Below are 72089 nucleotides of genomic sequence, written 5' to 3'. Positions count from 1 at the left end.
GTCAAAATGAAAACTTTTGGGCAAGGTCAAAACCTCTTAATCACTAATCAAAAAACATCACCTCCACTCAATAATTAAAACTTGAGTCACCTCCGCTAAAAATAAAAATAAAAACTTGAGAGTCACCTATAATTAAATTTGTCACATATCTCAAGGACCTTTAATGAAGGAATGTTAAAGTATTAGTCTTAGATCACTTTCTTTTATCTTCTATATATTCTCAACTGTAACATTTCTTTTTTTTTTTTTTGTGGGTTGGGGGGGGGGGGGGGGGTTACTGAAAGTATTGTATTACCAAAGGAGAGTAGTTACAAACAAAACAAAAACCGCATGCTAACACCTGCCTGATCCTAAGCGTCAAGCAGGAATCGCCTCTTTTACCTAGCTCTGTATATTTCAAAAACAATTACAAAAGAAGAGCAAAAGTTAAGCTCTTTCAGTCTTCTAGCCAATCTAGTCCTCTTATAATGTTTATACACAACTTCCTGCATTACTTGTCTCACTATAGCTTGGTTAGTTGTCATCTTCTTTTGACATATTCTTTGGTTCCCCTCTCATTCCAGATGAAGTACAAACACCCTGTCAGTGTCTTTCTATAGACTTCATCCACTGCCTTCTTTGTGTTCCTATGGTCCTCTGCCCACTGCTTCTCCAATTGGGAGTTGAGAGATGGTCTATGGATTCCCTGCCAATGCAACAACTTGTCTCAAACTGTAACATTTATTCCTTGATATGATTGTCCACTCAATATTAATTGATTTTTTATGATATAATCAAGCATCAGTTTTTGTATTTTCATGTACACGAAAAGTACTGGATCTTCAACTTGATAATGTACGCTATACTGTCATAGTCTCACCTCTGCAATTGTAAACCATATGCATATTGGTTGTAAAATTCTCTATTATATACATATGATACCCGGGGGCTCCCAGTTAATAGAGCCTGCCAACTATTTTTAACTCTGTCACATTTCGTTCTCATAGAAATAAAACATTTTGTTATTTACTTCCTTGACTTCGTTCATACAATACCGTCTTGAAACTAATTTTATTGACTTCCTTCCTACAATACTGCCTTGTAATTATTTGACATTTAAAAATATACTCGAAATGAAAAAGAGAAAAGGAAAAACCCGAAAACTCTACCTCTGTACAAAGGCGTTCATGAACCAATGTCGAAGCCACCTTAGACTGCCGCAAGACTTTCATTGGACTTGAAAAATGCCATCCTTTCGACTTCGCCGGTGACTTGATGGCATCATTTGGCAGGAAACTGACGCTATGACTACACTCATTGATCTTGATCTCATCATCATCCGGATAAAATCCTCAAATTTACAGTCAGTAAATTCATTAATATTGTCATGATGAATACTCACTTGTAATTCTTCCTTCTCTGATTCTCCTCTTCTCTTACTCTTACTCAACTTGAAGGTGCTATAAGTAGAACAAATGTATCCTGGAAAAAAGAAGAGAAACACAAGAAGCCACAATTTAAAAGGTTAGCAGTAAATAAGAGGATTTAGTACGGTGCCTATTTTTTTTTTTTTCCAATGTAGAACGGTTCTCATCATTGATAGAGCATTTTTTGTTCACCATTAATAGAGCATTTGGACAAGAAGGAAAAGCAAACTTGTAGGAAACGTTTCGTGGGGAAACATTAAAAGAGAGGCATGCCATTTTATGAAAATTTTATTTTCCCAAACACGCTGGAGGAAAAATCGTTGAAAAGGAAAACAAAACAAGTCTTGTACGATCAAATCTAAAAAGTAATTGTGAAAATAAGATCTCCAGTTCAACTATGTATGTGATCTTTGGGCGCCTAGTGAGTTTCCTATTTCTATTTGGAAAAATTAATTACCTTGACATAAATGATAGCATGATCAAGGAGAGGAAGCATGTTGGGATGACTAAATAGAGACGGATCCTGGCTTGAAGCAGACTCCTAATGGCCTCTGCTTGATTGACGGGCTTCCAATACAACAAAATGTTGTGGCTGAGTTATTGGAATATGGCAGACAGTGAGAAAAGGATACGAAACTGAAACAACGGGAAGTGGACGAAACTTAAACAAAAGGAACGGGTGCCGTTCCAGGGAATAAATGGAGACTTTTCAGAAAAGGTATCACGGATACCCAATAATGACGAAAGGAATTACTTATTTATAATATTAATAGATAAATTAGGTGGGAAAAAAGGGAAGCAACGCAAAAATCTGACAAATTAGATAAATAGCAACTCTGGCCTAAGAGACCGCCACGTCAGCTGGCCTAGGTCCTGCGTTTATATATTTATATAGATATATTCTTTTAGAAGCAGCAAATAGAGGTATTTATTACATAGTACAGTGCTCCTTACAAGTAGAGATGTCGTTGCATTAGTGAAGTTCATCAATAATGTTGCATTTTAGTTTGTTTCATCCAACAATATCACTATTTTCTTAATTCTTCTACTAATTTGTTTCTATTGCACTAGGTGATCTCTTAAATATATGGAGAATTAACCGAATCTTACTGATGTACAAAGAGAAATCAAGATAACTGAGATGGTTTCAAAAAGTTTAATATTTGTTATTCATAGTAGTGTAATCGAAAAATTGGTACTATGATATAAATTTTTCCACAAAACCAGTTGAACCAAACCATTAATTAACACCTTATAGGGATACTTTTGATATGTACAAAAAGAACTTGATTGTCCTTTTTTTTAAAAATTTGTCCCCTGTTAAAAAGTGTCATATTAAATTAGAACACGGAGTCTGTTGTATATATATTTGGCTAAGCTTAAGGCTGGTACTTGTATATTTGGCCAAGATAGCTAAAGTCGTCCTTGTATCAACTTTATCCTCTTCTATATATAATAATACAAAGAGTTAACACAGTTCTTGGAATGTACTATAATCCAGCCATTAAATTCTAAGTTGAAGGAGTGAAAGCCACATGACTATAACGAGAAGAGCTCCAGCCACACTAGCTACTTTCACCAGTCATATACCAGAACATCCTTCTATATATCCCTCATGCTCTAAGACCGTCCTCTAAAAGCACTTTGGGAAGTCAATATACATATATCTATGGAGATAGAGGCAGCACCTGCAGTGCAGCATGTTTGATTTGGGAAGAAGTAACAGTTGTGTTACCAAAATTTGGAGGACCAACTAAAAGACTACTCAATGGGCTTACTGGTTATGCTGAACTTGGTAGAATTATGGCCATTATGGGTCCTTCTGGCTCTGGCAAACCACTCTTCTTGATTCTTTTGCAGGTCTCTCTTTTTCTCTTTGCATTTCATATTTGTTTAGAATAGAAAGAGGAGCAAATGAGAGTAATATTATTGGTACTGCATTTTAAACAAATTAAGATTTTATATAATCATTTTCAAACATTGCTAAAACTCCAAAAAAACAAAATGCTCATACACAGGTGCCTCATATTATACAAAACAAGGCCGGCCCAAGGCCAAAGCCACTAAGGCAATGGCTTTGGGCCCCCAAAATTTCTGGGGCCCCGTTTTTTATTAAGTTTTATGCTAATTTGTTTTAAAAATTATTGTGATTTATGGTACTTTTATGTAACTTCTAAATATGTAAATTGTTTTTCAAAAAACTTAAAGATTGTATATCTGAATCCACGATAAAATAAAGAAGTTGGACTCTTGAAATCCAAATTGTGTCACATAAATTGAAACAGAGGGAGTGCACAATATTTATAAAAGAAAAAAGGAGAAGAATTTTTTCAGTCGCGTGATTGATTTGCTACATTGTCAGTTGAATTATTTTCGAATTAATTGATTTGAAAATATTGTTAACAACTTTTCTTTGTGCTTGACGATTATAAAATAGTAATTAATGACTTCGCATCTAAAAAAAACTAGAAAAGTAGACTTTAAATAAAAATATAAATGTCAATCTTTCTCTTTAAAAATAAAATAAAATTAGGGTCTTTCTCTGAAGTTTGGCTTTAGGCCTTAATCTGAAGTTTGGTTTAGGCCCCCAATCTTGTTGAGACGGTCCTGATACAAAACTCCAAAAAAACAAAAATCCAAAAAATACTCAGACATATGCGCATCATATATCAAGACAAAAAGCACAATGTTCATACACAAGTGTCTCAGATTATATAAAACCCCAAAAAGGAAAAAAATTAGACTCATACATATGCGCCTCATATTTCAAGACAAAAGAGGACAATTGTCACAACCTTAATTGTCGATCGTGCAGGCACCTACCTTATTATCACTAGTAGGCTGACCCTTACCCGTTAACCCATTAATCACTAGCCAATTTCAACTTCTTTAATCATTTATACTCTAACAATCAATAAATAACTAAATAAATAAATAGTCTAACTAAGTCATAAATGATAAATAATATAGGAGCGGAACACTAACTATTAAATTCCCAACATCTGAAAGTCATCGTACAAGGACTCTAACGAACAATGTCTAAAGAATGAAATATTTGTCAAATATAATAATAAATAATATCTGGAATGAAAGTAGACATCTGGAATGAAAGATCTTCAGGCGACATGGCATGGATAGAAGCTCAACCTCGGATCTGATCAAGCAAACTAGCTTCAAGCTAGAGATGTGGTCTGGGTGATATCTCTGGAACATAATCTGCACTCAAAAAGGGTGCAGCAAGGTAGTATTAGTACAAAGAGTATGTACCGGTAAGCATCATAAGCCGACTAAGATTAGTTCACGCATATAAGCACAAAATCAACAAGATAAATAGATAGGCACATAATACTCAAATCCAAGTCACAGAATATCCCATAACTAAATCATAGCCTAAGATATGCTTCTAAACCACAAGTCTGTCCAGTCTCAATAATTTCACCTGATAATCATATGTCCAAGTTCTGACCCTAGGTAGAGTCACTAATCCATAATTTCACTAAGTCAAGGATCATATCTATACCACAACAGCCGTTTCAACAAACCATACAAAAATCAGAACTAAACGAGCCATATAATAATGCAGAATAAAATGTAATGAAGTGCAAGGCAAAATATAATGATGTGCAATGCAATGCACTAGCCAAATACTCCAAACCTGTACACACATGCTAAATGTTAATGTTTTCCCCAAATAGTCATGACCTGCAGGGGACCCATAATGTCCATGTATCACTCGTTCTGGAACGAACCTCGGACCATGAGCTCACAACTAGGCCACATCGTCACCCCTTGTCAAATGTGCCTTAATAGATGTATACGTTCCATCTAAAAATCTCATCAACAATGCCTCATGATTGAATCACAATGAATCACTCAAGAACACATATCAAGGCCAGAAACAATGAAGTACAGTCATAGTAACACAAGTCATAACAAGACTCACCAATAACTCTACTCAACCATAGCCTAATTATACAGCTATCTCAATCAATCAGTGAAGGGTATATATGAACACCTTCCTTTTATCAATTCCAAACCATTTCCATAATGTATGAATGTAGAAATGGGTGTAAATATGGTAAATCAATGCACTAAAATAACAGTGAAGTACAAGAAGTCATAATGCCATAAGTCATATCAAGACTTAGATAAATCGACTAAACTATGGGGAATGAAGCAAACAAACCATCTCAGTCAACATAAAGAGTCAGTGTCCCTCTTTACTTCCAAATATAACGAGTACACCTCACAACTAAGTCTTGTATCACCAAGGTGCTCCATTTTCTCATATATATATCATCATCAATACCAAGTCATAATTGAATATCAATATAAATATGGAATGAAAATGCATGCCAAGTATAATAGCACCATCAACCGTAATCCATACGTCAAATTTTCATTTTCGTATTATGATAAGTTTATATCACAATTCAAGTCTAAACTCATTATCCTTCCTTTCTCTGATGGTATGTGTCACAATAAAAGAGAATTGGGTACACAACACAACCATTCAGGTAGTAAGTCTAATCACAATAACAGAGCCGCAAGCCACCATCAACAACAACAAAGCTAATAGAATTCCATCCTGAATCGCCACAGTATGAATACAACTATCACAACACGTAAATAACTGCGACAAGCCCACATAATCAGAAGTCATACCAACATAGCTAATATCCAACCAAACAACATGTCCAAAGACCTAATCATGCTTTCTCCCGTCAATTCTACACAACATATACATTTCGCTAATCAAAGTCTAACTAAAGCAAGTCTTAACCTACCTCTAATGCAGAACAGGAGCCACGAACTACTCCACACGAACCTTTTGTTTTCAAAACGCCTTAGAACGGTCAAAGTCTAGTAATACAGTGCTAAGTAAGTGATAAACCTTCGAATCAAACAAGAACAATAATTGGGGAAGAAGACTCAATTACTTCTACCCTTTTCGATTGGATGAAACCATCTTTTAATGGTGAATTTATCATAACTTCTATCTCTACAATCATACTATTCCAATTCATGGGTTTTCTATCAATTTAACTCCTTCCAAACATATTTTAGGCCAAAGTTGTAACACCCCGTACCTTTAACCTAAGCTTTGACCATGATCCTAGACTTAGAAAACCAGATAAAGAATGTGCGAATTGGAAATTTCCTCTTCAGCTGTAAGATGGTGGTTTACGCCCATGAACAGTGACCGTATTTCAGTTTACGGGCCGTAAATCAAATCGTAAACTGGTAGTTGAATGTCATGTGGTTAAATACGGACCGTATTTCACAATACGGCCCGTATTTCAAATCGTAAACTGAAACCAAGGATTTCTGAGCATTCTGGAATTTGGCAATTTGATGTCAAATGGTTAAATACGGACCGTATTTCAAAATACGGCCCGTATTTCAAAATGTATTTGGAATTTGGGACAACTTCCTTCATGAAAGTTGTAGAGCTTTGAAATACCTTTCCAACGGTATATTATGGGGGTCAAACGGACATCTGTACAAAGAGTTATGGCTATTTTACTGAAGAGAGGCAGTGCAGTCCATATGTCAAAATACGGACCGTATTTCAAAATACGGCCCGTATTTCAAAATACGGCCCGTATTTCAAAATACGGCCAGTATTTAACTGGGCCGAAAATCTAATTTTTCCAGAACAGTATATATTCGTCCATATCAGTTCAAATCATTATTTTTCATTCCTTCAAGCCCTAGAACGACTTCCTACCCTCTTCCATCATCAAGAACACCAAGGTAAGCCTACTCTAATTATTCCAAATCAATTCTAATACCTATCCTTGTAATCTAAACAAGAAATCATCATTCCAAGACTAGGGTTTTCAAGAAAACCTATCTCAAGGTTCAAGAATTCAAGATTTTGGAAATCTTCTTCAAAGCTCAAGTCTTTAATTCAAGTTTTGGAGCAATTAAGGTATGTAGAACTTCCATCCACATGTGGGAATCTCTACGTTCTTCCCCATGCTCCGTTTCTTGATATCCATGAAGTTCAAACCCTAGGGCATTAAACCCAACATATTGGTAGCCCGTATTTATGTATTTATGTACATGAATTTTGTATCTATATTCGTTATTGTATTCCTAATCTTCCATTACGGTTATTAGGAACCCTAGCTTAATCCATGAATCATGAATTCTTCCTCATGTGTTCTCATTATGTTTATATAAAACTTTATGATTTTATATAGCAAGTTACAAGCATGTTTTCAAGTCAATTATATACATAATTATGAACTATTGTTATTACTCATGAATCAAGAACATGTTTGCAAGACTTTGACAACTTATTTCATGAAATCATATTTACAAGCTATTTCATGAAACCATGTTTACAAGTTATTTCATGAAACCATGTTTACAAGCTATTTTATGAAACCATGTTTACAAGTTATTTCATGAAACTATGTTTACAAGATATTTCATGGAACCATGTTACAAGTTATTTCGTGAAATCATGATTACAAGTTATTTACAAGTTATTTCACGAAAATCATGGGCTTCTTAGCCAACTATATTATGTTCATATTTTTGGGAATTGCTTAGTTAACCGAGAAGGCTCAGATAGCCTGAAACTACGTAGCCACCGTAGGATAAGGGTTGTCAGCAAGGAGGCAACACCTTCATTATGCAGTTTGGATCCTTACATGCTTATTATTACTTAAATCTCATATCCCTGGCAAGGTTGTGAGTGTTCTGTTGGTAGGACGCAAGTACCAGACTATGTTGTCGGTTATACTATAGCATTCCCCGCGTTACAAGCAGTTTTACATACATGTATTTCCATTGATTTACTGTTTTCAGACTTTACTCACGTTTTATGCTCATGTCCAAGTTACATTCAGTTTCAGTTCATGTCCTATACCTATACTGTGCCATGTTCTTCATTTCAGCAGGTTTTACATACTAGTACTATTCACCATGTACTAACGTCCCTTTTGCCCGGGTCCTGCACTTCACGGTGCAGATACCGATTTTCAGGAGCATACATCTGCGCAGTAGGATCACTTCAGTTATCAGCTTATTGGTGAGCCCCACTCCTCTCGGGGTTCAACATGGAGTCTGCATTAATATTTAGTTTATGGTAGTCCAGGGCCATGTCCTGGTAGTTAGTATTCAGACATGTTTTAGAGGTTTCATAGACATATGTTAGTTCACAGAGTCAGTTATGCTTTCATGTTTGCAGACTATTATGTTTTCATGATACTTCATGCTATGAGATAATTTCAAGACTTATTCCGCAAATTACATTTTTCATGATTCATTTAAAATTGCATCATGTAGATTATATTGTTTTGATGCCCATGTTGACAAGCAAGCCATGAGGTTCGCTCGGACACATGCAAGCAAGGCCCGAGTGCCGTGTTACGCCCAGGCCATGGTTCGGGGCGTGACAAAAGTTCCCATTTTTATTAGAACCCTAAGTTTCAATGCACAATTCTCATCATTAATAATTGAACTCTCATCCTAGGAAGTGATAATCTATACTCCTAGATGATTAGATAACAATAGAATCAACAACCCATCAATTATTTAAGGGTTTATTAATTCTAGGGTTCTAGGATTTCCATTCACCATTAGTGAACCTTAAACTAGCCATGAAACTTAGAGAAGAAATGTAAAGGAACAATTAAAGGTGGGGACTTACCCTCAAAGATGCCTCACCAATGAATGGAATAAAATTCGCCTATTTCTCTCTTGAAAACTGTGTTAAGGCATAAAATTTACTACGAGGTTGTTGGTGCTCTAATCGGATTTTATTATATTTTAGAGTCGCCACCTAATTTATTTATGGAAAAACTAGGAAAACCGGGTTTAAAGAATTTTTCCAAAATAAGAGAAAAAAAGTGTTTTGGACCAAAGTTCGAGGTAAGGGCTTTGGTGAACCCCTAGGGAAGGTTTTACGCACCTTAGTATTAAAGATCCATAAAATACGATTGACCTACGAGCTTCAATGTGTGATTAATGTACTTATTTGCTTAAAATTGTTTAGTTTTCCGCAAAGAATGTCATTTCATACATATCATAATTTTCAAGAAAAAATTCGGCAAAAATTCCCCTTATGAAAGGGGGTTTTGGTTTAGAAAATCGGCGTAAGTGTTCAACTCACTTTGTTGCCGGACTAGGACACACTCGGGATTTCTCCCGAGTAGGGTCACTACTATTCTAGTCCTAACAAAATGAGTTTAGTACCTATAGGTTTTTTATACATACATACATACATACATACATACATACATATATATATATATACATATATATATATATATATATATATATATATATATATATATATATATATATATATATATATATATATATATATATATATATATATATATATGGAGTATATCTCCATTTTATACATATTTCTATTATACATAAGCATGGTGGGAGGACGAACACAGCTCCTCCAGCTTGTACCATAAGCTTTACAATTGTACATGCAATGAATGCTTGTACCATAAGCTATATAACTTTTACACTTTATCCAACTATTTTTATATCCCACGTGGACATATGTCATAGTACTTAATATTTATTCCCTTCTCATATATAGGCGTATGCACTTCAATTTTAATTCTCCGACACATTTATTCCCTCTGTGTACTTTTACTTATTCACTTTTGACTTTTCGCGTTCTTGCTGAATATTTATTCTCTTCTCATGTATAGACATATGCGGTTCAATTTTAATTCTCCTACACAAATTTATTTCTACCGTGCACTTTTACTTGTTCATTTTTTACTTTTCACGTTCTTTAAGAATTAATAAATCTCACGTGGTATATGTCATAGTACTGAATATTTATTCTCTTCTCATGTATACACGTGTGTACTTCAATTTTAATTCTCCGACACATATTTATTACCTCCGTGCACTTTTACTTGTTCACTTTTGACTTTTCACGTTCTTACTAAATATTTTTTTTCTTCCCATGTATACATGTATGCACTTCAATTTTAATTATCCGACACATATTTATTTTCTCCTTGCACTTTTACTTGTTCACTTTTGAATTTTCACGTTATTTAAGAATTAATAAATGAAGTACTCCCTCCGTCCCATATTTCTTGGCCACATTACTTGACTTTTCACGTTTTTTAAGAATTAATAAATAAAGTACTCTCTTCGTCCCATATTACTTGGCCACATTAATATACTTGACTTTTCACGTTCTTTAAGAATTAATAAAACTGAAGTACTCCCTTCGTCCATATTACTTGGCCACATTACTAAAACTATATGTCTATTTTTCTATTCTATATTTTTCTTCTTTTCTATTTCTTCTAATAGATATAAGTGTGAAGAGAGGACTAACACAGCAATAGAAATTTGTACCACAAGCTATATAAATTATACATTTTAGCCAACTACTTTTTATCCCACACGGTCATATGTCATAGTACTGAATATTATCTCTTCTCATGTATGCACTTCAAATTTAATTCTCCAACACATTTATTTCCTCCGTGCACTTATACTTGTTGACTTTTGACTTTTCAAGTTCTTTAAGAATTAATAAATGAAGTACTTCCTCCATCCCATATTACTTGACCATATTACTAAACTACTTTTTTATTCCACTTGGACATATGTCATAGTACTGAACATTTATTCTCTGCTCATGTATACAAGTATGCATTTCAATTTTAATTCTCCGACACATATTTATTTCCTCCGTGCACTTTTACTTGTTTATAAATGAAGTACTCAACATTACTAAAAATATATGTCCAAATTACTTGTTCATTTACAGAACCAAGATATAATCAATTAAATCTTTCACATCTTATCTTCTCCGTCCTATAGTACTTGGCTACATTACTGAAAATATATGTCCAAATTACTTGTTCATTTACAAAATCAAGATAATATTACAAGATAAAATTAATTAAATCTTTCCCATCTTACCCTTAGTAATAAATGTTCTTGAAAATAGTCAATTTTGATTAGAATGTATTTATTGGAGAGAGATAGGGGTAAGATAGTAAAATACATCTTTTATTTTCGATTTCTTAAGGAGCGTGCAAAAGGGAAAGTGACAAGTAATATGGGACACAGAGAGTATATATTTTACCATAATATTCATATTTATTGGTGTAAGTCTCAATAGCCTTCGAAAATAATTTGAAAATGAGTAATTAATGTGAAGGGTAAAATTAATAATAAGAACACACAAATATTCACTCATTAATTCCATGGAAACTAATGGCCAGCCCCTTCTGCGTGATTCTCCCAACTCTTCTTACGTTGCCTAGCTTGATGGTCCCCATGATAAATAAAGGAATACAAGAAAAAGGATGACATGTATACAAATATGTACGCCTATAATATATGTGTAGTCGTTATCTTTATACACAATCAACATAATTGAAGTTTCGTACTAATTAATAATTACCATATTGGTTTCTTTCTCTTGATATGTTAACGTGGACAAGTAAAAGTAAACAGAGGGAGTGACTTTTATCCCCGTTTTCCTTCTTTGTCAATACCTTAAACGTGAAGAGAGGACGAACAATAGCAATGCAAATTTGTACCAAAAGTTATTTTAATTCTCCTACACATAATTTGTGAACTTTTGACTTTTCATGTTCTTTGAGAATTAATAAATGAAATATATATTTTATCATAATATCCATATTTATTGGTGTATAGTCTTAATAACCTCAGAAAATAATTTAAAATGAGTAATTAATGTGTAGGCTAAATTAAGAAGAAGAATATTTTTATTTGTTTTGCTTGATATGTTAACGTCGACAAGTAAAAGTGAAGGGAGGGAGTGACTTTTATCCCCGTTTTCCTTCTTTGTCAATACTTTACTTATTTACTCTCTTTTGCAGTCTCTGATTATTATTTCTTTACATTTATAAAATGTATTACTTTATATTTTCATTTCAGAATTAAAATTTGGTGATTTACAATATAACATATATCTTTCTAATTTTGATTTCTTTCTAACAACTTGCTTTATCTATAATTGTTAATATAAAAAATTATAATATTTTTTAATTAATTTAATAAAAATATTTTGTTAGTTTCGCTTTTAAAAAATTCAATATATACAACAATGGTTCTTATGTTTGAATCTGAACATTTACTTAATTGAAATGGATATCAACCTGTCAGTATACATATAAGATATTAAAGAATTTAAAATAAAAAATTTAGAATCAAAATATTAATTTTCCCTCATGTTCTTACTAATTTCTTTTTCACATCGATAAACATCTTTCATTGTCATAATAATGAGAAAAAAGTCCGACTATTTCCATCTCAAAGACTTAATTCCATCAACTCCATTTTTTAATTATAACTCAAGTGATGGTACATAAAAATACATTTTGCATATGTTCCTATATATAATAACAATTGGAATTTTTTTTAAAGTTATTTTCAAAATTCAAACCTTAAAAACTGACTGATTAAAGTGAATAGACATGTTCAGCCCGTGCATCGCACGGGCATATATTGCTAGTATATATATAAGTAACACAAGTTCATTAAATTAGGTCCATTTTAATCATTAAAGCCCATAAATCAATAATATTCCGGGGTCCAAGTTCATCTCACCATCATAACCTAGTCCAAATAATTTTGGACCAAACACAGTCCAAAACGGCTTTGTTTTAGTCTAAGTTTGATGTGGGCTTCCAGGCCCAAAGAAGTCCTCAATCCAATTTTCAAAATTTATCCAAGCCCAAAAATCTGTTTTCCATCTCATAAAATTATCCAAGTTTTCTACAAATTCATTTCAAGCCCCATAAATTGTTCCGTGGGTATACAAGAATGCCAATTTTGAAGTCAAATTCCCCTTCTTCTTTTTTTAGCTCCAAACATCTTTGTCGTTTTTATCTTTGGGTTAAAGCCAAAAATTCGTTTACTCAATATTTGAAAGCCTTTTTTTGCATCGATCCAGTTTTAGATATAACCAGAAAAAAAAAATCCATTTTTTCATACACTTAGCCATGGTATTATACTGGATTTCAAACTAAAAAAAACCCAACCAAATTTTGATTTTTTTTTCCGCAAAAAAGGTTGATCATTAACCGAGTTTGAAAATAGTTTGACGACTTCCTAAAATACTACATGTTTTCCTAAGTCCTAATATGCATAGGGGTTACATTATTTACATTCAGCACATATACAACATTTACGTACATAATATATAAACTGAATTTGAAAAAGAAAGAAAATCAAGCTGGTGGGCGCTGGTGGGCCTACCAAGCCCACCAGCCTCCATTTTCACCCATGGATGGGCCTTCAATATATTTGCTTCCTTTACATTTTTTTGCGCGGATTGCCCTTCTTTTGGGGTGGTCTTTAAATTTTGCCCTTCTTTTGGGGTGGTCTTTAAATTTTGCCCCTCATATTTGTGGTCTTTAAATTTTGCCCTTTGCTTGGAAAGGTGGGCGAATACATGAAATTCTGGGTTCGAACCCCCGCTCAGGCATAAAATAAAAAATAATTTCGCCAGGCAGGACTGGGGGAGTGTATGCCGGATCCAGCATACAATATTTAAGGAAAAGCTAAAGTTATGTCGGATCCGGCATAACTAAAAGTCTGCCCCATAAGGCAGAATTTTTCCTAAGACATAGTTTAGTTATGCCTTATGGGGCAGAAATTTAGTTAAGGCATAACAAAATTATGCCCCATAAGGCAAGAACTTTTCTTAAGGCATAGACTTTGCCTTATAAGGCAAAGTTTAAGTTATGCCTTAAGGAAAAGTTCCGCCTTATGGGCATAATTTTAGTTATGTCTTTGGGGCACACTTTTTAGTTAAGGCATAACTAAAAGTTTACCTTAAAAAGTTTAAAATATATATATATGCTTCAAGGCAAAGTCTGCCCCCTCCGGCAGACTTCTAGTTAAACACAACTAAAAGTCTGCCGGAGGGGGCATAGCAAAGTTTAAACTTTGCCTTATAAGGCAAACTTTTAGTTATGCCTTAAGGAAAACTTACGCCTTATGGGGCATACTTTTAGTTATGTTTTATGGGGCACACTTTTAGTTAAGGCATTACTAAAAGTTTACCTTGAAAAGTTAAAAAAAAAAATTATATATATGCTTCAAGGCAAAGTCTGCCCCCTCCGACAGACTTTTAGTTAAACATGACTAAAAGTCTGCCGGAGGGGGCATAGCGAAATTTAAACTCTGCTTTGCAAAAATTTTTGAATGAGCGGGGGTTCGAACCCAGAACCTATGGGTTTTAGCCGAAGGGCAAAATTTAAAGACTACAAATATGAGGGGCAAAATTTAAATACCACCCCAAAAAAAGGGCAATTCGCAGAATTGCCCCTTCCTTTATTTATGCGGACTCAATCAATAAATAGGAATAGTTGTGCCTCAAGCCCAACAGGTTTCCAGATATAGAGAGGTTGCACAAATGGCCCGTGGGGGTATCACATGCAAACACAAAGGAAATGGTGGGATTAGATAAATGTTTGGGAAGTAATAATTTATTTACTACAAACAGATTATAATGGAAAACATGTTCACAGATCCATAACTAATGCAAGAAGCCCAAACCAAAGTCATATAAATAAAGGAAGATTCAGAGGAATTAACAGGTCCAAATCAAAATAACGATGGCCTAAAATTTGTGGCCCAAATAAAGACTAAATGATAATGAAAGAAACCAAGGCCCAAAACACAGAAAATGAGGCCCAAAGCTGAGACAAGGCACTAACAACAAAGCCAACATTTTATGGCTTACATAAGTGATGTACCTACCATGTACTAAATATACCAAGCTCTATACATTTGCATGTATACAAAACTGGATACACTTTGTATATCTGGGCATATCCCATTGTATACCATGGAGAAAATCAATCAAATCCCAGGGAAAAACGGTAAGGAAAAAAGTAGGTTGAGACCTTCAATATCTTTGGAGTTTTATTTAGACAAAGGTAGACATAATCAAAGAAAAAGGAGGTATCACACAAAAATGAGACCAAACAGTATACATAGTGTGCCCAGATCCAAGATCAACAGTTTTGGAGTATACTATTTAAAGGTGAAATGCTGCACACCAATTTAATCATTTTTTGTTTAAAAGGGGACTCAAATTGTAAGCCACACATTTCCACTTGTTTTTAACATTTTGAGGGTCCCATAGAATATGAACTCCTATAAGGGAATCCTAGCAACCTAGAATAGAGAGGTTGGGCTGAGTTAGCTAGAAACCCCAAGTCTTATCCCCCTTTTTCTTTGGTCCTAGGTAAGTCACACTCACATTCATTTAGGTACTAAGTCCCAGCCTCCTAGTTTGGATACTGAGTCATTCAAGGCAGCATATAGAGGGTCTGATTCTTCTCTCAAGTCAAGTAGGTGTTATTTCTAGCTTCAACAATTATAGTTTCAGGTCCAATAAGCACAAAGGTTCCATTTACCCTCAATAACACATCTTTAGACCAACACTTAACTCTAGCACACACCACAGAGAAATTATTCCAAAACATCAAGCACACATAGGTCATAAGGGACTCCATACTTAGCTAAAACATGTGCAGACATATCTTAGGCAGGTAAAACCTATTCTCATGTTAATTAAACCCAGACAGAGAGTTGGGCACACTAATTCTGGTGTCAATCAAGAAAACTTATGTGTATGTAGCCATATTGATCAAGTTCGGCACCCATTGGTCTAGATTTTTTTCCATAGATAATCAATAGGACAACCAATCATAACCAAATTTCAACTATATTAGCATGACTAGCAAACTTCTAGGTCAGGGTTGGACATAATACTCAGCAGATGTCATAGCAGTCAACCAACAAATCCAAGTTTTAGATTAATACCATTCTTCTAAACAACACATAGAGACAAATAAAATGAGCATGATAATTGTCTTTATTAGATCCTATTCTGATGAGATTCAAACTGAACAAGTGGTATCCAAATACCTTTGAACATGACTAGCTTAACAGGATGGATAACATAAACCCAAGGGACTTGAACACTTAACTTAACATGTTTAGTCTCTTTTTTTAAAAAAAAAAAAAAAAAAAAAAAAAAAAAAAAAAAGGTCATTATCTCCTTTAATCAGGGTGTAGGATTTTCATTACATAACAACTGAATTAACAGGATCATAAATAAGTTTACAGCATGTTCTTAAGAAAGTATTAGGTAGGGGTTAAGCTAAACACACGCTTAGCAAACAAATTGTAAAGCCAATGACACCTAAATTATATTTACATAATAACCAATCTAATCAGTCTATTTAACTTTAGCAGCATATAAAACAGACTTAACCAAATTACACTAAACTACATATAACTAACACATAGATTACACACAAAGGGGCAAGAAAATTAACAAAGGCAAGAGAATTACCTTTCTTGTGCGCAGCCTTTGATCGAGACTTGGACTTGGAGACCTCTTTTGCTCCCCAAACCCCAAATACACGAACCACAGAACCCACACAAAGAAATAACAAAGCTTTTAAATTTTAAAACTAACTCGAACTCTCAAATTTTTGAAGCAAATTGCTTAGAAAACTTAGGTATTTTGAGTGTAATAGACTATCTGATAATTTTCAGGGTCCAACCATGTAACTTAGGGTCCTTTATGTAGAAACCCCCAACTTGTTTCCTCACAATCGTCATCGTGCGGTGTGGATTGAGTGTGAAAATCAAATAAAGGGTCAGATCTTATTGAATTTCAACGGATCCTCATGGTTTCGATCAAACCAATGGGATTCATGGATTCAAAATCGAACGAGACAAGAACCATTAAGGTTTTGTACTCGTTGTCCGTTTGATTCTCAGAAAAAGCATACAAAAATGCAAAGGAAATAGCTGTTTGGAGGTGTTTTGATGGAGAGAGGGTGAAGCATTATTTGTTTTCCCCGAAATGGTTGAGCGTACACTGCGTAAAGCAAAAGTACACTGTCACCTTTGCCATAAACGGCGATGACAAGGAGAAAGAGAGGTGAGAAGACTGTAGCGGCTAGGGTTTCCCCTCTCTTAAGGGTCGTTTGGTGAGAAAAGGCCATAAATAGTCCCTTATCTATGCGAGTAGGTCTAAAATGGTCCCTTAACTATATACTTACCGGTTTTAGTCCTTTAACTATCCAAAAACTTATCAAATTTGGTCTCCATCTATTTTTTATACAAACAGCGTACAAACTCATAAACCTTCGTGAGATTAATCGTTAAACCATTCCTCAGACCTATATTTCTCTCTCCCTGCTTCTTTTTCCTCAAGTTCATTCTTTAACCTCAACTTTTTTCCTCGAGTTCTCTCTCGCGTTTCGTAACCGACGGACTGCATCGATTAAAACCGACCCAATTAATTATTTTTTTTTCTGAAAATTAAAGAATGAAATGTAGGAACTTGGAGTCAAACCCGGGTATGTTCCTTGGCATTAAAGGGCTTTACCACTAGACCACTATTATTTTTTGTTCATATACTTACATTGATTTAATTTATACTGTTTTTTCGTTCTAAAAACCGACGGACTCCGTCTCCGTCGGATTTTATAAAAAAATAAAAATAAAAAACCGACGGACTCCATCGGTTTATTTTCGAAAATAATATAACAAATAATTATATTTTTTTGGGCATTTTTGTGCAAAAAATAATCGACGCAATCCGTCGGTTTTCTTAAAAAAAAAAAAAAGATTTAAAAAAATTATTGAAAAAACCGACAGAATCTGTCGGTCTTTCCGTCGGTTTTTTCCATCGGTTTTTTTCCGTCGATTTTTACCAGTTTTTTAGTAGTGTTTGAGAAGAATGGTTACAGAAATTTTGTGCCTGAGTTTGTCTTTTCGAATTTTAGAGACTCGAGAGCGACATCAGTGCCAGAATGCACTTTTTTTTTCTTTTTTTTTTTAACAAGAGGAACTTGAGGAAAAAGAAGCAGGGAGAGAGAAATATAGGTCTGATGAATGGTTTAATGATTAATCTCACGAAGGTTTATGAGTTTGTACGCTGTTTGTATAAAAAAATAGATGGAGACCAAATTTGATAAGTTTTTGGATAGTTAAAGGACTAAAACCGGTAAGTATATAGTTAAGGGACTATTTTAGACCTACTCTCATAGATAAGGGACTATTTATGGCCTTTTCTCGTCGTTTGGTATTGAAAATGAACGGGAAAGGGGGGTATTCCCCTTTAGAAGCTGAGGTGGGCTGGGTCAATCCCTTAATGGGTTGGGCCCGACCGAATTTTGAAGGAATTAATGAGGGGCCTGTTTTGATATATATGTATACATGATATACACATATGTATATGTATACAGATGTGTATATTCGTGTATACATGTATATGGGGAGGGCATACATGAAAATTTTAATAAGTTACCAAATTGAAGTAATGTCCATTAATTGGACACTTCAATTATGACTCGATAATAAACCAATATGACCAAATTTAAAGCTAATTTGCAATGACCTTAAGTAAGTCAGTATCATGAATTTGGCTATTTAAATTAAGGCCACGTTTGAATTAACAATTAATTATTTCAATTTTAGCCCTTATTTGCCATATAGTGAACAATTTATAGAATTTATCACAATTAAATACTCAATTAATAGTGATAAAACTCTAATATTTTGAATATGCAAAAAATTAAAAATTGAGGGATAAAAATGATCAATTCATTTAATTAATCTGATTCCTTGAATTTAAACGGAGTAAAATATTTGCTAATTGCTTTATGCTAATTTTAAAAATTAAACAAAATAATTATTTTAAACTATTTCCTTGATTAGTTTTAGCAAATGTATCATAATTGTTGTAAATTAATTTCCAAATGATTCAAATATTATAGAAATTATTTTACAAAATAAGAAATGGTAAAATATTATCTAAATAATTTTATAAAATCATTTTGACTTTAAAATATATATATATATATATATATATATATATATATATATATTTCATTCCGTTTAATATTCAAGGACTCTGGGTAATTAAAATAAATTATGGGAGGTCAAAAATTAGGTGTCAACAATGACTTCGAAATTTCAATATAAAATAGGTTTCTCTCTCCCCCCCCCCCCCCCCCCTACCCCGAACTTCGCTGCAGCGGTCCCGGGCTTCGTTGCAGCAGTCACGAGTGTCGTCGCAGCGGTCCCAAGCTTCGCTGCAGCGGACCTGCAAGTACAGTCCGCACGAAAATGATCATAAGTTCCTCATACGAAGGCGAAATGCGACAATTCTTTTTGCTATAGCTTCGTAATTACTATACGGATCTAATCGTTCAATCAAAACACAAACAAAAAGGCCATTTGATCAATCTGGAGCCCTTTATCCCCAAGGAACTACAGTAAAACATCGAATACAAGCGCAACACAACCCAAATACATCTGAAACTCTTCAGAATCTCACCAAAACTTGTGGACAAGTCCTAAATCATCATACAAACTTGTTGGGACTTTTAAAATATTGACACGGGCACCTTAACCCGATGTTGACCGTGGTCAACTCTAACTCGTTAACTTAACTAGTTCCTCCACCAATGACTCAAATCACACTCAAACCTTTCGGGAACCAAACTAATGAATTCACTAAGTCATAAATCATACTAAAGGGACCTGGGGAATGATCAACAAGGGTAAATGGGTCAAAATACTATAACGATCAAACGGATCGTTACAACAATGCTCATGCACATGTGTCTGAAATTTACAAGACAACCTCAAAAAGTATATAACACAATCTACAGCCGTAATTGTTATGCCCTATTTTTAACGGATTAAAATTAGTTCATAACTTACGACTATGTTTCCTCTTGTTTTGAAAATTTTCAGAGTTAGGAAATATTAGGAAATCATTTGTAAAAATGTAAACTCTATTTCAGTCTTTGAAACCTATAAGATTCTAGGTAAGGGTTTTATTTACTCCGAGGGGAAGGGGTTCAAGCACCCCCCGAAGCCTATCTGAAGACAGTCTTTAAAATTTAGTTTAACTTAGCACTAGAGGGGGATTGTTTATCTATTTCTTATTTATTATTATCTATTTTAAAGAACTGCTAAAGGAACTAATTTCCTATGATGATTCATACAAATAGCAATTTTAAAGTCATTACAATCATGTAAATAAAATGTATGCATATGTAGAAATGATTAGTGAGAGTATATATGCACGTATGTAAAAATGGTGTATGTTTGTTTGCAAAAGAAGTAGTTTAGTATGCATGAGATGTAAACATGTATATATCCCATGTAAAGATTAATAAAGCCACCATCAAAATTGATAACATCCAAATCCACTCCTCAAAGAGAAAGTGTACACGATCGTCGCAATATAATTTACCCAACTATGAGTCGGGATCGATCCCACAGGGAACAATATGCTAGGCGATTTAAACAAGTAAAATGATGAATGACCACAAGCATGGATACAAGAAACTCTCAAGTAACAATCCAATATATTTTATGATATTACAACTAAGAGCGGGTTTATGTTAATAGATAATAGTTTCTAAAATCTCATTGAAAGTAATCAATGAATTTCACTCTAAGCTTTTCCAAGCCTTAGAGTGCACACAACCAATTGAATCTCAAGTAACTTTTTTATTCCTCGCTAAGTTATTAGATGAGTTTAATGACCCAAATTCTTATTAATTAATCTTCCCAATCTAGATTTCCTCTTCTGAGCTCAATCAAAGTAAATGAGCGAGTCTTAAGGTTAGCTAATAATCCCTTAAGAAACATTAAAAAACAAGATTAATTAAAATAACAAAGATCCACTTCAATAGCAATAAAAATCATTTAATACATAAGCATAACAAGAAATTTCATCCAACTTTGTAAATGAATATTTTCATAAACAAGATTAAAGTTATGGAATAAAATACAACACCCTTAAATAAGCAATACAAAGCAAGAAATTGAAGAAAGAGTTGAGAAATTTATCATTAACGAGCTTCAATCTTCTCCTCCAAAGGCGTGGTGTAAAACCCTAGCTCCAAAGCTTGTGTTGAATGGCCAAAGATAATGTTTTACAAACCCTAAAAGAGAATATAACATTCCAAAACGAGAACAAATTGTGGACAAAAATGCCCTGCCCTAAAAGAGAATATAACATTCCAAAACGAGAACAAATTGTGGACAAAAATGCCCTGCGTGCAGCACATGCTGCAACAAATGCTACTCGCAGGCACAACATGTTGCAACAAGTGCTACTCGCATGCACAACATGCTGCCAGAAAGTGCTGCTTGTTCTATTTTTGCTCTATTTTGCGCCATTTTGCTCCGTTTTGCTCCATTATCTCCGGACATCTTATCCTACAAAATAACATAAATACACAAAAAAATAACACCAAAAGTGCTTGAAGAGTTACAAAAGCTTAAGAAATTAGCATCGAATATCCCGTAATTTCACGACACATCATATATAATGTTTCAAAAAATGGCTATTTTTGTGATATATATGTATACACATGATGAAAAGATGAAAAGATGATAAGATGGAAAGTAATATGTATGTATGTAAAAAATGGAATATGTACCTTTTATCTTGCTTTCAAGAATACCTTTGGGCCAATTATTTGGGCCACAATAATAGAAAACCATTTGTTTGCTCGAGAATTGATTCGTTATAGTTTAGACCCACCATTAACTCAACACTACTAATAATGTGAAATTAAATCAAGCTGATCGCGAAATATTAAATTGGCAAGCTTCGGGTTCAATTGAGCCCTATTTTCCCCTTTTCTAGTTCTTCGGCCAAACATACAGTGCTTCCAAATTTCTTCGCTTCAACTTTTGGTACGTATTTGCTCTACTGCCTCGCATTATTTGTACCTCGCAAAATATGAAAGGAAAATGTTAGTAAAATACATGCCACCTCATAGTGTGGCATTTTAGAAGTAAACACAAATAAAATCCTTTTCGGATTCATAACAACATTAAGAATTTTAGTTACGGAGGCTTGGGGATCTGTATTTGGTATTCAGACGAAAGAAAATCCGACACGCCATGACTGCAATCCAGTTGCTCGCCAACAATCCTAGTTTCCTCGCCAAGATACATGTTCATGAATTTCTTTGTCTTACCATCATCATCTAGATCTTTTTCGTCATCGCCTTTTACCGAAGGGACTAAAACGAGGGACAACCAATTCCGAAGGGGCGTGGCCTCAAATTTGATTTCATCGGCCTTAGTGTAGTATCATGATCGAATCAGTAAACTTTTCCCAAGTATATCAATTTGTTCTTTTGACAGAGGAGCAGGAACTTGTCAAAAATATGGCAACAACCATTTGTCAAGTGTAGCATCTGTTCGTTTTTCCTTAACAAAGGTGGCAGCTCGAGTCAAGTAATGCAGCAGTTATTTTCCTCAAAGATACACCAGCCGACCTTTTCAAAATGCATCTGTTATCAATCTCAAATGGCACTAAGCAGCGGCCAACTAACAACAGGTTTAGAGCTTTAAAGATGGCAGCAATTTGGCCAAAAAACACAGCCCAAAAATGCAGCTGTAAACAACCAAAAATTCAGCCGCTCATGGTCCAAAATCAGCAGCAAAGTGGCCCAAAAATGCAGCAGTGTTTTGCCTCAAGAATGGCAACCAGTACAGCAGTAGATTGCACCCATATGCAGCAGCAATTCAGCTCAAGACGTAGCAGGAATTACGCTCAAAATATAACGAGTCAACTCAAAATACCGTAGAAACTTGGCTCAAAAAGCAACAGAGATTTCCACAAGGCAACAACTATATTTAGCAAGATATTGCCTTAAAGCAGGCAGCTATTTGTAGCGAAGTGCAGAAGAATGCTCAGCAACAAATGAAGTCCCAAACTGAGACTTCTCGCAGCAGCAAGGGTTTTTAAATACAACCCCATTTGCTCCCAAGGTGTTCATGAAAAATAAAGGAAGAAAAGGATAAGGATTAGAGTCATTTTAAAAACAAATAAGTAGCAGGACTAGATAATAAAAAGGGAAAAGGGTCAAAAATACCCCTCTACTTTGGAAAAAGGGCTAAAAATATCCTCCGAACTTATTTTGGGTCAAAAATATCCCTCTCATCCTTAAAGTTTTCAAATCTACCCGTCTTGACGGAAATTATCCCCCAAAATAACCCAATTTTTTTTTTTTAAACCCGCTTCATCATTTAAACCTGACACAACTAAATAATAATCCATAAGATCCCCTTATTCCCCCAATTCCCTCAAACTTCAAACCTACATATTGGGGGTATTTTTGACCCAAAATAAGTTCAGAGGATATGTTTAGCCCTTTTTCCAAAGTAGAGGGGTATTTTTGACCCTTTTCCCTAATAAAAATCACACTGTCTTGAGACCAAGCTACTTTAATGTATTCCGAGGAGAACTCTATACATGATAACCAAACTGTCCAAACAGATTGCTATTCACTTCTAAAAGAGTATACAAAACAGCAAATAAGATAATTGACCCAAGAAAACTAGAATGATAAAAAAACAAACACACCCCATATTTACCACGAGGAAGATTCAGGCCTTTAATTATGACCAAATACAGCAGTCCATTATATGGGTTATTTAGCAGATTACATGCTTCTTTTAAGACTTCGATGACTACTTGACACAATGACAATGCATAAGATTTAAGAAATAAAAAAAACCACTAGAGAAGCTAGCTAGCATTTATTTTCACAAATAAATTACTAAGAAGGTAACACATATGCTTCAGTGAATTAATTCATCTCAATAGGGGACCTCAAGTCCACAGATACACCTTTTAGTTTCCAAAGTTCTTGAACAAATTACCTGACTTGACTTAAACCTCATAACTGATCTTAATCAAACTCAACTCAAGCTTCCGATGAGGATCTTTCACTTCAATTTTTGATAAGTCTCAAAGTATAAGTTTAAAAGCTGACAAACATTATAGTAAAGCCATGACAAATTAATGCACACGGCGTTTACATCAAACTGTGACAAGTTGCACACGTTGAAGACTTTGCGCGTATTTTATGAAGAAGGATTTTCTGAAGAACACGACCATACCACCTATGACACTTCATGAAAATTTAGCAGTTCTACTTTCTTATTTTAGAACCAACATATACTGCGATTTATAGGGAAGAGAGGTTTTTCTAGACATGATATTAATCACACAAACAGCAGAGACAGCCATTAGATCAAACATATACTTAGCAATCATGAAAACATAGTAATCCACTATTTCTCCAATTCATCCTAGCTTCTTCACTTTATCAAAATTCAACAAGCAAACAGGACCCTTATTATCCCTTCTAGAGACGGGTTTAGTTAAGAATTCTTTCAAGATTTGAAGCCTGACAACTTAGCTAGTTACAACCTTTTGAGAGAAAGATATGAATGAACTTAACATCAATATGTTTTTTTATAGCTTTTGGGATTCAATATCAAACTAAGTGTTAGTAAAAGGGAAGCAGAATTTTTGACAGAACAAAATAATGTCATTTCCCAATCTCTGAAGCCTAAAGACACGGGATCCAAAATAAAAATCTCAAGCACATAATAGCAGCAACCAACAGCCCCCATAAAAGGAACATTTCAACCAGTTTTATATTTAAGGACGATGACATGGCATCTTAATATCCTCGAATTCCAGTTCACAGTACATTCAAACCTATTTTCCCGTCACTTTAACATGATACATAATAAATACTAGAGTAAAAGAAGCAGAACTCTTTAGACATTTATTCGAACATACGAGAAAACAACAACAAACAAATAATAAATGTACATATGCCTTGCTCCTATCATCATATACTCACAAATCGGTTGATCTCCTCTTTTACTTAAATTCATAGTTTCTATCAATCATAGTGATTTATGCTAAACATAGAAACATCCCAGATTTTAACAAATAACAAAAATAGAAAATTAGCCAAGTGACTAAACTAAACACTAATTCTTCTAAGTGTGATTAGTCTTTTCTCACTAACTCGCAACAAGCGAAGAACGAACTCGTTACATTTCTACTTTTACAAAATTAAAGACGAAGAGAAGACGAGTGTGATTATCTGCTTGGGGCAGCGAACTGAGGCTATTGTCGTCATCAAGTCCTCAAATCCGCTTGAAGTAGTTTTTTGTTGTTGCGGCTAGTAAAAGAATGAAACTTAAGTATTTTCGTAGATTTGCTTAGCCAAGAACTTAAAGCAATAAAGAGATTTTATGGAAATCCAAGACTAGAGTAAAAAGGGATTTTTATGAGAATGAAAATCTTAAGAGTAAAGAGAGATTTTCTCTAGTTGTGAACTTGCGTAAAAAGGGGAATTCTTTCCAATTGTTGACCTCCCTAAAACACAACCTAAAGGGCTCTATTTATAGCTCAATAGATTCCTCAAGAAGTGAGATTTTGAAATTTGAAAGCCAAAAGAGGGGAGGAAAGGCTGGACCTTCTGAGAGTTCCAAAAGGTGACTCCTGAAAAGGGGACGATGGGACTCATCTTTATCAGAGGAGAAGTGGAGAAAGGTACGTTTTGGAGCCGTTGGAACAGGGTTCGGCCATTATCCGGGCAATGGAGTTATTATGGTGATCAAGTGATGGGAGAAAGGGGCTAGGGTGATTTAGTTGAATAAGTTTTGGGTTGGGTCAAAGGGGAATGGGCTGTTGTGAATGGTTTTGGGCTCCTGATTTTTGTAGAATACAATTGGCCCAAAGTATTAGTTAGAAGAGTTAATTTCTAATCTCATTTTCCTAATCCCCTTTTTTCTTCAATCAATTAATTAAAATATGCTTCTTTGTCCTAATTAATTCCCAAAAATGTATACCTATTTAGTTTTAAAAATAGAACAAAATATGATTAGTATATTAATAAATAGGATTAAAGGAAAAATGCCAACGCCAATATTGATATAGGAATATCAACATTATTTTCGAATGATTTTAATTACAAAGTATGATGTTTAGTAATTTTTTAATTATAAAATATGATGTTTGGTAATTTTTAAGAAACAATAAAAATGTTCTTAACTTTTAGAGAAATATATCTTAATTAGTGAAAATATTCCTAACTCGTTTTGGAGAATTTTCTGGACTGAGAAGCATAGTGAAATTAATTAAACGAAAAAGGAGGGCCAAAATTGGGTGTCAACAGTAATAACTGCTAAAATTACAAAAAAAAAAAAAAAAAAAAAACGCTTAACTTCAAAATTAGTCAATAACTTCAAAATTAATCAATAACTACATTTTAAAACCCTGAAAAATCAATTTCACAAAAAGCATAACCCTAAATGACTGCACATTTTCAACTTCGTTTCAAACTGATTCAACAACAGAAAAAAATTACAAAAAATCTAATCGCTGGTTAAAAACCGCAATCGTAGGTTAATCCCCAGTGATCACATATAAAATCACATTACAAACTGCTAAATTCAAAATTACAAGTAACATATATTACAAGATTGTACCTTCAATTTGCCGAAGATTAACTTGCAGAAGAATCAAAACACTCAAATATAGATGTTAGCAATGACGATGTAACTTCACACAAACAAAAGCGTAAAATAGTGATCTTAGATTCAAAAGCAAAAAAAAAAAAAAAAAAGAGGACAAAGTTGTCTTTTTACACCATTTTAAAATCAAAAGCGGGTAACGGTGCAAAATAAAATTTCCGCCAGGTATTACTTAAATGGAGCGACCAAAATAGGGTTCCCACCCCCATGAAATTTTTACAAATAAGTCTAACCATAACTATCATCTATATTCAATGTATAACAAAAATATAAATTTATAATTAGTATATAATATATCCATGTTAATTATACAGTTTTTCGGAATAGTGATGATACTGCCTAGAGTAAATTAATACTACTGACTTTGTCAGTAATATAAACTAATACTACCGACTTTGTCAGTAAACTTTATAGTTTTGTTGTCAAAGACCCTCTTCCTATTCATGAAAAAGCTGGAGGGAGTATCTACCAAACTTTTTTCCCCCAATATTGTTATGAACATTGACCATACCTTGAAACGCCGGTATATAGTTAAGCCAAATAAATGTTTAAGTACAAAACTGGACCCTAATATCTTTGTCATTCACATAATCAAACTGCGGACAACATAACATCACTTCCAATTTTTAATTTTATAATTGTAGTATTTTTTATGAGAAAAATATTCCCTTAGAAGCTGAAAACACAAGTATTTATTCCATAGTACAGTGTTCCTTACAAGTAGATGTCATTGCATTAGCAAAGTTCATCAATAATGTTGCATTTGCAGTTTGTTTGTTTCATCCAACAATATCACAATTTTCTTAATTCTTCTAATATTTTTTCTATTGCATTAAGTGATATTTTAAAAATATCGAGAAATTAACCGAACCGATGTACAAGAGATATCAAGATAATTGGGATGGTTTCAAAAAGTTTTGTTTTTACTATTCATAGTAGTGTAATCGAATAATTGGTATTATCATTATAAAATTTTTAAATAACCGGTCAAACTGAACCGTTGACACCCCTTCTAGGGATACTTTTGATATGTACAAAACAAAATATATTGTCTTTTAAATTGGATTTTGTGCCCAGCCAAATAATGTCATATACTCCCTCCGATCTAAAATAATTGAGGTTTTAGATTTGGGCACATGGATTAAGAAATTGACTTACTCCTAAATATTAAGAGGTGTATTGACTGAAATACCCTTAATTAACAGGGGCTTTGAAACTATAACAAGCATTAAAATTATTCATTGAATTAAGAATGTGTCAAGGATAAATTTGGAAAAGGAAAAAATATCTTCTTTGAGAGACTAAAATCTCAATTATTTTGGACCAACTTTTAGAGGCTAAATCCTCAATTATTTTGACTCGGGGAGTATAAAATTAGCGGAGGGAGTCTGTTGTATATAATATATATTTGTCTAAGCTTAAGGCTGGTACTTGTATATTTGGCCAAGATAGCTAAAGCCGTCCTTGTATCAACTTTATCCTCTTCTATATATAATAATACAAAGAGTTAACGTGTTCTTGGAAGAGTCCGGAACCAAAATGCCCAAAAAAAAAATATTTTGAACCAAAATATCTCAATAAACAAAAAAATTATCAAAGTACCCATAGCGCAGTATTTCACTGCGCTATAGCACTAACGGAGACGAAGTTGTTAAGTGCTATAGCGCAGTAAAATACTGCGTTATATAAAAAAATTATTTTTTTTGGGTACTTCTATAACGCAGTAAAATATTGCGTTATAGAAGTACCCAAAAAAAAAAATTCTTTCTATAACGCAGTAAAATACTGCGTTATAGAAGTACCAAATTTTTTTTTTCTATAACGCAGTATTTACAGTACAAAAAAAAAAATTGGCCAACTTTATTTTTTGGAACACTTAATGTTATTTTCCATACTTTGACCAATAATTAGTCGTGTGTCAAGATTCCCAAACGTCAATATTTTATATACAACCTGATATTTTTTTCTGCGTACAATAATGTAGGCTCAATACATCAAGGATACGTAAACGTTCGGATCGTCATTTTAGGGGTTGAAAAGGTGCCTGAAGTAAGTTTTGTTTGAAAAAACTTAGTGTTTTTTCCATACTTTGACCAATGATTAGTCGTGTGTCAAGACTCCGAAACGTCAATATTTTATATAGAACCTGGTATTTTTTTCTGCGTACAATAATGTAGGTCCAATACATCAAGGATACGTAAACGTTCGGATCGTCATTTTAGGGGTTGAAAAGGTACCCGAAGTAAGTTTTGTTTGAAAAAACTTAGTGTTTTTTTCATACTTTGACCAACGATTAGTCGTGTGTCAAGACTCTGAAACGTCAATATTTTATATAGAACCTGATATTTTTTTCTGCGAACAATAATGTAGGTCCAATACATCAAGGATACGTAGACGTTCGGATCGTCATTTTAGGGGTTGAAAAGGTGCCCGAAGTAAGTTTTGTTTGAAAAAACTTAGTGTTTTTTCCATACTTTGACCAATGATTAGTCGTGTGTCAAGACTCCGAAACGTCAATATTTTATGTAGAACCTGATATTTTTTTCTGCGTACAATAATGTAGGCTCAATACATCAAGGATTAGACGTTCGGATAATCATTTTAGGGGTTGAAAAGGTACCCGAAGTAAGTTTTGTTTGGAAACTTTAGGGTGTTTTATTTTTAAAGATTTTGATTTAAGCGTGTTATTTTTTAATCAAGACATAACTTTATTTTAAATATAAATATAATTCTAAAAAATATAGGGACAAAAACTAGTTGTAAAGTCGTCAAACTTTAGATGGTCATAACTTTGCGCTCGGACGTCCATTTTACGCGTTTTTTTTTTAACTTGCGTATTTTTTCGATATCTATGCGGACAAACTGCCATAAGGCGGTTTGGCCAAGCCGATTTTTAAATAAACGCCTTTTATCCCATTCAATTTCGATTTTCCCCCAAATTGGCGTGAAATTTTTAGTTTTATTTTACTGCGTTATAGAAGTATCAAAAAAAAAAAATTATATAACGCAGTATTTTACTTTGCTATAGCACTTAACGGCTCCGTCTCCGTTAGTGCTATAGCGCAGTATTTTACTGCGCTATGGGTACTTTGGTAACTTTTTTGTTTGTTAGAGTATTTTGGTTCAAAATATTTTTTTTTTGACACATTTTGGTTTAGGACTCGTTCTTGGAATGTACTATTCCAGCCATTAAATTCTAAGTAGAAAGAGCGAAATTAAAGCCACTTAACTATAAGGAGAGGAGCTCCAGCCACTGTACTTACACCGTCGTATACCAGAACATCATTCTATATATCCCTCATTCAATCTGATCTACCGGCTCTAAAACCGGCCTCTAAGAGCACTTTGGGAAGTCATAAATACATATATCTATGGAGATAGAGGCCGCACCTGCAGCTGGTGATGTTGAAAAGGGGGTGGCAGAGAGTGTGTCATGTGGAATAGAGAGTAGTGCAGCATATCTGATTTGGGAAGAAGTAACAGTTGTGTTACCAAAATTTGGAGGAGGACCAACTAAAAGACTACTCAATGGGCTCTCTGGTTATGCTGAACCTGGTAGAATTATGGCTATTATGGGTCCTTCTGGTTCTGGCAAATCCACTCTTCTTGATTCTTTAGCAGGTTTCTTTTTTCTCTCTGCATTTCATGTTTGTTTAGAGTAGAAAAAGGGCAAATGAAAGGAATATTGGTAGTGCATTTTAAACAAACTAAGATTTAATATAATCATTTTTCAAACATCGCTAAAACTGCCAACTTCAAAGTCCGATAGGTCAATTATGTTGCCTTCTAAAGAAGGGATAAGTTGAAAGTGTTTCAGTAGTTTTACACATTAACTCGATTTTATTTGATAGTTTGAACTTTGAAGCCGATGTCACCTCTTACCAGCTTCTTCCATTACAAAAAAAAAAGGGGGTAGGGCAGGTTTTCCTATACAAAATTCAATATTGCTATTCTTCTTTGGACACAACAGAGCGAACACTTTTGAAACTGGTTCACGATGGACCCCTATCCATAATATGTGAAAGTATCCACATATTTTCATAGTGTCATTTTTCTGCTCATATATGTTATGGACCAATTCCATTGAGTCATTTTGCTGTTTTTTCTTCTTCTTAAAAGGAAATTTTATTTATATTATAAGATTAAATTACATCCATAACAGAGGGAACTTTCATGATGGAGATCCAATTACATGTTGCTGCTATTATTCGAACGCAAAAGATGTTAACTTTAAGGCAATTTATTATAAATCAGGTTTAGGATTATTTGAATAGGACTCTCCAGTTTCCTTTGTGTTTACCAACCTCGTGCAGTGAGCTTCCACATCTAAAACAAGAAAGCAAACAGTGACCCTAAACAAGAGTCTTTTTATGTTCACTAGTTCCATATAAGTAAATAGGATTAACGCATCTGCGGCCCCCTATACTTGTTCCTTTATTTAATTTGGTTCGTTAACTAAGTGTTGTTTTTATTGAACCTCTGAACTTAACATCAAGCGTGTCTATCAAACACAATCCGACTTATACATAGCATAAATGGTGAGTTTCATTTTTTTTTAGTCTTGCGCGTGAATGTCAATCGCATCCTACATGGAAATTTCAACCAATTAAAACACCCCATTAATTTTTTTCATACACATCTGATATTAAGTTTTGGTTTTGGTTTTTTCGTTTTCAGTTTTGGTTTCTTATTTTTCATTTTTTGATTTCCCACTTTTAGTTTCCAGCTTTTATTTTCAGTTTTAGTTTCCAATTTTGATTTCTTATTTTCCAGTTTTGTTATTTGATTGGTTTAAGTGGTGGTTCTTCACTTGTATAACAAAGTAGCACACTCCTTCCTATCTGATGTGTATAATTAAAATGGGTGGGGAGTTTTAATTGGTTGATTTTCCACGTAGAATACGATTGACAGTCACGCGCAAGGTTAAAAAAAATGAAACTCACCACATATGTTATGTAAGTCGAATTGAGTTTGATAGACACACTTGAGACCAAGTTCGAGGGTTCAATAGGAACAACACTTAATTGAAGTGTCAAAATGAAAAAAGGGGCAAATTTAGGGGTCCGCATATGCATTAGGCCAAGTAAATATGATTGTCTTGATGGTCACTTGAAATAAACTTCAATAGCTGTAGCTGTTAAACATATACTAATTCTATTATTTTTTGGACTGTCAAGAAATCATTCTGATAAATGGTGTGACAACATATTAATGTGTGTTTAATTTGGATATTACATGTTATTACTGTAGTTTCTAAATTATCATATTTACCTTATTATGAAGTACAGTATATGTTTTATTGGTCAACTTAATCTGACTGTGTAACTTGTACAGTACTGTCAATAAATATTCTTTATAGTAACAACTGCAAGAACAGAAGATGGCATGGGGACCTCATGTCCTTGGAAATTAATGAATTAGCACAATGTTGTATAGTACTATGTGTCATTTTTCAATTTATTGTACACTTGTAAAGTCAAAAATGGGAGACTGAAAAGTGATAAATAAGGCAGTGAATTAATGTGTACCAGTGTGCTTATTGTTTCCTCTGACTAGGAGTATGTTATTGCGCAGGAGGTAGATAGAAAGTGATAAATAGGGCGTTGGTGCAGTTGCTCACCTAATTATTACTAGTAAATAATTTTCATCTACCTAGGGGTCAAGCTAAATAGACTATCCTTTACACATTTATAATCCCTCTAGGTGAATTAATAATTTACTTCCATTTGCCTAGTTACCTACAGCTATAATATGTATAGTAAGTTACACAATTTTTTAGAATTTAGAATCATTGTGAGTGTAATAGTACTAACTCTTAAGGAAAATTATTAATTTTGTGTGGACTCTCTAAAATTGTTGCTACACACTCATGTCGAATACTAAGAAAATACATTACTTTTGAAGAATCCGACACGTATCCAGAATATTTTTATAAGGTACGAGCTACGTACAGGAAATGATGACGCTAAAAGTAAAATATTAAAATAATATTTTAATTTATAAAAATACTTTGTCAGATGAGGGTGCAATGCGACGTAACCTAGTGATCGATAAAAGTATTAATATGGGTTAAATCATAATTATAAGTTCTGTAATACTGTATTCATTTATTGAAAATAAGATTGAGAAATATGTATACTCATGAGCTTGTTTCTCACTTAACAGGCAGACTTTCAGCAAATCTTGTCCTGACTGGAAATATTCTTCTCAATGGAAAGAAGAGAAGACTTGACCATGATTTTGTTGTAAGTGCTATCTAAATTAATTTCATATTATGAACATTTCTTTCTTGATCCTTAATTATCATGTTATAGTTAGGAACCATGCAAGTATTTTGGTCAAATTAACATTTACTTTTGACTTATTTAATTGAGGCGGCATTATGCATTTGCCCATAGATTATTTTGGGAGTTCAACTTTTGTGTGTTGACTGCGTATCTTTTTTTCGATTATCAGGTTAAGGTAATCTACAAAAATAAGAAGCTACGTATAGTACTTTTAATTCGGTAATATAGAAAGTAAAGTAAATAATCTGGAATAAATTTTTAATTATAAGGAAAAATTATGTTATTGGGTCATCCATCAAAATAATAGCCGGCAAATGGATTTTGTATATTAAGTACAAATATACATATTGTATATAAAATCAGTGTATATATTTTGTATATTTTTGCTAGCGCTTGTAATTAACTTTGCAGATGGGCTAAAACTAAAAAGGATAGCGCTAATTATAATACAGTAATAGAGCAAAAAACTTATTACATTTTTAATATATATGATTTAAATCCTTAAATTTCGGTGGCTGATGCAGAGAAAATGACTGTTCACTCGAACATTTTATGTGTGTGCGTGCATGAAAATAGGTAAAACTAAAATTAGATATCTATTTCAGAATTAACTCACGTTACTTTGAACTCAGTATCCGTTATCAAAATTTTGAATCTGCCACTGATTATTTAATTTCATGTTGTTTTGGTATAATTACCAGGCTTATGTGACACAAGAAGATGTACTAATGGGAACTCTAACAGTGAGAGAAACTATCCAATACTCAGCTCAATTGAGGCTCCCAAGCAACATAACCAAAAAAGAAGTAAACTTGATTGTAGACAATGTTATATCAGAGATGGGGTTAGAGGATTGCGCAGAAACTTTGATTGGAAATTGGCATTTGAGAGGAATAAGTGGTGGTGAAAAGAAGAGATTAAGCATTGCACTTGAGATAATCACACAACCTCAACTATTGTTTCTTGATGAGCCTACAAGTGGACTTGACAGTGCTTCTGCCTATTTTGTTGTTCAAGTTCTTAAGAACATTGCATGTGGTGGAAGTGGAAGGACTATAATATGCTCCATTCATCAGCCAAGTAGTGAAGTTTTTGCCCTATTTGATGACCTCGTCTTGCTATCTTCTGGTGAAACTATTTATTTTGGAGATGCTAAACTCGCCGTAGAGGTAAGACAAAGAATTCTACTCTTATTATGAGGTTAAAAATGATTTAAGTTAAGGATTTTTTCATTTCTGGCCCGTCGGACGAAATTAATTATGAGCGCCAGCCAAAATGTACAAAACATATACACTGATTATGTATATATTATGTCTATATTAATGTATATTATATGTATAGTTATGTATACAGTACGTATATTTTCTGTATACAATATGTATAGTTATACTTGATTAAAAAAACATATATACATTTTCCGGCTATCATTTTTTTAGGGCGGTCCACATAATTATTTAAGTATGTACACCAATAATATAAATTGTTTTACACTATTACTACACTTTGACTTGCCGGTTGCTGCGGCAGGTTGCTTACTATTTTTTCCAAGTTTCCAATCTATTTATTATAGAGATTTACACATTTTAAGTGACCTTAATTAAGTGATGTGATCAAGTATTTTATAAATAGTCAGTGGATAGAACTTAAGCTCTTTAAAATCAAGGGGTTAAGTTTAGTCACTGGCAGTGTAATTAATGTTTATACAATCTATTCGCTTATAAGGTATTACGGATAATCTCTGTAATAAGCACTAATTGATAAACCTAATAGCTAACTGTTATCACGGGAGGAGCTAGGGGCCGCATGCAAGGGGTTCGTATGAACCTTCTTCATCGGAAAATTTCTCTTGGATTTTTCATATGTTTATTTATTCATATTTTAAAGTTCTTTAGTGAAAATTTTGATTCCGCTACGTACTCCAATGGTATCATTAGTTAAACCACACAATTATTTATGTAGTAGTAATGTAATCAAGAGAGTAAATGTGGTGAGCACCATGTAGATGACTAAAATCAGGATTTTATATATATATCAAAGTTGTGATTAATTAATTTGTTTGATTTTGTGTTTGCAGTTCTTTGGTGATTCAGGGTTTGCATGTCCAACAAGAAGAAATCCTGCTGACCATTTTCTTCGCTGCATTAATTCAGACTTTGATGATGTAACTGCCACTTTAATTGGGTCTCAGAGAATAAATGTACGTATGATATAAGTTGTTGAATACAATATTTATCATGTGGGTCATATTTATTTTAGAGAATAGTGAAACATTTTCTTTATATTATGGAGTACTTCAAAAAAAAAAAACAGTATGTGTTCCGTGTATCACATCCAGTGGAAGCTTAAGTTTTACATATGAATTAATTCTTTTATAATGATATTTTCGTATATTAGAATAAGTTTTAGGACGATAATTTTACTTGTTGTACTATATATTTTGTAAATCATTTTTCAAAAAAGATGTAGTCTTCAACTGGAGGTTAAAACCTTCAACTAACGATAATTAATGTTGAAATATGTTATTTCTAATTTCTAATTCAGGATATCAAAGAGTCCTCAGGTTCACTTGTTTATCTGCCAACAGCAGAGTGTCGAGTAAGGCTTATTCAAAATTACAAATATTCAAAGCATAAGTTGAGGACAAAAGCTAGAATTCGCGAACTCGCAAATATGGTAAGTTTTTAAGTTTTTCTTTCTTTTTATTAACGTTTTCACCTCCCAACTTTGCTTTAAAAATCAAACTCCTCCCTCAACTATGAACAATAGACATTCCCCCGCCCCTCCCCCCTCTTTATCCGATGCAATGTCTATTTTACCCTTGATATTTTCAATCATCCATCTATGTAATTTTTTTTATATTATAAAAATTTATTTTTTTAACCTAGGTATTTATAAATTTTTATTTAAGCTCATAGTATAAGTAGAATAATCATTTTATGAATTTATCACAAAATATGATTTACTTTTTATGATTGATATTTTAATATTACATTTCGTTGCCATTAATGAAATATTTTTTAAATAATAATTTAAAATTCATTTACAATATAAATAGATAATCTTTTGGGAATTTGTTACAGAATATACCATTGTTTTTGTGAATTAGTTTGTATTACTTGCATTCAAATATATTTATAAAGTTATTATTACCTTTTTTTTTTACTTGTATAAATACCTATATTAGAGTTTTGATTATTATTAATAAAATAAAATCTTATTCTTCTCATTTATTTCATAATAGAATGATACTAAGTTATATACTCCATTAGACTTTCTTATTTTTATTTTTCCATCTCAAAAATGATATTTATCTTCTTATAAGAAATTTGTTACATTGATTAAGAAGATAAAAAATATCATGCTTTTAAAGAAATAAAAGAAAAAAAGACAAATTGATAGTGTAAGGGTAAAATAGGAATTTAAAAAAGTTAATTAGGATAAAGTAGGGAGAATGTCTATTGTTCATAGTTGAGAGGAGATTTTAAATTTTAAAGCAAAATTGGGGATGAAAATGATTTTCACCCTTTTATTAATACATGTTGATGTCAGTTTTCTTGAACCAAATGAAAGGACCATACTACTTATTGTCTATTGCACTGATCTCTACTCTTAGATTATACCTCCAATTTGATAAATATTTGTAGTAATCGCTCATCCTAGTTTTTCTCCTTTTTCTGCAAAAAATCTTTAGTTTTGGGCGGGATGGACATGTGAATAGTTGGACTGTTGGAGGAAATAAATAGAAGGAAAAGGGTTTTGATTAAATTGAAACCTATACCTAAATGTTAATTAACCATTATTTTTAACTTTGTCCTTTTTACCAATGAACTTATAGCCATCTAATTTACTAATAACATTTTTGAAAGACCAATGTTACGTTGCCCATCCATAACCTCAAATTACCATGACTCTATGAGAATGGCCCGATTAATTAGTTGGCATATGCCCGTTCGAATAGTCTCGGTTGATCTTGTTTATATCTTTAGTAAGAATTAATTAATACCACCTTTATAAGGCTTTTCCTTCGAATAAAATTCAACAAGATCCAAAGAGACCATATATTCATCTCTTTCTTGAAGCTAAGGTCCAAACTATGAAAGAAAACAAGCGTTTTCAACTTGTTTCATTTAGAATGACTAAAGCTAAAACCCTTATTTACTTTGGAAAAGGTCAATAAGTTAATTCATGCATACTTAGGGAGCCGCTTCCCCCGAATGGGTCCTACGCGGTGCAAATTCGAATATAGTCGAGATTCAATGCGGGCACCAGACACTAGGTGGGAAATCAAAAAAAGAAGTTAATTCATGACTTTGAAATGTAACGAGCTAAAAGAATTCAATAATAACAATTCTTTAATTTAGTCAATTAGCTATTCAAAATAGTACTTCCTCCGTCAAAATTAGTTGTCATATTTCGCTCCACGAGAGTCAACTAGGTGAACTTTGACCAACATTTTAAGATATATTTTTTGATCAAATTGGCATGAGAAAAATTGCAACTTGTAGTACTTTTCGTATAGTTGAATATCTAAACTTCAATGGTAAGCTATTGAATTGATTTAATCCAACTTAACTTCGAAGATTAGTCAAATTGATTCTCGAATAGCGATACATAACTAATTTGGGAGGGAGCCAGTATTCAAACTCAAAAATCAATTACTATTACAAGCCGTGAAATTATATTGACTAGAAAATCTCTCTTTTATATAATCTTAACTAGTGATTCTCTTTTTTTCTTTCAGAAAGATATTGTATTTAAAGAAAGTGGTGGGAGCCAAGCAAGATGGTTGAAGCAACTGTGTACATTGATAAAGAGATCATTGAAGAACATGAGTAGAGATTTTGGGTATTATTGGTTAAGGATTATAGTTTACATGATATTGTCTCTTTGTGCTGGTACTGTGTTCTATGATGTTGGAACTGGACATGATGCTATAATTGCAAGGGGAGCTTGTGGTGGATTCATTTCAGGCTTCATGAGTTTCATGTCCATTGGAGGTTTCCCATCTTTCATTGAAGAAATGAAGGTAATATAATTCATCTCTTTTTCGTTTTGGCAAACCGAATTTGTCTCTAAGGGTGTGTTTGGTAGGAAGGAAATTGTTTCCCACAACAAATAAGTGGTTTTCTAATTTATTATTTTGTGTTTGGTATGTAAGTAAAAAATATTATCCTAAAAATATTTTTATATAATCTACGCAAATACTATGGGAGGTGGGGTGAGGGGAAAGAGTGTGGGGATGGGGGCTTTAGGTGGGGTTGGGGGGGGGGGGGGTGGGGGATGGGTTGGAAGGTGGGAGCAGACAATCAATTTTGAATGACATATATGACGTTTTTTAAAAAGAAAAAAAGAAGTAACTTATTACATTTTTTTTTCTTCTTTCAAATCCCCCTTACAATTCTAATTAGTGGAGTATTAAACTAATAAAAAAATAAGACATTTAAGGAACAAATAAATGATAGTTTAGACAAATACTTTTATGAAGAAGGCTATTGAATGTCTTCCGAAAGGGATGTGCATAAAACCTGAAAGACAAAAATAATATGAATCGGCTGAAGTAATTTAGAATTAATTAGCTCAACATCGACCTTATAATATTTGCTTTGTACTGAGGTTAGCACAATTGTATATGTTGGTAAGTACTAAAATATTAAAATCAAAGGGGGAGCGCGCATTTTCTTTAGAAAAAAACCAATATAGGAAGTAGATTAAACTAGCTAGTTAGATAAGTTCAATTCATTATTCTTCCAATCCAATCAATAATTTAATAGAACATAGGAAATAAGAACAACTAACGAGTACTTAACTTGAGATCATTTAAAATAAATGTAGGATTATTGCTTCTAGCCTGAGATGAGTTTATATGGAGACTGGAGTACTATATATGGTCAATCCCTTCCCTCATTTCCCCTTGCCCTATCCGCTATGTAATCAATTTATTTTTTTAAAAAGTATATATGGTCAATGAGAATTTATATAGCCGGTCCCTACTTGTTTGGGAGTGAGGGCATAATTGTTGTAGAATTATTGGTCCTCTAATTTTGTACTAATTCTTACATATATCACTACTAAAAAAGACAAGAATTAAGGATGGACAAATTCTGTAGCTAAATAATAAAATCCGTTGTTAAACTTGATTAGCGACGGATTATTTAAAAAGTCTGTCAGCTACGAGTAACTCAACAACGAAGTTCGTAGCTAATTTCAATTTTTTGTAGCGACAGTAAAACTAATACATGTTACTTGGACTATATATTGAGATTGAAAGGAGATTTGTTTGCTCTTTGGGACAGATATTTGAGAAAGAAAGGAAAAGTGGACACTATGGTGTTGGTGTATTCATTCTTTCAAACTTCATTTCATCATTCCCATTCCTAGTTGTTATGTCTCTGAGCTCAGCAGCCATTACATACAACCTGGTGAAGTTCCACCCTGGTTTCTTCCATTTCTTGTATGCTGCCATTGATCTATTGAGCTCCATAGCTGTTGTTGAAAGTTGCATGATGGTTGTGGCTTGCTTTGTTCCAAATTTCACCATGGGACTTGTTGTTGGTGCTGGACTTCTCGTAAGTATCACTATCCCATCTTACTCTGATAAATAATGTAGTATATTAATTTTTCGTTATGCATATGCTCTTTTATTTTTAAAGTGTTTAAAAGTTTCATGCACTGAGAGGCAAAAGATATTTATATAATCAGGTCACTAATCATAAGGTATTTTTTCAAGTCCATTTATTATATGATATTTCTAGCTTTTATATTTAATTCAGATTAAATGATATTTAAATCAATGAAGAAGGTATTCATTTTTTTTTCTAACTTACCCGTATTTAAATAAGTGAACTTTTGCATAACCAAGAAAGCATATTAAATTGGTACTATTTTTAATTAAAGGTAATTTGGTGAAAGCACTTCTTACTTTTTAGGGATGAGTGATTTATTAAGGGGCGTTGGTATTATAATATGGACAGGAGGGAGTATTTATAAATAAATTTCTATAATAAACATTACATTGATTTATAACCCGGTAGAAATGGTAACTAATAACCTGCTATTACATGTTAACAAACTATACTAATAATGGAAAAAAACTTTAAAACTGCTCATATATAAGACTAAAATCCACCTTGAAAGAAGTGCAGATGAGTATACATCATATTTATTTATGATTGCTAACTACAAAGAAGAATGTGATAAACAAGTGGAGAAGTTTCAAAATATTGTTCTCTTGTTTGTTTTTGATAGAGGATAAGCAAGGGAAAAACGATAAAATTCTTATTTGTCAATATTGCACTAAATATTTAGTTGAGAAGAACAGAAAACGCATTATAAAACTTACCTATTGATTCACCTATGAAACATCTTTAACTATATTTTGGATGGGAAAATAGTTTTAACTTTTAAGCACATTCTTCTTTTGATATATTTATAAAAATCTGCATAAATTATTCTGGAAACGAATTAGATCTTTTTCTTTATCCCAAAAGCAAAAAAACAAAACAAGAAGATACAAAACAATCATGATTTAGTTAATGGAAGTACCCAGTAAGATCATAACAATTAAATAAAATAATTTGCATGCGAGGAAAATATTGGTTCGAAAATCCTTATTGTATTGATTAAACCACAAAAAATAACAATTAAAACTAGAGCAAATGTAGCAGCTTCATATATTTAGCTTATTAAAGATCATGATTTGTTTTTATTAGCGTAATTATTTTGTATGCAGGGAATTATGATGGCCTCAGCTGGCTTTTTCAGGCTAATGCCTGATCTTCCAAAAGTCTTTTGGAGATACCCTATTTCGTATGTTAATTACATGGCATGGGCCTTACAGGTAAAATTTCTATGTCCTAATGTTATACAATTTCTTCTTAAGATTATACATTAGTTGATTGATCCAATAAAGAAAACTACCTTCAAAAAGCTTTGAAAAACATAAATTTATAAGAGAATATCATATATGTTTTTTACAAAATGTGCAGTCATGAGTCATCTATTCAATTTTCATGATGAATGAGTCCTATGATTGAGAATTTGAGACAGTTTCTTCATTTTGCAAAGATAAGAGGTGCATGTTTTTGTAGTTGTGCCCTGTGTACTTATATGTCAACACCGTAGCGACTAAATCATCAAATTCTAACACTGTCAAAATCTTTTAGTGACAAATTATTTATCATTGGGTATACGAACTATCGATTATTGACCATACGAAAGATAGAAGGTAAACGTGATATAATTCTACACCGAACTTAAATTTTATGCACTACAATATAATTGTTTTTGTTACACTATCAGGTAAATATGACATTTAACCGGTAACTGGCTATAGAATTCTATTTTGATGTAACATTGTGAACATGATTAATAACTTCCTGTAATCAGTGTATTTATTGTGTGAAAAGCTTTACACTGCTAATGTACAAGTACTTCTGATAGTAAGTGACATAAGAAATGCTTACCTTTTTCTACATATTTCAGTGAGAATTTTCCTCTTATTTTTTTTGTAAAATCCCAGGGAGCATACAAGAATGATTTAATAGGACTAGAGTTTGACCCTGTAATAACAGGTGATCAAATGAAGATGAAGGGTGAAGTCCTCATCAGTTCAGTTCTTGGATTTTCAGTTAAGCACTCCAAATGGTGGGATTTGGGTGTTGTAATTGCTATTCTCATATCATACAGATTGCTTTTCTACACAATTCTCAAGCTAAAGGAAAGAGCTTTACCACTTTTGCACACATTATACACACAGAGAACTCTCAAACATCTCAGTAAAAGGCCTTCTTTTAGGAAAATACCACCTTTTCCATCAAAAAGACACCTTCATATCCACTCATTGTCTTCTCAAGAAGGCCTTAATTCTCCACTCCATTGAGAATTTCATTAGGGTTAAATAGAAGTATTGTAGCGTCAGTGGAAATCTAACAGTACTTATTTGCTCCTTATGATGTTGCGGACGATTATTTGTTGTGTAAGTGAAAATCTAATAATAAATGTTTGCTCCTTATGATGTCGTCGATGGCTATCTAAAATCTAACAGTACATGTTTGCTACGTATGATGTTGTCGACGGCTATCTGTTATGTCAGTGAAAATCTAACAGTACATTTTTGTTCCTTATGATGTTGTGGACGGCTATCTATTGTGTCCAGTGAAAATCTAACAATACATGTTTGCTCCGTATGATTTTGTTGACGGCTATCTGTTGTGTCAGTGAAAATCTAACAGTACAAATTTGTTCATTATGATGTTGTGGATGGCTATCTGCAGTGTCATAAAAATCTAAACAGTACTTGTCTTACGATGTTGTGGACGGCTATATGAAGTGAAAGGGGTAAACTGTGACTCAAATATCCCTCTGCTAGTAGTGTTTCGAGAAAGCAAAATGGGAGAATTGATCCATATAAACCCTCACCCCCCTCACCCCGACATACAGATTCTCAAAAGAGACTATGGTGAACAGTGTAAATCAACATTTTATTTCCCTTGATATTTTTCGGGTGATTCGTCTATGGTAATGAAGGAAAAAAGCTCCAATATAGTATATGCTTTCTGAAGATGAGCTTAGATAATTTTCCCATGTTTCTCCTGGATGAAGAACTTACAAGTTACAAGGCAGGTATTTTTTAATTTTCTTCCTTTAATACATGTTAGTGAATATACATTTAAGTATTTGGCCCCATTTTCATACTAGAAATTGTATCGTCCTTAATGCCAGATCTTGTATTCAACTTATGCTGGTTGTTCAAAATAATAAGCATCTGAAAATAGCTTGTTTTATAGACTAGATTTGCCCATTATCATAGACAATATTAAGAACGGTTATAAGGGAAGACAATGGAAGAAACCTTAGTATTGCATTCATTTCTGCCTCCTCTACAGTCGGACTCGACAATTCTGAAAAGACAGGCTGACAATTTGTACAGTCAAGATAAACGAATAATCCGCATGCGTGAGCCCAAAATGAGCATCTCCAACATCACACCTAGATTGTCTTGAGCACCCAAGCGGAGATGCTCTCTTCATTTTAGCGAAAGCGTAAGAAAAACGAAGAGGGGAAGAGGGGGGGGGGGGGGGGGGGGTTCATTGTCCCATGTCCATACGGACTTCATGACACACTACTACCGAAGCGACTCACTCACGAATAGCCACATTATTTGGGAACTCAAAGAGCTAACACAGATAAATCTGTGATATCTAATATGAATGGTGAAATGAGGACATGAATTTTTTTTAAGTTAAAGAGATGGAATAAGAATTAAGGGATAAATCATAATGTAAATGTAAAATTATTATTTCACCATAAATCAAGAACATACAAGGAAAACACCAGTTATAATTTTGTCCCTGCAGTACCGGTTGAAGCTTTGCTGGTCCTCCGCCTACTAAAGTGGCATTTCGGATGACTTTTAACACTTGCTCAAAAACAGATAGGATGAAATCAACATAATTCAAATATAAAGGATGATTAACTACTTACTTATAATAACATAAAAATTCAAAGACGTCTATAGCAGTTCTTACATGCAAAACTCACAACGAAAAGATGTAGGATGTCAACTCGGAGAATTTTTTTTCTCAACTACCTATGAAGGGCTAAAGTGAAAATTCAGAACTCTTTTATATATGTGACACCCTTTCTCTTTCCTTAATAATATTAATAATAATTAAATGGGTCATCATGTCAATCATAAATTCCAAATGGAAATAGAAATCAGCATTTAAGGATTAATAAAAGACAAAAAAAAAATAAAAAAATAGGCACTACAAGTTTAACCCCCTTGAGAAAACAGGGAGAATGCCATAGTTCGGTCATGTCTAACATAAACCTCAAATACCCTAGTACGTACGTACCTGTGACACTATCGCAATTGTAAACGATAAGACCGAACAATGACCTAAAATTATATAGAAGGATGTTAGAAGATACGAGAAAATAGAAACTATACACGGTGAGAAGTTCAGCTTTTTTAAGAGATAGATCAAACAATTCAACATGGTATAAGAACAAGACTCGTCCTTATTCCTAGTTTACTCAATGTCATGCCACCATGTTATGGTGTCCATACCCAAATGTCCAGTGTTGGATGTGCAGGGTAGAAGGGAGGGAGGGGGTATTAAATTGTCCTAACATTGGCTAAAGATTTGGGTTATTATCTCCTCATATAGTCTTAGACAATCCTCACCTTATGAGCTACATTAGTAGTTTTTATAAGGTTAGTTAATCACAAAACCCATAATCTTAACAAGGGAAATTGTCTCACAACATATAGAATGTTGCAGAATCTATGCGAACTTGGCGAAAAGATCCATATTGCCAATACCAACCATTGGAATTAAGACTTATGGCCTGTTTGGCCAAATTTCAAAATTTGCTTATTTTGAAAAGTGTTTTTTGTCAAGAGTGTTTTCCGAAAAAGTATTTTTAGAGAGTAGCAAGTTGTATTTGGCTAATCAATTTTAAAAGCACTTTGGTCAATATTAGAGCAGTACTTTGTGCTTAGCCAATGTTCCAAACATGCTTCCGTGGAAAAACTACTTTTTTAGCTTCTGAAAGATATCTTCTACTGCTGCTCGAAAGCAATTATTTTTTCTCTAAAAGCTTGGCCAATCACCTCAAATATCTAAAATGAAAAAAGGCGCAAAATGCCTCCAACTAATTAAATTTGGCTCAATCCACATGTATTGATCGGATGAACCCATAATTAAACTCGAAGTCCTGATTATTAAGCCCTAACCACCGGAGTCCTGTTTTACCTTAATGAGATAAGTTATACCATACAAATGTCTATGGCTTATTTTAGACCACAAATTTCAAAATTCTTTCTTGTTTTCTAAAATTGTCTAGCTAAATACTGCCACATAAAATTGAGATGGAGTACGAAATATTGGAAAGAAATAGACCCCATATAGAACCATGGGACCAAATGGGTATAGATGATTGTAGAGCCGACTGTGAATGTTAACTCGAGGAAATGTTTTACAAATAGTAGCGGCAAAATACATAGGCTGCCCCTTAAACTTGCCAATTTTTTTAATTTTGAAACCTAAAACAAGGGCAATACCTATTGAACACTTGAAGTGAAGACAAATTGCGTTAATTAGACACACAGTGCTGACATTACACAATGTATGTGATAACCCACTTTTTGATGGGTGCAAAGATTATTTTATTTTTTCAATCTCCTTCCTCCTCTTTGTTGCCACCATCCACACCACCCACTACTTCACCACCTCGGCTACCACCATGCTTCCTCCACCATCGTGCAAACCACCCAAAATAAGGCTTTTGGAGACGAACCAGAAGTTGGCCTCTCCAAATATATAAAAGCATCTATCGAATCGACACAACTCCAATTGTCTATCCAAGTATAACATTTGCCTCCACAATATTTCAAGAAACAAATCATTTTCTACTCTTCTCAAAACTATGCATTTCCAAAGTAAAACAATGGCGTAATTTCTTGAATAAAATGGCATCCCGTTGTGTTCATTTCTAACAAAAACTTGTCCTCTTGGTCTAAAAAATCGGACCACCTTCAACTCTCCCCCCTCCCTATCAGATCCAGCCGAAAGGTTGCAATTTTGGATGCAACGGTAGGGAAAACACAACCTTTATCCCTTCTCATGAAGCTTAACTGGTATCCAGACTTGCCTTTTACGCTATTATCGATACCCCACTATCACTAAATTAGTTGCTACCATTGAGTTGAGCACCACAACCACAATCTATCCACCTCTCCCTCTTTATTATACTTAGACGCTGCCACCTCCTCCTCCGATCAACCACCACCTCCTCTTCCAGCCACCTCTTTTTACTCTCTTTTTGTATTTTTTTCTTTTTGAAGATCTTGACTTTATTTTCACCCCTCTCTATTATTTGTTTTTGGCTTATATGTATTTTAGTGATTGGTATTATTTAGAAGCCACCATCCTAGGGGCTAGTGGGGGATCTATTATCTCTCTATTTAGCTCCTCGTCTAACAGTCAAAAGCAAGAGAGCTACAAACATTCAGGTTCAATGACTTAGGGCCAGATGAGAAAACCAACCCTAGGAGAGAGGCACAATAAGATAAGTTAATAGGAGGTTCATAACTGTCGCAATCACTCATTGGTCTTCACCTCAAGTTTTTTCTTCAATGAGTTCAAGTCTGCCTTCGCGGATGAGAAATCAAGAGGCTTGAGATTAGAGTAGAGATATGGAGTGAAAGTTCAGAACATTACTTGGATAGGAAATCTTTAGATCATAATAGTTTACCAACCTCCCTAACATACGATACAATATCACTTCATGGCACGACCAAAAAAAAAAAAAAAAAGTTCCACTCGGTTAGCCTTCCTACTCTGACAAAATGCCTCTTTTCTCTTCTCTGAAGTCCACAATAGTCTTCGTACTTGCACCTGTCTTTTTTCCGATGAGATCCATTCGACATGCTAGAACACACCCCTTGGGTGCTATCCTTCATGATCCTTTTTTATCATTAACTCCTTACCACTTTGTTGCACGACCTCATATTTCCAGCCAAAAGCTACTTCTATTCACATCCCCATGTCCTTGTTGTTTAACTATATCATGCGTCACAAACCCAAGTTGCGCCCTTGCTACAACTGTCCTACCCAACCGCTCCCTCTGACCTTCAGCCATGCCAAACCTTGCTTTATTTTCTCAAGATGTCATTCATCAAAAACACCATCTTTAATGTAGGTCTTCGTTTATATTTACAAATTTACTATACCAAAGACCCCTACATCTAATGACATTGGAGAGGTGTATTAGAACAAATGATCAAATGTATTTTTCATAAATAAAGGGCTAGAATTACTCCCGCAAGAATAATGAGACCATACTGCAAGAAGCATCCATAAATCACAAACAAAAATGCAAAAGTACATTCCACTTAAATTTACTAATTAATCACAAACAATGACACAAGACCAAATTTAATGTAGCACCTAAATTTGAATGTCAACTACGTCCAAATATTGCAAAAGCTGGCATATTTAGAGTTCATCAACATTATACTCTAGAGCACATACCTTTGTTCTTTTATTTCTAAAACTTCTTTTTAATACAAGTAGACTCTTAGGTATACCACACCTTTATTTGCACTTCTCTTTTTAATTTCTTTATGTAGCCTCCAAATTATCCATATTGTGCTCCTTTAAATGCTACAACTATCAAAATTGTGGCATCCACGTGTCCATATGACAACGATGACAACAATAGCAAATATATCCACATGAACCATGTCCAACTATGTTTGTGCTTCCTTACTCAACACAGAAAGAGTGCGATTAATATAAATGGACATGAGGATCAAGCAATTGTATCACACCACTAAATTCATCAACTGAAAACTTTCCATCAGAGAGCACATTTCTCTAACAGAAACAGCTAATAAAGCCTAGAATCAGGGTCACAACATGCTACAAGAAGTCAACAAAGTAAAACTGTACAGCAGGCTATCAAATAAACTGTACAGCAGGCTACCCAAATTAATTTGATCACCTATTCTCCAGCACTCAGTAGTTTACACTTACAAAAGTTGGAACAACTAGGGAACACACCAAGTAGCACTCTACATTTTATTTACAAAAGCTGAAACATAACCAACCTGAGTGCATTGCTCAAGCTTAGCTGACCATTTCAGCAGCTTCTCCAATTTTATTTACGTGCTCTTTTACCACTTTGAGCATGGGGCAAATCCTAGTTGAATGCCATGCATTACCTGTAATCAGAAATTTTAAATCATGTTCAATCTGCCAAGATACTTGCATCATATTCAATCTACCGACATAAAACCATCCATCTCATATCAGAACCAGCCGTTAGAGAGATGGATTTAGGTAGATGCAACTGCTACTTAAGTTAGTTGTTTTTCTCTTCCTAAACCACCTTTGATATAATTTAGTAGAATACAGTAAAACTTGCAAGCAAAACAAAAGCATCTACTATTTCCTTTCCTCTCGGGAAAAAACATTATCTTGCTTTAGGACAAAAGAGATAGATTCAGCTGCAATGAGGACTAACAGAAGTTGATAGCTGCGAATCCTGACGTGTCAAAATTGAATCTCTTTTTGAAACTAAATTGAATAAATAAATTCAATGATTCCAATTTTTAGGAAGAAACTTTTACAAGGTTCGACTGTCACCTAGCAGTCTAAATCAGTAAGATCAGCAAAGTTACAGTGAAATTCAGAGTCAAACAACCAGTATTCTGTAAAAGACAAATAGCTAACTCTTTTGCTCATTGGACACACCATTCTCAATTCTTCCATCAAATCCATGATAAGGAACTTCAACCATCGGTCTTGGAACAGGGCGTCCAGCAAAATCCTCAGGAAAACATTCAAAGTCCGGGCCAAAATTGAACTTCACAACGCAGTTGGGTTGGTCAGGAAGTGTATACATTGAAGCAGCAGGGTAGTAACGACCACCATAAAGATCTTTGAAAGCAACACCTTGACTAACTCCATTTTTGAAAAAAGATATCTCACTCCCTGCTCAGACAAAATACAGGATTTTATACACAGCTTCATGAAACTGACAAGTTGAGAACACAAGAAAAAGGATTTGGCAAACACGAGGAAACAAGGTTACTGAATTTCTCAAAAATGATTTCCTCAGACATTCCTTTACGGACATATCTTTTGGATAGTCAATTGTGTTTCTCAGCATTTTGGTATCGATACTATGTAGTTAAATAGAGTTTGAATATTGCACTAAAGGAGGTCCTACTCATTGAGATGATCAGCACACGCATATATACAAAGAAGAGCACGCTAATATCATACATGTAACAACATCAAATCCATCATAAGGGCAAGAACTTCACTTCTTTGATTGATAAGTGAATGAAAAGAACCTAATCCTTGCTCATAATAATTCACTAATGAAGCAATTAGCAACGCATACTATCTCAGAACTGGAACATTAACAAATGTTTTTTGGGGGGTAACGTTCACAAATGTTATTGCGATATTGCTGCCAATACCACCACCATCAAAAACACCAGCTGTATGCTCTTTGATACTAACACAGAGGAGATGAGAGTCATGAGACTCCCTTCATCACTATTATGGGATAACGGTGTGGTTCTTCTTGAAGTATAAATATGTTTTTAAGTTTATTAGAGTCTTCGCAAAATTCTATGAACCTTTAACACTAGCAAATTTGGACGAAGAACATGGTGATTCATCTTCACTGTCAACAAGTTAGTCCTTTGACCAGACTCCTACAGAAACCCCATTAAAACCAATAGATACGTGAAGAAGATAACCAATTAAAAAATAGATCTGAGGGTGATGTGACTGAGACACAAGGTAATTCTTTTATAACAACTTAGACACAAGGTAATAAGACTTTGATATCTATCTTATCAGAAAAGCGGAAAATCTTGTGTTTCACTGTTTCAAAGACAAAGTTCATACAATATGTCATTTGCAGTTTCTCAGGTTTCCATCTGATATCAAAATGTAACACAAAAAAGGTAAGAGGAATGCCACAAAAGGAACAATTACAGCATTATGTCAAGCTGATTGTCACTGAAAATCTCAGCAAGCATATTTACTCCAGAGACATAGAAAAGAAGAAAATAGAAATGGTAATGAGTGCTCTTAATCTTCGAAATCACATTATACACACTATCAAAAGCCTGCCTGGTTCCTTACTTCCATATTGACCACACCAAACACAAAGCAATGACCCTTTGCGGTTCTTTTATCTCTCCTAATGTATTGAAAGTTCCAATTACCAATAAGGGTGTTGACACCAGGGGCTACTCTGCCAACCACTGAAAGCATGGACAACAAGCTTGCTTTATGCAGCATTATTAAAAGCCATTACACCACGACGCCTTGCAAAGTGAGGGGTTATAACTTCATGCGTGAAACCATATCTTTAGAGAAGTATGTGCTTCAAAAAGCAATGCGCAAGGTGCTCCCAATAAGAAGAGCTTGTTTTTGTATAAGTGTGGTGTCCAAGTCAACTTGCGCGCACTTCGATTAATTACGGGGTACATGCTACCCCCACCAACACAAGTACCGGGTAACTCTATCCACCAGGCTTGAATAGATGGGAAGAAATCCCCTAGTGTTTTTGCTTCTGTTTGGAATTAAACCTAGGACCTCATGGTTCTCAACCTACTTCATTGACCACTAGGTCACACCTTTGGGAAGAGCTCTGTTCTTTAGATCTCAACTTTGAGGAGTTGGATTAATATCAGCATTATTGCATATTGGATGCAGAAAGTAGTTATTTATTTACTAGCAATTTGATTATTATAGTACTAATCTGTAAGTGTTTGGTAGTTTCTAATTACTTTTGTGCTTTACTTTAGAGAAGTGTGTACTTCATTTCACACTTTTCGCTTCAAACCCTATGGACCTTGTCGCTCATCTGCACCTTTCGCTTTCAAAGATGCTGCGGTTATGGCTTGCAAAGTAAAACCCCTCAGGAGTAATCAAAGTTGCTTGATCTCAAACACTAGAAGTCTTAGGACCTGTTTGGCCATAAGAATTATTCACTTTTTTCCGGATTTTTTTTTCACTTTTTTCAAAAAATTTAATGTTTGACCATGAAAATTCCAAATACAAGTTGTATTTGGAATTTGAAAAACAAGAAAAACTTGTTTTTCAAGTTTTTCACTTTTTTCACAACCAAAACAAGTACATTTCAACAAAAAATACTATTAGCAAAAACTATGGCCAAACACAACTCCAACTCCAAAATTCCAAAAAAAAAAATGAAAAAAGTTTTTGGTTTCTATGGCCAAATGCCTACTTAGCTTATGCTCCAAAAGTAAACTTGACTTCCCTATGTTATTCCAAGCAACTTCCTTGTACAGTTGTGCTGTGAATCCTCAAGCTACAGCAATCTAATAGTACCAAAGCATCAGATTCATATATCACTAAGTTATCCAAATTAACTCTTAGTTAGACCATCTTCAAGTTCAAACCATCATTTCAAATAGCATTCAGCATAAATATTGAATCTTTATTTATTTCCTAAGGATAAAAATGAATCTCAAAAAAAAAAAAAAAAAAAATCGACATACCAGGAATTATTTTAGGAGGATCTTCCTTAGGATCAGATGCACACATATACCTCTGTCCCTTATACCACACAAGCCTAGGTGGTTTTGGAGCATACTGACCACCTTCAGGCAAATTAATATAAAAACCAATAACATCACCTTCACCATACCCTACTTCACCATATTTCTCCCTTAAAGCTTTATGAATCTTACTACCATCAATATCCCTATACCCAAAACTATTCCCATCATATCCAACAGGTGCTTGTAAATCCCCTTTATCTGTCGACCACCCAAGTCGTGTATGCCCCGTTTCGCCTAATTTAACCACCTTAATCTCGAAATACCATGTTCCTTCTAATACCCCTCTTGTTCCTCTCACCATTCTGTAACCTTTTGTACTCCCTGCAGTTAATCTATCTTCACTTAGTTCAACTTTTTCTGCTTTGTAAACCTTTGAAAGACAGATTTTCATGTCTTGGGTGTCATCATTTTTGTCGGGAAACCTTGGAATTGGTGTGATGTAGACTTTGTCTTCTGCTTCTTGTCCTGAAGCGACGCCATTTTTGTTTTTCTTGCCTTCAAATGAGCAAACAAAATAAGGCATTTATACATTGTAAATCAAAAACCCTATTCCTATAGAAATGGCAATATTATCATCTACTCCCTCCGTCCATTTTTACTTGTCACTCCCGTTAAGCAAAGGCGTATGTAAGCATATTAGTTAGGGGTTCAAACTTTCGACGCGGAGCATAAATTTATGTGTAAAAGTTTGTTAAAATTGTAATAAATAGAACCCATAACTTTAGAAATATAATGGGCTCAATGATAATAATTTTAAAATTGAACCCATGGATCCGCCTCTATGTTAAAAATCCAAAAATAGAATGTCAACTTTACTATATTACCGCTAATTATTGCTAAGTAATTGTAATGATTAAAATCAATAAAACATAGTTTAAAAGTTGTGCATCCACTGAGAATTCCTTGAACTTGTGAAGGTAATAATTAAGAATAAGGGCAAAATAGGCATGAAATGGTAAATTATCTCCAAAATGGACAAGTATGGAGGGAGGGGGTGCCGAGGAAATAGAAGAGAAAACTAGGACAGAACATATTGTATTACCGTTGCTTTTAAGGTTGTTGATGGGATTGTGCTTTTTTTTCCCTTTTCTGGAAGTGGATTTAGTCCAAAGAGTGTTGTTGTTGTTTTTCTTCTTGTATTTTGCCTTCTTGCAAGCCTTTTCCTTCGGCAAGGGTAATTTAGTCATTTCACCTCCTCCTTCGAGTTCAACTTTCGGCGGTGTTAGGGTTAAAGTGGACAGTGGTTTTTGTTTCTTCGTTGGTGGTTCTTCTTCTTCTTCTTCCTCCTCATCCACGTCATCATCTTCTTCTTCGTCTTCTTCGTCTTCTTCTTCTTCTTCTTCTTCTTTCAGGTCGGGTTGTCGAGTATCCACACTGCCACTTTCGTCTTCTTCTCTTTTCGGGTCGGTAGATGTTAAATAGGGTTCGGGTTCGGGTTGTGGAGTATCCATATAGCCATTTTGTTCGACTGACAGTGGTGGTTCGGTGAGTGAAGGAGGAGGAGGAGGTTCGGAGGGGGTAATTTCGTCATCTTCTTCGTCTTGGTAAGTGGCCATGAGAGAATCCATCGTTTCGGGTTTGACTAAGAGGGAGGAGCCGGAATAAGAGATGGGCTTTAAATATAGTGGCAAGGAACTTCTGCACGCCCATCTATATATAATGGAGAGTTTGCTTGTGGATCTTATTATTATATAGGGAAAAGGGTCAAAAATACCCCTCTACTTTGGAAAAAGGGTTAAAAATATCCTTCAAACTTATTTTGGGTCAAAAATACCCCTCTCATCCTTAAAGTTTTCAAATCTACCCGTCTTGACGGAAATTATCCCCCAAAATAACCCAATTTTTTTTTTTAAATCCGCTTCATCATTTAAACGCGACACAACTAAATAATAACTCATAAGATCCCTTTATTCCCACAATTTCCTCAAACTTCAAACCTACATATTGGGGGTATTTTTGACCCAAAATAAGTTCAGAGGATATTTTTAGCCCTTTTTTCAAAGTAGAGGGGTATTTTTGACCCAAAATAAGTTCGGAGGATATTTTTAGCCCTTTTTCCAAAGTAGAGGGGTATTTTTGACCCTTTTCCCTATTATATATATAGTAGGCGGCCTGCGCCACGGGCCTTACACTTTAGATTATAATGCATCTATGTGTATGTAGTTATCTTTGAATAGTGATAATATATATATATTATGTTTAAAACACGATTAATATAATATTGTAGTTTGTGTTCTGTATCTAAAATTTTATTATATTAATGTTTGCTACGAATACAAAATCGATAAATTTATTAATTTTTTTTTAAAAGAGAAGATTTATTTAAAAGGAAACTATTTTCCTCTCTTTGAGATAAAACAATAAGCTAAGCATCAGTTGATACTTTCAATTTTAATTCGATTATTTTAAAGGTGTAAAATACTTATTATTTTTTATCAAATTTTGATTTGGATAATTGTAATTCAAATTATTAAATTAATTTTACATGTTTAAAACGAGAAAAAGTAGAAATTGATTTTCTATTTAAACAAAGAAATATTATCTTTAATTTTTGGTAAATATTCTCGGTTTAGCTCATTTTACTTGTCATGTTGTCTTTTGCATGGTTTTTTAAGAAAACGTCGATTAGAATTATAATTTGAGTAATTTACCTTATTCATTATTTGATCTCCATTTGATATATTTTTTTTACGATATTAATCTCTTTTCACATTTATTAGAGTAAGAATAAAAATAAAAAAGTAATTAAATTCTATCTTATTTTAAAATATAAATATTTTAAGTATATTTATTTTAGTGAACATAACAAATAAATGACATGGCGGAATAGCAAATACAACAGTTTAATATCTAGATTAGATCTCAGGCTAATATAAAAAAAAAAACTGTATGGTTTGACTACTTAACTTTTTGAAGAAAAGCAATTTCATTTGCTCCCACTAATGGATTGATACGCATGTGGCAATGAATCCATCATTATTGACTTAATGAGATACTTTGGAAATTACATGAATATTGTTTGATTTTTTAATATGGAGTGCACTTTTTTTTTTTTTTGACATTATTAATTTGCACTATTTATATATATATATATATATATATATATATTATGTTCAAAACACGATTAATATAACATTGTAGTTTGTGCTCCGTATCTAAAACTTTATTATATTAGTGTTTGCTACGAATACAAAGCCAGCACTTTTTTTTAACATTATATTTTTTTTTAATATGAGGTTCACTTTTTCTTTTTTTTTTATATTGCTTGATTTTGATAATATAGGGTTCACTTTTTTTCCCATGAGTTTGGAGATGGTGAGTTCCACTTTGTTTTTTCTTTTTTTTTTTATTGCTCGGTGTTATTTAGTATGGGGCCCACCTTTTTTTTAAGGGACAACGGACGACGAAACATGGGTCTAAACCCATGCTTTATATAGTTTCTTCTTGTTTTTGTTTTTATTTTTTATATTGCTTGGTGTTGTTTAGTATGGGGCCCACTCTTTTGGACATTATTAGTTTGGACTATATATATATATATATATATATACTATGTTCAAAATACGATTGATATAACATTGTAATTTGTGCTCCGTATCTAAAACTTTATTATATTAGTGTTTGCTACGAATACAAAGTCTGCACTTTTTTTTTTGACATTGTTTATTTTTTTAATATGGGATTCACTTTTATATATATATATATATATATATATATATTGCTTGATTTGATCAATATGGGATACTATGTTCAAAACACGATTAATATAATATTGTAGTTTGTGCTCCGTATTTAAAACTTTATTATATTAGTGTTTGCTACGAATACACACGTGGCAATGAATCCATCATTATTAACTTAATGAAATACTTTGGAAATTACATGAATATTGTTTGATTTTTTAATACGGGGTGCACTTTTTTTTTTACATTATTAATTTGCACTATTTTTATGTATATATATATATATATATATATATATATATATATATATATATATATATATATATATATTAGAATTATGGGGCCCACAATATTTTTTTTGCACTTTTTTTTTTTACATTGTTTGTTTTTTTAATATAGGATTCACTTTTTTTATATATATATTGCTTGATTTTGTCAATATGGGATACTATGTGCAAAACACGATTAATATAACATTGTAGTTTGTGCTCCGTATTTAAAACATTATTATATTAGTGCTTGCTACGAATACGCACGTGGAAATGAATCCATCATTATTGACTTAATGAGATATTTTGGAAATTACATGAATATTGTTTGATTTTTTAATATGGGGGGCACTTTTTTTTTTTGACATTATTAATTTGCACTATTTTTTTAATATTAGTTTTTGTTTAATATATATGGGGCCCACAATTTATTTTTTTTAGATATTAGTTGTTGTCTAAATGGGGTGATTTTGTCAATATGGGATACTTTGTTCAAAACACGATTAATATAATATTGTAGCTTGTGCTCCGTATTTAAAACTTTATTATATTAGTGTTTGCTACGAATACGCACGTGGCAATGAATCCATCATTATTGACTTAATGAGATACTTTGGAAATTACATGAATATTGTTTAATTTTTTAATACGGGGTGCACTTTTTTTTTGACATTATTAATTTGCACTATTTTTATGCATATATATTTAATATGGGGTGGACTTTTTTTTGACATTATTAATTTGCACTATTTTTGTGCATATATATATATATTAGAATTATGGGGCCCACAATTTATTTTTTTTGCACTTTTCTTTTATATTGTTTTTTTTTAATGGGATTCACTTTTTTTTTATATATATATTGCATTATTTTGTCAATATGGGATACTATGTTCAAAACACGATTAATATAACATTGTAGTTTGTGCTCCGTATTTAAAACTTTATTATATTAGTGTTTGCTACGAATACGTACGTGGAAATGAATCCATCATTATTGACTTAATGAGATATTTTGGAAATTGCATGAATATTGTTTGATTTTTTAATATGGGGGACACTTTTTTTTTTTTGATATTGTTAATTTGCACTATTTTTTTAATATTAGTTGTTGTTTAATATATATGGGGCCCACAAGTTTTTTTTATTAAATTGGAACGGATATATATATATTAGAATTATGGGGCCCACAATTTTTTTTTTGCACTTTTGTTTTTGACATTGTTTATTTTTTTAATATGGGATTCACTTTATATATATATATATATATATATATATATATATATATATATTGCTTGATTTTGTCAATATGGGATATGATGTGTCGTGAAATTACGGCACATTCGACGCCAACTACTTAGTCTTTTGTAAATCCCCAAGTACTTTTGATGTCGCTTCTCGTGTTTTTGTGCCAATTTGTAGAATAACATGTGCCGGAAGCAACTTGAGGCAAAATCCAGCTGAACTAAACCAGGGCATCACCTGCGAGTCGCAGGTACTGCATGCGAGTCGCAGGTGGTGCAGCATCTGTTGACAAAGATGGCCAAAGAAGACAGGACATTGGTGCACCACATGCGACACCACATGTGAGTCGCAGGTAGCACATGCGAATCGCATCCTATGTCGCAGATGCTGCTCCACAGATGATTGAAGGTGCGACACCTGCGATGCTTTGGTGCAACCTGCGACTCGCAGGTTGCACATGCGACACCAAGTGTGATTCGCACCAGATGCGCAGGGGCATTTTTGTCTGGAAATTGGTCCCGTTTTGGACATTCTATAAATAGATTTTTTAGGGTTTTGGACTCATTATTCTACAGTTTTTTTAGCCTAGATTTTTGTGGAGCTCATTTATTATTGGTTGGTGAAGCTTTTAAGATTCCTTTTGGCTTTTGTCATCTTCTCCATTCAATATTATTGTAAGCTTTATGAATACACTTTATTTTATTGCTTTACCTTTAATGAATATTAGTAGCTAATTTTTTTAGCTAAGGTTGTGTGACCAAATGTGTTAGTTATGTGATTGGGTTTCATAATCATACTACATTTATATGCTAATGGTGTTTTCTATTAACTCTTCAAGCATTAATGTCTTGTAATGGTGTACAACATTACTTGTGCTTTAATACTGTTACTTTGCTTGGAAAAGAAAGTAGAGGTTAGGAAAAGAGTTAATAGCAACAATTTGGGTCATTAAATCCATCTAATAGCTTGAGCTAGATATAGGAAAGCTAGTTGAGGCTACATGGGCGTTCTCTTATAAAACATTCTAGGGCTTGGGAAAGCCTAAGATGAAATTTGCTAATTTGGTTGGAAAACTTCTGGCAAGATTCGCGTGACCCTTGGTTTAATGCACTTAGGCATATAAATAAGTTGAATTGATACCCAATCGCATTACTTTCCATTGGAACCACAACCTTAGTCCCATTTACCAATAATTTACATCTTATAACCACTCTTAGTCCTTAATGAACAAACAACAATCAAACCACTATTATATTCCCCTTTCCCCCGAAATATAGACTAATAGTCGGGTGTTACACTTATTAAGTATATTTCTTCATTGTATTCTCTGTGGGATTCGACCCCAACCTCGTTGGGTTCTATATTTGACAACGACCGCTTACTCCTGATATTAAAGGTGTAATTTGGGCGTATCAAATTTTGGCGCCGTTGCCGGGGAATACGGTCTAGAAATTTACTAACTAGTGTAAAACTTTACTTTTAGTCTTTATTTCTTTTTTTATTTCCTTTTGTTGTTGTGTGTTGTGCAGGCAATATGGAAGAGGATGGTATCCCTGTCCAAAATCCACAATAGCGGTTGGTGAAGAAGCTGCGGGGGCAGGCTATGCAGCCGCAATTCAGCCCCCGCCTCTAATTGGAAACTCGAGTTTCCATATAAACAACACAATGCTGCACCTGCTCAACACTAAGGGCCTGTTTGGTGGTCTACCAAAAGATGACCCGAATAGGCACCTTAGGAACTTTCTTGGGGTCTGTTCCACCAATGTGCACCCGGGCGTCTCAATTGAAGCAGTCAAGCTACAGCTCTTCCCGTACTCCCTAACGGGGGAAGCCACGGCTTGGTTAGATGATCTTCCATCCGGGTCCATCACTACTTGGGAGAAATTGACCGAAGCATTCCTCAAGAAGTTCTTCCCTCCATCGCGGATGTTACAACTCCGTGATGAAATTAACAACTTTCGTCAACATCCTGATGAGGCTCTCCATGAAACTTGGATTCGTTTTAAAAAGAAAGTCAAAAGTTGTCCCAAGCATGGGTTGCCCGATGGTGTGCTTCTACAAACATTTTATAGGTCTCTAGATTCGGTCAACAAATCAGTGGCGAACAACATTGCAGAGGGGTCTATTATGGACAATTCTTATGCCACCGTTTGTGAATTGTTAGATAAATTGACTGAGACTAATGAAGCATGGCACACTAGGGATTCGGAAATGGGTGGAGGAAGTTCCTCCAAACATGTTCTCACTCGTGAGATAATTAAGAATGAGGAAAAGAGAGATGAGTCCATGGCCAAACTTGTCACCCAAATGGACCTTCTGACAAAACATGTCATGGGTGGCGGAAGCAAAAAGGTGAACGCGGTAGAATCCTGTGAAGGGGGTCCTCCGGATGAGCAATGCTTCCAAATGTATGATGAGGAGGCGAGTTATGTCAACAATCTAAGGGAGGGTTCCCATCCAAACTATCAAGGTCCGAGTCAAGGATCTTGGCGGCAAGGTCAAGGGAATCAAGGTTGGAACAAAGAACAAGGCCACTCTAATTGGAGAGATAATCGTGACAACAATCAAGGGGGTTACAATAGCAATTACAACAATCATCGGAGCACAAATCCGTATGTCCCTCCAAAGGGAAATCAACCAAACTCTAGTCAACCGCCCACTAGCGACCCCGCTAGTTCAAAAATTGAAGATATGTTGTCAAAGGTATTGAGGAAAATGGAATCCACCGACACCTTTTGCAAGGAGACTAGAGATGAGGTCAAATCCATGGGTCAAGTGGTGAGTTCACACTCCACCTCCATTAAACAATTGGAGTCTCAACTTGGCCAAATCTCGGCAATTCTAAACCAAAGGCAGAAAGGCTCACTCCCTAGTGACACAGTTGCAAATCCAAGGAATGATGGTGATCATAAATGCAATGCAATTACTACTAGGAGTGGCAAAACAATTGGGGAAAAGGCGTTAGTGAAAGAGAATGTGTTGGGTGATGAAGAGAAAATGGTTGAAGAACCCATGGTTATTGAAGAAGAAGTGAACCCAAATAATATGCGGGCTAGTATTGAAAAGCTCATTGTTAACGAGGACCTTCCGGAAATCAATAATGATTCGAGAAGCAATGAAGCGGCGGAGGAGGTACCAAGGGCTTCACCGCCCGTTATGAGGCCTCCCCCTCCTTTTCCCCAACGATTGGCAAAGAAAGCGGAAGATGGAAAATTCCTCAAGTTCATCGAACGATTAAAGGGGCTCTCATTAAATATTCCATTGGTTGAGGCACTTGAGCAAATGCCCGGTTATGCGAAGTTCATGAAAGATCTCGTGACCAAAAGAAGGAGTCCTGGCATTAAAACATTGGGGGGCACTCATCATTGTAGTGCAATCGTCACCAAAGCTTTGGTGCACAAAAAAGAAGACCCCGGAGCGTTCACAATTCCATGCACCATCGGTAAATACAAGTTTGCAAAAGCTTTATGTGATCTTGGAGCAAGCATCAATTTGATGCCGCTTTCTATATTCAACAAGTTGGGATTGGGCACCCCCCGTCCCACCACGATGAGATTACTTATGGCGGATAGAACCGTAAAGAGGCCCATTGATATTCTTTATGATGTGCTTGTGAGAGTGGATCCGTTTATTTTTCCGGCCGACTTTGTGATCTTGGATTGTGAAGTTGACTTTGAAGTTCTCATAATCTTGGGAAGACCATTCTTAGCTACGAGGCGTGCCCTCGTGGATGTGGAAAGAGGCAATCTAAAATTTAGAATGAATGATGAAGAGATCACTTTCCATATTTGCAAGTCAATGAAACAACCGGCGGATATGAGTGTTGTGTCGGTTATTGACACAATTGATGAAGCAATGGAGACAACCATAGAACATGTGCATATAGGTGATATGTTGGCTGCGGTGATAATGAACTATGAAGGGGACAATGAAAAAGAATTTGAGGAGACGGTCAATGCATTGATTGGAATGGGGTCTTACCACCTCAATCCAAAGAGACTTGATCTTGACTTGAAAACCGAGCAACTCCTCCTGCAAAACCTTCAATTATTGAGCCTCCTACTTTGGAACTCAAACCTCTTCCTTCACATTTGAGGTATGAGTTTCTTGGACCCAACAACACATTGCCCGTGATTATATCTGCCCGGTTGACGGATGAGCAAAGAGAGAGGTTGATGGTGATCTTGAGAAGATACAAAAAAGCTATTGGATGGAGTATTGCGGATATCCAAGGGATTCCGCCCGGTATTTGCACTAATAAAATCCAACTTGATGAAGAATGCGAGCCAAGCGTTGAACATCAAAGGAGGTTAAATCCTTCTATGCAAGAGGTTGTGAAGAATGAGATCATCAAGTGGTTAGACGTCGGTGTAGTGTACCCGATATCGGATAGCTCTTGGGTGAGTCCGGTTCAATGTGTGCCAAAAAAGGGAGGAATCACCGTTGTCACAAATGATAAAAATGAGTTGATCCCCACCCACAAGGTCACCGGATGGTGAGTCTGCATGGATTATCGAAAGTTGAATCAGTGGACCAAAAAGGACCACTTCCCAATGCCATTTATGGATCAAATGCTTGATAGGCTTGCAGGAAGGGATTATTATTGCTTCCTTGATGGGTATTCCGGGTACAACCAAATCACTATTACCCCCGAGGATCAAGAGAAAACCACCTTCACTTGTCCTTATGGGACCTTTTCTTTCAAGAGAATGCCTTTTAGGTTATGTAATGCACCCGCAACATTTCAACGTTGCATGATGTCTATTTTCTCCGATATGGTTAAGGAGTCCATTGAAATCTTCATGGATGACTTTTCCGTGGTTGGGGATTTCTTTGATGAATGCTTGGAGAATCTTGCCTAAGTATTGAAACGATGTGAAGAGACAAATTTGGTTCTAAACTGGGAGAAGTGCCTCTTCATGGTTAGAGAAGGCATTGTCTTAGGACACAAGATTTCGGAAAAGGAGCTTGAGGTCGATCAAGCTAAAATTGAGGTTATTATTAAGCTCACCCCTCCAATTTCCGTTAAATGTGTTAGTTATGTGATTGAGTTTCTTAATCATACTACATTTATATGCTAATGGTGTTTTCTATTAACTCTTCAAGCATTAATGTCTTGTGATGGTGTACAACATTACTTGTGCCTTAATACTGTTACTTTTCTTGGAAAAGAAAGTAGATGTCAGGAAAAGAGTTAATAGCAACAATTTGGGTCATTAAATTCATCTAATAGCTTGAGCTAGGAATAGGAAAGCTAGTTGAGGCTACATGGGCGTTCTCTTATAAAACATTCTATGGCTTGGGAAAGCCTAGGATGAAATTTGCTAATTTGGTTGGAAAACTTCTGGCAAGATTCGCGTGACCCTTGGTTTAATGCACTTAGGCATATAAATAAGTTGAATTGATACCCAATCGCATTACTTTCCATTGGAACCACAACCTTAGTCCCATTTACCAATAGTTTACATCTTATAACCACTCTTAGTCCTTAATGAACAAACAACAATCAAACCACTATTATATTCCCCTTTCCCCCGAAATATAGACTAATAGTCGGGTGTTACACTTATTAAGTATATTTCTTCATTGTATTCTCCGTGGGATTCGACCCCAACCTCGTTGGGTTCTATATTTGACAACGACCGCTTACTCTTGATATTAAAGGTGTAATTTGGGCGTATCAGGATACTATGTTCAGAACACGATTAATATAACATTATAGTTTGTGCTCCGTATTTAAAACTTTATTATATTAGTGTTTGCTACGAATACGCACGTGGCAATGAATCCATCATTATTGACTTAATGAGATATTTTGGAAATTACATGAATATTGTTTGATTTTTTAATATGGGGGGCACTTTTTTTTGACATTATTAATTTGCACTATTTTTTTAATATTAGTTGTTGTTTAATATATATGGGGCCCACAATTTTTTTTAATATTAGTTGTTGTCTAAATGGGGTGATTTTGTCAATATGGGATACTATGTTCAGAACACGATTAATATAATATTGTAGTTTGTGCTCCGTATTTTAAACTTTATTATATTAGTGCTTGCTACGAATACGCACGTGGCAATGAATCCATCATTATTGACTTAATGAGATACTTTGGAAATTACATGAATATTGTTTGATTTTTTAATACGGGGTGCACTTTTTTTTTGACATTATTAATTTGCACTATTTTTATGCATATGTATATATATATATAGAATTATGGGGCCCACAATTTTTTTTTTGATATTGTTTATTTTTTAATATGGGGTTCACTTTTTTTTTTTTTATATATATATATATTGCATTATTTTGTCAATATGGGATACTATGTTCAAAACACGATTAATATAACATTGTAGTTTGTGCTCCGTATTTAAAACTTTATTATATTAGTGTTTGCTACGAATACGCACGTGGCAATGAATCCATCATTATTGACTTAATGAGATATTTTGGAAATTACATGAATATTGTTTGATTTTTTAATATGGGGGGCACTTTTTTTTTTGGACATTATTAATTTGCACTATTTTTGTAATATTAGTTGTTGTTTAATATATATGGGGCCCACAATTGTTTTTATAATTAAATTGGAACGGATACATACATACATACATATATATATATTAGAATTATGGGGCCCATAATTTTATATATATATATTAGAATTATGGGGCCCAATATTTTTTTTTGCACTTTTTTTTGACATTGTTTATTTTTTTAATATGGGATTCACTTTTTTTTTATATATTGCTTGATTTTGTCAATATGGGATACTATGTTCAAAACACGATTAATATAACATTGTAGTTTGTGCTCCGTATTTAAAACTTTATTATATTAGTGTTTGCTACGAATACGTACGTGGAAATGAATCCATCATTATTGACTTAATGAGATATTTTGGAAATTACATGAATATTGTTTGATTTTTTAATATGGGGGGGCACTTTTTTTTTTTTGACATTGTTAATTTGCACTATTTTTTTAATATTAGTTGTTATTTAATATATATGGGGCCCACAATTTGTTTTTTATTAAATTGGAACGGATATACATACACACACACACACACACACACACACACACACACACACATATATATATATATATATATATATATATATATATATATATTAGAATTATGGGGCCCACAATTTTTTTTTAATATTAGTTGTTGTCTAAATGGGGTGATTTTGTCAATTGGGATACTATGTTCAAAACACGATTAATATAATATTGTAGTTTGTGCTCCGTATTTAAAACTTTATTATATTAGTGTTTGCTACGAATACGCACGTGGCAATGAATCCATCATTATTGACTTAATGAGATACTTTAAAAATTACATGAATATTGTTTGATTTTTTAATACAGGGTGCACTTTTTTTTTGACATTATTAATTTGCACTATATATATATATATATATATATATATATATATATATATATATATATATATATATATATATATATTCCGAGCTTTCCCTCACTCTCTGCCTCAACTATTAATTTGCACTATTTTTGTGCATATATATATATATATATATATATATATATAATATTTATATTAGAATTATGGGGCCCACAATTTTTTTTTTGCACTTTTTTTTTTACAGTGTTTGTTTTTTTAATATGGGATTCACTTTTTTTTTATATATTGCTTGATTTTGTCAATATGAGATACTATGTTCAAAACACGATTAATATAACATTGTAGTTTGTGCTCCGTATTTAAAACTTTATTATATTAGTGTCTGCTACGAATACGCACGTGGCAATGAATCTATCATTATTGACTTAATGAGATATTTTGGAAATTACATGAATATTGTTTGATTTTTTAATATGGGGGGCACTTTTTTTTTTTGGACATTATTAATTTGCATTAGTTTTTTAATATTAGTTGTTATTTAATATTTATGGGGCCCACAACGTTTTTTTATTAAATTGGAACGGATATATATAAATTCGTCTGCTTCTGAGTCTGATGAGTCTGTTTTGATTTTTTCTTCAGTGTCTACACTTACTATAGAATATATGCTTTCTGTATCTGACATATACTCGTCTACATTTATTAATGTTTCTTGAAAATCTTCAATTAGCTGGGAATTTCTTGTCTTATTATTTATTCTTTTTGGACATGTATTTGCTAAGTGTTCTACACTTGCACAAGTGAAGCATTCTAATTTATTTCTATAATTTCTTTCTGTTCGGTACTTTCTTACATGCCTATTTCTGTCTAAATAAGGTTTTCTAGCTGATGATTTTCTAAGATAATATTTCTTTCTATTATATTGAGGATAATTTCTATTATACTGCGTTCGGTATTTTTTATGCTTTTTCTTTTTATAATTGTCTTTATCATAACTTTGTGTCGTGTAAACTACGCTTTTACAAAAGTTCATTTCATTTTCTTTTAACTGTTTTTGTATTTGTATATGAGTACATTTTTCTTGTAGTATATCCATTATATGTTGTATCCTATGTCCTATGGACCATGTTAAATTAGGATTCTGCATTACTCCGTCTCTCTTATTCCATCTATCTTCTATTTCTCTTCCTAAGGCTCCTGGTAGTTTATTAAATAACTTTTTACCTAATTCTTGATCAAATGCATTTCCACTAATAGTACAGTAGTAGAAATAATCGTTTAAAAATTTCTTAATATGAAACCAACTACTTATGCTTAGTTGTTCTAATTTTATTACTGCATTTCTTTGTAGTACTAATAATCCACTATTTGGATCTTCCCCTGTAATCAAAGTATGTATTTTATTTTTGTTTCAATAGATATATAAGTCCTAAATATATAAGTTTTAATTTTTGTAGAAAGAAAGATAGAAATATGGTATTGTGGTTTTTAGCTTATATGTTAAACAATCCTACTCGGTACTTCCTCACTCCTTGAATCTTCTTATCATGTAGGTGTTTTTCTTATTTTCTGCCTATTCTCCCAATTTTTATAATTTTCGTTTTTTTTTTTTTTTTTTTTTTTTTTTTTTTTTTTTTTTTTTTTTTTTAGAAAAATCTGTTTTAGTTATGAATCTTTATTACACTGTTCATCTCTTTCTCTTAATCTTGGTTCTTAATATCCGTCTTCTTTAACCACACCCCGGTTACCATGGCCAACATCGTCCTTTTATCATTTGGACATTAAAACGGCCTTTCAAACACCTAGGAATTTACAGGTTAATCCATCGAGTTCATTAAGAAATTAAGAGAATAACCATATACTAAGAGTAATAGATTCATAACAACAGGTAAGTAATTACTCAAACATAATATTTTAATTCAACATAATATTGAACATAAAATAATTTACATAGTAGGGAGATTAGTACAGAAAACATAGATAAAAACTTACATGTCTGAAGATGGAGAGAGGTTTCCCTTTCGGGGAACCCGAAAAACTACTTCACACTAAAAGAAAATTACTGGAAAGATTAAAACTATTTTACAGGGAAGTTATATTACAAAGGATTTCATTGGGGAAAGGAGTTGGGGCATTTTGTGAAAGGGAAGAGGAATATGGAGTGGTTGGTGTGAGAGAATTTCTCGTTGATTTTTGCTGAGTGTTTCTTGGTGATTGTTCTTTCTTTCTTGATTGATGTTAATTTTCTGATGCCCTCCTTCTCTGCAAAACACTGCTATTTATAGGAGTCTGACGGACTTCAAATGCGGACTTCAAATTTGTGAAGAATCTTTTGAGTTCAGCCGGGTACTCTTAGGGCCCCATCGTCACATGAAACTTTTCAAAAGATACTTTATAATTTTGTCCGTTTGCTGAGCTGTCCCATTTCTAGATAAAACTACTACTTTATTACAGCTACTTTAATAAAATCTGGTCTTCTTTTTTCTGAACTGTCAACATTATTGCTCCAACGTGTCTTGAAAAATTACAAAGTCCAAAATCAAAAGTCTTCTACCTCTATTATTGAGCTTGTCTCATCTCATTTTTCTAAAAGATGACTAATGTCCTTGTCTCTCTCTTTTCCATACCTTTGTCTTTAATTATTGATGCTTTTGTCATTTTTTTAATGTCCTTGTTTCTCTTTTCTATGTCTTTGTCCTCATGATCCACCGAACTAAATCTTCCAAGTCATGACTTTCTTTCTACTTCACTTTGTCTTTTCCTTTCATGACTTTTTCTCTACTTCACCTTTGTCTTTTTCTTTCATCTTTTTCTGAACCATGTCTAACCATGTCTTTTCAAATCTCTTTTTTTTTTTTTTAACTGATCTAAGTGTCTAAATTGTGTAGGGCAATTGAGTCAAAACTCATGCCTGAATCTACATCATTTGGATCTTGCGAGTCTTGAAAATTAATATCTTCTCCTTCAAAATCTGAATGGACTGGTGACATCTCTTGTCTTGGAGATAATTCTGGACTAGGATCTTTGACTATATATTTATCTTTTTCTTTTGTCTGAAAAAATCTTTCTAGTGTCTCTTTTACTATATTTTCTATTTTTTCATTTTTCTTCTTTTTTGCAAGTGTGCTTTTCCTTGTAGAAGTCGCTCCTTGCGTAAGTGTCTTTGGTAGTCTCCGTCTGGTTTGGAGAGATGAACATCCCTCGTCTTCACTTTTTGGCAAAGTGACAGCCATTAACGGATTTGATAAGTCTTTACCGGCTACCGTTTGAACCGGACTAGCTGTATCTTTACCCGATACAGTGGGTCTAATTGCATTCATTGGGGAATGCACACCCGTCTCATCCATTTTTTTCTGAGATGGAGAACTCTGAGACTGCATCAATTCGAATTTTAATGCTTGTAGTCTTTGTTCTAATGTCTTCACCTGATCCAAGAGTTGCATTTTTTCTTGAACCAATGTCTCTTTTTGCTGGTTTAGTCTTTTGACTACATTAGTCATGGTAGAACAATGATCGCAAAAGATTATTTTGTCTGTGTCTTTTTGTACATTGTACTGGGGGATTTTGTCTGGGTTTTGTCTGAGAGCTGGAGAAATATAATAATTTGGACCCAATGTCCCTCTAGCATAATCTAATGCTTCAGTAAAATTATTAAATCCCTTAAAAAGAGGTTTTCTTATGTCTTTAATAGAGTCTACAACTTCTATCCAAGTCTGAAAAATACCATTAGTTTTACCGTGAACTACAACATAAAATTTAAATTTTTTGTCTAAATTTCGGTCTGTAAAATATTGACAAAGTGCATTTATAGTGGCTACAAAATGTTTAGCTCCGTCTTTTTTATTACGCGAAATCCATAAATTATCCACTAAGCATCTTTGTTGTCTATCTATTACATATTCTGGTAATACTTTAAAAGTCCAATTTGATGGCTGATAGACTACTAAATTATTGGCTCCGAATTGTATTCTTTCTTCCATAGCATTTCTTTCTAATAAAGATGTAGGTCTAAAATGAAGGTTACCTAATACTGTTTGTCTGTATGTGTCTTGGGTTGAGGCTATGCCTTTCCCCTTGTCTGCTGTCTGAGAACTGGAAGGTCTCATGCTGTCCAAATAAAAAATTTAGTTAGCAGTAATATTTAATCTACTTAATTGATCTGCTAAATTATTATCTTTTCCTTTTATATGTTCAAATTTTAAATTATAAATTGAAATGGTATCTAAAAAATTTAGCCATCGTCTTCTACTACTATTTTTATCATTTATCTTTTGATAGAATTTAACTATAGCTTCACAGTCTGTTCTAACTAGTATTTCTGGTTTATTTAAAATATATAGTCTGAAACTATTTAATCCATATATTACGGCTAAGATTTCTGCATCTATACTACTCATATTTCCTTTTTCTTTATACTTACCACTTTGATAAGCACATATCTTTTCTTCATTTTTATTACTATACTTACTAGGTTTTGCTTTTAATACTGCTCTCCATCCTTCAAAACTACCGTCTGTTTCTATAATTAAATAGTCTGTTTCTAGTGGCATATTTAAATCTGGAATGTTTTTTATTTTTTCTTTTATTTTTTGTACTAATTTAATGTCTTCAGTATTAAAGTGTTTTTGACCATTTGATCCAGTCTTTGAATATAATGGTCCTGCTATTTTTCCTAAATCTTTTATAAAATTTCTAGCATAATTGACTAATTAATTAATGAAATAGGATTAGAAAATCTAGACTTAGAAGCCATGGATAATTTAGCAAATATAGCCGAAGACTGTAACCATGAGTTTGAACGAAATAAAGGATTGGATAGTAATGCATGTTTCTTTTGTAAATGGTATCCTAGTAGAGACAAAAGAGTTAAATGTAAAAATTGTTACATAGAAGGATGTACAATGTGTATAGAAAAAGAATTTAAAACAAAAATAAATAAAGAAACAACTCATAAGAAAATTGAAGACCCTACTATTAGTCTAAGAATAATAACATTAGAAACAAGAATAAATGAATTAGAAACCAGATTATGTAACCTAGAAAGAGGAAAACAAAGAGAAGTAGATAGTGAAGACGAAGAAATAAGATTATCAAATATACAACCAATAATGAAACCATTAACAATAATACCAGAAGAATCTCAAGCAGAATTAATGAGCATAGAAGACCATGAAGCATTAGTATGTAATGAAGATAAAAAATTAGGAACAATAAAAATACTTGCAAGAATTAAAATAGATGATTATGAGATAGAAACGTTAGCATTAGTAGATTCAGGGTGCACAAAGTGCATAATAAATAAAAGAATAGTTCCACCTAATTTAATAAAAATTCTAGAAAAACCAGTTGCGGCCATGCAAATGGATGGAACCCATAATATATATAGACATTATGTTCATAAAGCCTACATTAGCTTTATAAATACATGTTCAGAGTTTTACAAACCAAGTTATAAAATGGATAAGATATGGGTAAGAGACCTTAATATAAATGTAGACTTTGTCATAGGATTAGACTTCATGTTACATAATAATGGTAGCTGTATGATTACAAGAGATGGAGTAATTTTCTTAAAAAATATTACTCATACACCAGTACAAGTTCTTAAGACTGAAACAAGGATTCGTCATAAAAAGATCCCTACCACAGACCTGCAAAAGAAAAAAGATAGTTGTTGTAAAGAATGTGAAGAAAAGAATACATGTTGTAAAGAAAAACAAGAAATAAAAAATTTAACTTTAGAAGAAAAAGAAATTCTAGGAGAAGAGGAGTTGCTAGAAAAAGATTATACTTTAATAGATATAGAGACAGAGTTATATAATTTTAAAACAGGAATAGAAAAAATAGGAATAATAAAAAATCAAAAGGACCTAGATAATATAATAAAAATTCTAGATGAAATAGAAATTATTGGAGAAAAACCATTAAGACACTGGAGAAATAACAGGATTGTATGTAAATTAGATATAATAAATCCAGACTATATAATTAAAACAGCATCTATTGAAGCAACAAATCAAGATGTAGAAGATTTTAAAGTACAAATAAAAGAACTATTGGACTTAGGAGTAATACGGAGATCTACTTCTAAACATAGATCAGCAGCATTTATGGTAAGAAATCATAGTGAAATAGTAAGAGGAAAAGCAAGAATGGTAATAAATTATAAAAGACTTAATGATAACACTAGAACAGATGGATATAAGTTACCAGACAAAACAGAACTAATAAATAGAATACAAGGAAAGAAAATATTTAGCAAATTTGATTGTAAATCAGGATATTGGCAGGTACGAATGCATGAAGATAGTATAGAATGGACTGCATTCACCTGTCCTGAAGGACATTTCGAATGGTTAGTAATGCCATTTGGATTAAAGACAGCTCCACCAATTTTTCAAAGAAAAATGGATAGTATATTTGGAGAATATAAAAGGTTTGTATTAGTATATGTAGATGATATATTAGTATTTAGTAAAGATATTAAAGAACATTTAGGACACCTACAAACGGTATTTAGATTATTTGTAGAAAATGGGATAATAATTAGTAAAAAGAAAATGGAATTATGTAAAAATTATATAAACTTTTTAGGAGTAGTACTAGGAGAAGGTAAGATAAAATTACAACCTCATATAGCCAAAAAAGCTTTAGAAATGCCAGACAAGTTAGACAATGTTAAAGAATTACAAAAATTTTTAGGAATAGTCAATTATGCTAGAAATTTTATAAAAGATTTAGGAAAAATAGCAGGACCATTATATTCAAAGACTGGATCAAATGGTCAAAAACACTTTAATACTGAAGACATTAAATTAGTACAAAAAATAAAAGAAAAAATAAAAAACATTCCAGATTTAAATATGCCACTAGAAACAGACTATTTAATTATAGAAACAGACGGTAGTTTTGAAGGATGGGGAGCAGTATTAAAAGCAAAACCTAGTAAGTATAGTAATAAAAATGAAGAAAAGATATGTGCTTATCAAAGTGGTAAGTATAAAGAAAAAGGAAATATGAGTAGTATAGATGCAGAAATCTTAGCCGTAATATATGGATTAAATAGTTTCAGACTATATATTTTAAATAAACCAGAAATACTAGTTAGAACAGACTGTGAAGCTATAGTTAAATTCTATCAAAAGATAAATGATAAAAATAGTAGTAGAAGACGATGGCTAAATTTTTTAGATACCATTTCAATTTATAATTTAAAATTTGAACATATAAAAGGAAAAGATAATAATTTAGCAGATCAATTAAGTAGATTAAATATTACTGCTAACTAAATTTTTTATTTGGACAGCATGAGACCTTCCAGTTCTCAGACAGCAGACAAGGGGAAAGGCATAGCCTCAACCCAAGACACATACAGACAGACAGTATTAGGTAACCTTCATTTTAGACCTACATCTTTATTAGAAAGAAATGCTATGGAAGAAAGAATACAATTCGGAGCCAATAATTTAGTAGTCTATCAGCCATCAAATTGGACTTTTAAAGTATTACCAGAATATGTAATAGATAGACAACAAAGATGCTTAGTGGATAATTTATGGATTTCGCGTAATAAAAAAGACGGAGCTAAACATTTTGTAGCCACTATAAATGCACTTTGTCAATATTTTACAGACCGAAATTTAGACAAAAAATTTAAATTCTATGTTGTAGTTCACGGTAAAACTAATGGTATTTTTCAGACTTGGATAGAAGTTGTAGACTCTATTAAAGACATAAGAAAACCTCTTTTTAAGGGATTTAATAATTTTACTGAAGCATTAGATTATGCTAGAGGGACATTGGGTCCAAATTATTATATTTCTCCAGCTCTCAGACAAAACCCAGACAAAATCCCCCAGTACAATGTACAAAAAGACATAGACAAAATAATCTTTTGCGACAATTGTTCTACCATGACTGATGTAGTCAAAAGACTAAACCAGCAAAAAGAGACATTGGTTCAAGAAAAAATGCAACTCTTGGATCAGGTGAAGACATTAGAACAAAGACTACAAGCATTAAAATTCGAATTGATGCAGTCTCAGAGTTCTCCATCTCAGAAAAAAATGGATGAGACGGGTGTGCATTCCCCAATGAATGCAATTAGACCCACTGTATCGGGTAAAGATACAGCTAGTCCGGTTCAAACGGTAGCCGGTAAAGACTTATCAAATCCGTTAATGGCTGTCACTTTGCCAAAAAGTGAAGACGAGGGATGTTCATCTCTCCAAACCAGACGGAGACTACCAAAGACACTTACGCAAGGAGCGGCTTCTACAAGGAAAAGCACACTTGCAAA

The 72089-nt window shown here is 33.5% G+C and overlaps 2 protein-coding genes and 1 long non-coding RNA gene across 7 annotated transcripts; 1 reads left to right on the top strand and 2 right to left on the bottom strand.

Annotated features, from left to right (window-relative positions):
* Positions 1 to 21160: 21160 nt before the first annotated feature.
* On the bottom strand, positions 21161 to 25906 carry LOC132643605 (uncharacterized). The gene is made up of 2 exons (XR_009583675.1): positions 21893 to 25906; positions 21161 to 21668 (listed from the first exon to the last, which is right to left on the bottom strand). It is a non-coding gene; the product is annotated as an uncharacterized LOC132643605 (long non-coding RNA).
* A 4077-nt stretch (positions 25907 to 29983) lies between these two features.
* On the top strand, positions 29984 to 43160 carry LOC132643602 (ABC transporter G family member 12-like). 2 transcript variants are annotated; one of them, XM_060360069.1, is made up of 9 exons: positions 29984 to 30431; positions 32976 to 33055; positions 33799 to 34266; positions 35172 to 35294; positions 35639 to 35770; positions 37839 to 38123; positions 39391 to 39663; positions 40827 to 40934; positions 42370 to 43160. In XM_060360069.1, the coding sequence occupies exons 1-9, from the start codon at positions 30182 to 30184 to the stop codon at positions 42421 to 42423; spliced, it is 1773 nt and encodes a 590-aa protein (XP_060216052.1). In that variant the 5' UTR covers positions 29984 to 30181; the 3' UTR covers positions 42424 to 43160. The 2 variants fall into 2 exon arrangements, with proteins under 2 accessions (XP_060216052.1, XP_060216051.1); XM_060360068.1 differs by lacking the exon at positions 42370 to 43160 and adding an exon at positions 41616 to 42155 and having other exon boundaries at positions 29986 to 30431.
* On the bottom strand, positions 39187 to 52870 carry LOC132643603 (protein TRAUCO). Of its 4 annotated transcripts, none has more exons than XM_060360073.1 (5): positions 52261 to 52870; positions 51156 to 51713; positions 48361 to 48600; positions 47715 to 47828; positions 39187 to 39688 (listed from the first exon to the last, which is right to left on the bottom strand). In XM_060360073.1, exons 1-4 carry the CDS (start codon positions 52784 to 52786, stop codon positions 47734 to 47736), a joined length of 1419 nt encoding a protein of 472 aa, XP_060216056.1. In that variant the 5' UTR covers positions 52787 to 52870; the 3' UTR covers positions 39187 to 39688; positions 47715 to 47733. The 4 variants fall into 4 exon arrangements, with proteins under 4 accessions (XP_060216056.1, XP_060216054.1, XP_060216055.1 ...); XM_060360071.1 differs by lacking the exon at positions 39187 to 39688 and adding an exon at positions 43563 to 43997; XM_060360072.1 differs by lacking the exon at positions 39187 to 39688 and adding an exon at positions 46286 to 46850.
* Positions 52871 to 72089: the final 19219 nt, after the last annotated feature.

Source organism: Lycium barbarum, chromosome 6 (assembly GCF_019175385.1).
Source record: "Lycium barbarum isolate Lr01 chromosome 6, ASM1917538v2, whole genome shotgun sequence".
Classification (NCBI taxonomy): Eukaryota; Viridiplantae; Streptophyta; class Magnoliopsida; order Solanales; family Solanaceae; genus Lycium; species Lycium barbarum.
The sequence above is the reverse complement of the archived record's forward strand: the minus strand, read 5'-3'. Positions and strand labels throughout refer to the sequence as shown.

What these genes read in the sequence shown, in the direction of transcription:
- LOC132643602 (XM_060360068.1), top strand. Translation starts at nt 30,182, where the DNA reads ATGGAGATAGAGGCCGCACCTGCAGCTGGTGATGTTGAAAAGGGGGTG. An exon ending in ATGCTAAACTCGCCGTAGAG is followed by an intron (nt 34,267 to 35,171) that starts GTAAGACAAAGA and finishes TTGTGTTTGCAG; the next exon opens with TTCTTTGGTGATTCAGGGTT. An exon ending in TTGGGTCTCAGAGAATAAAT is followed by an intron (nt 35,295 to 35,638) that starts GTACGTATGATA and finishes TTTCTAATTCAG; the next exon opens with GATATCAAAGAGTCCTCAGG.
- LOC132643603 (XM_060360073.1), bottom strand. Translation starts at nt 52,786, where the DNA reads ATGGATTCTCTCATGGCCACTTACCAAGACGAAGAAGATGACGAAATT. An exon ending in CAACAACCTTAAAAGCAACG is followed by an intron (nt 51,714 to 52,260) that starts GTAATACAATAT and finishes GCTCATTTGAAG; the next exon opens with GCAAGAAAAACAAAAATGGC. An exon ending in TCCTCCTAAAATAATTCCTG is followed by an intron (nt 48,601 to 51,155) that starts GTATGTCGATTT and finishes TTGTCTGAGCAG; the next exon opens with GGAGTGAGATATCTTTTTTC.